At 39.0% G+C, this 72089-nt stretch overlaps 1 protein-coding gene across 7 annotated transcripts; it reads right to left on the minus strand.

The window, feature by feature from the left end:
* Positions 1-15387: 15387 nt before the first annotated feature.
* AKAP11 (A-kinase anchoring protein 11) lies at positions 15388-59816 on the minus strand. 7 transcript variants are annotated; one of them, XM_059839081.1, is made up of 12 exons: positions 59691-59816; positions 50953-51060; positions 45231-45347; positions 41691-41738; positions 40126-40260; positions 39031-39295; positions 33923-38579; positions 31477-31632; positions 27631-27744; positions 26878-26924; positions 24299-24459; positions 15388-19746 (listed from the first exon to the last, which is right to left on the minus strand). In XM_059839081.1, exons 2-12 carry the CDS (start codon positions 51010-51012, stop codon positions 19600-19602), a joined length of 5907 nt encoding a protein of 1968 aa, XP_059695064.1. In that variant the 5' UTR covers positions 51013-51060; positions 59691-59816; the 3' UTR covers positions 15388-19599. The 7 variants fall into 7 exon arrangements, with proteins under 7 accessions (XP_059695064.1, XP_059695067.1, XP_059695066.1 ...); XM_059839084.1 differs by having other exon boundaries at positions 27631-27714; positions 31477-31587; positions 59685-59775; XM_059839083.1 differs by having other exon boundaries at positions 31477-31587; positions 59685-59775.
* Between the last annotated feature and the right edge of the window lie 12273 nt (positions 59817-72089).

Below are 72089 nucleotides of genomic sequence, written 5' to 3' on the forward strand. Positions count from 1 at the left end.
CCTGTCATCATAACAATTTAGTGATACAACACACATTTGCAAATTTTGCCTTGGATTCTCTGAGTGAAAAACCCCACATTTTTGAATTTTCACTTGGATTCTCTGAGTGAAAAAAAAAAAAAAAAGTATATAAAGGCTTTAATCTGATTTTTTCAGCTGCTGCTGTATGTGCCATATACACATGCCAGTGTGAGGCCCAAAGCTGAATGGCAGACCCTAATCAGAGCATTGGTGTTTGGCTACTGTAATTATTTGCAGCATTTAAAGTCTATGGAGTAATTTGTGGACCCCTATGATACACTGAGTAACTTGCTATAAAATGAATCTCAAAAGAAGCTGATTATCATTAAAACCTAGGAAATTAATAGAAAAGTTTTTGGTTTTAATTTGTCTTACCTAACTGAAGTCAATGTATTCATCTCTTCCTGTAAAAGAAAGTCTAAAATACCTCCTATCAATGAAAGTATGGGAATGCATATGCACCAAGTCTTCCATAGCCAGCATCTTCCATCCAAGAAGCTGAGCAACCTCTTCATTATCTCCTTGCTTAGAAAGTTTAAAAATCATACTTCATTTAGCCCTGGAATCAACAGTTGCCTGGTTGCATCAGAGGTTTAATTTGTTGGAGTCAAAATACACTAATAAGTAACAGACATTCTTCATACCTCAAGGTAACAGGGTTTGCTCTTGTTTACAGAGCCCCCTTATAGAGCTGAAACAGCTTGCCAGAGCAGAGAGGAGATGACCTGCTGGCGACTGCCTGTCCCCCTGACAGAGAGCCAAGAGTGACTGTGCAGCGCAGGGCGGGAAACGCAACAGGAGACACGGGGAGGATGTCCTGCGCCGCAGACAGGGCACAGGGCTCTTAGTGGTTAAGATGACAACAAATGTGCACCTCTGTCATCATGCCCTAGTAGCAAGCCATATCCATGGAGAAACTTAGACAAACCAAAAAGGTCCTCAAAAACAAGTGAGGTTTTGTTTCTTGAATAATGATAATGTACTGAGGAAAGCCATTATCCTATTTATGGTTTGTTGTTCAGACTCCCAGCCAACAGCACACCATACTCCATGAATATATACATTCTAATGATATGATGGGGCAGGACACAGATGTTACGGGTTTGTCACACAGTCCTGCCTGGTTTGGCTTAACCAGCATATAATTGCCAAGCATAAGAAGCACTTGCAATTGATAACGACTGCCAGGCCAGTGTATTCTAATTGCTATACCATGATTGCACATGAAAACAAGAAAGAAGGGTGAATAAGAAGGAAGTGAAAACACAAAGATTCAGGGGACCAGTCCAAATAACAGCAAAACTGAATTCAAAGCAATTCAAGTTGAAACCGCGTAGCAATTTTGTTATGTTGAAGCAGAACTGAGACTAATTTAATTGACTAAAGAATGAGAGTCTGGTCTGAAATACTGACAAAGATCACTTGCTGCTCTTCTCTAGGGATGGCCAGGCAATAGTCTGAAAACCTAGCAGATTAGGATTATGTATCACTTCGCCTCTTCCCAACGGAACCACTAAGGTGGAAATGTGTTTCTGGGTCATCATTCTCATCCTTCTTTGCTTGTGTTCTTTTGTAGCCAAACTCTTACAAGATTTTAAAAATCTGGGCATTTTTAATGCACATGCCTTCCCCCTCAGGCTCATCTAACATGCTACTACCCAAGCAAAATTTTAAAGGTAAGAACCATTTGCAATTCCCCTTGACTTTGATTACAGATTCCTTTAAATTCTTGGTCTCTAGTCAATCCTCTAAATAGCTGAGGGACTGAAAATGAGAGGCCATTGTTGTCAGATGAGTTTTTCATGAATAATCTATCCATCATGACAAATTAGACAAATGCACAGAAAAATTTGATTAGAAGAAAAGTGAATTGTTGATACAGAACAAATAGGGGTTTACTTGTATGTGGGGCTGGATTTTCAAAGAGCATTGATTTTTGCAACGTATCTGTGTTAGATTTTTACCTCTTCTGTACAATTTGGTGTCTTAAGAGATAAATGAAAGGTAAATGCCTGAACTGGGATCCAGATGGGCCTTTGTCCTCACTGCACAAATCCAAACTCCTCTTTATAGAAGGCTTACCCTGGAGACACCCTCTGTGGGAAGTCTGAAACCACGATGGAGAGCAAACCAGCTCTTCAGCGCTGTGGATAACTGGGGCTCACTTCCCAGCCCTCTTTTATCTGGCAATGTAGAAATACCCTTAGAACCCTTCCACTGTCTCTGCAACTGGACAAATACATCCAAAAGCCAATTCAAACTTTGGGAGAGCTGCCTTATCTTCTTTTGGATATGCCTCTATCACTCCATTGTGTATCGTGAGAGCCAAGGCAATTCGCTAACTAAATCTTCTTGCAAATCTTGCCACCTAAAAAAGAAAGAAACAAACTGAGGTTCTTGTAGGACTTTTTTTTCTTTCCAAAATACTTGAAGATTGTTGAGGAATCCATTTGGCCCAGGTAGCTCAGTGTGAAGATACAGTGGGAGCTGCAAGTTGAGCTCTGGGTGGTGGGAGCCCGAGGCAAGAGGCCATGGACTGCAGACCCTTTTCATAACAAAGGGCACAGGGCCTGTGGCACCAGCCAGGTGACCAGTCACTCACACACATGGCAGGAGTCAAGGATTCAACTGGAAGAATCCAGATTTTTGTGCACATTGATGCTACGGATGTAAAAACCTGGGATTTCTTTTGTTCAGGATCCCTCCTTGAAGGCACCAGCTCAAGTTATTGCTGCATCATGGTAAAATTTCTTCAAGGAACCAGAGGCTTGAGACTCTGCTCTGGGAAACCTGGGGTCAAACTGGTGAAGAAACCTGGTCTGACTGTGGAGTGGGTGTGTGGGGAGCCAAGGGGGACACGTCAGTCACTGGAACCACCCCATTTTGTTTAACAAAACTACATTGTGAAGAGGCAAAATGAACCTTTTCTCAACAATCCATATGCAGAAGTGCTTTTATGCAAACAGATTCAATAATACTGATGAAAACTGCTAGTGAAAAAGAGGAATTGCTCTCTAATGAGAAAATGGAGAAGGTCCAAATCTCATCACACTTCCTAATACAGGAAGTGTGAATTCTGTATTTTAGGAACGTTATAGCTCAGGCAACTATCTAGGCTGTCAGGTCAGACCATACCACCATGCTGTATGACAGCCACAGATATCTGTGATGCATCTCATAGAGAAGATGTATGTCAAAAGCCCGGAATGGCAACTGGAGAGCTCTGCTCTTTGAAAAAACATGAGAACCCAAGAATTCTTTAGAATTTCAGAGGACATGGGTTAATATTAATGCTAAATTAATCTTTTTTTTTTTCATTCGGATTCTGTCAAGCAACTCACCAAGCATCCTGGATCCTCCCAAACTGAGGCAACTAACTGTTACGTGTTGATGGAAACATGTCAGAAAAAAAAAATTAAACCATCTTCCTGTGGTAAATTTTGATTTTTATGAGAACCACATTTTCCATTTTTAAGATAGAATTTCCAAGCAACTCGTAAGTATGGCTAAAATACATATCCACAACCATCAGGAATCATTGGTTAGCAAATGGAAAGAAAGCTCAGGTTCAAAACAAACAATGTGGGTTTGCAACCTTTTGAGGTTTCACTGTAGGTATCATGATAACCAGCTTTTTTACCCCTAACACCCAACAGCAAGAATTTGTTCAATGTCTCAAATCTCACAAAGAAAATAAAAATGTGAGCTCTGAATGCTCAACCACCAGCAAGAAAATAAAAACAACACAGAACACATTCTTTGCACATCTCTCAGTTTTGACTGTTGGGGTCCTGACTCATGAGTGTTGAAAGTTTGGGGTTGCCGAAGCTGCTTTTGTTTGTCACTAATAATCACTCGTCCCAAGGAACATGTGGTTTACTGTCTCATGCCAGGCCTCCGATGCTAGGGGCTGAGGTTCCTTGGTGAGACACCCTCTCCCAGCTCCAAGACATGTTCTTCCGCATTATCAGAATATTTTATTTTTTTAAGCATCAACTGTAAAACAAATAGGTCTTTCCCTTGATAGACATTGTGATTTTTATTTTTTTAAGATTAACTTTGTTAGCCACAGAATTTTTGCAATGTTTTAAGACCACTGATAACTGACCAGGATGGAAAAGAACACAAGTACATGCAGCCTGCTGTTTGTTTGGTTTTAATTACTTTCTCTGCTATGGCTAGAGACTTCTGGAATTATCCTCTTCGTGGAAATAAAGTTAGGCGGTTGGGCTTTTCTATCAAAATACTTAGCTGAGTCATAAGGCTTGGGGAAAAAGTAACACAGGGTGAGTTTAGAGTTGTATTGAGTTGTCTGGTAAGCAAAGGTACATTTTTCAGAAGTGCCCAGATAAATTGCATTTTCTAATGTGTTTTCATTCTCTACGCTCTCTCTGATAGAACAGTCTCAAGATTAGTAATTTGGTTTTCTGTATTGTCTCTTACAGGCAGATTCAGGTTGTCCACAAATACCACCTGCCCCAGAGAAGGCAGTGCAGAGTTCTTTTATAGCAGCCATTCTAAGAAGAAACTCCCATAAGAAAATATTCCATTCCATTTTCTGCTTGGCAGTATCTCTGCACAAACAAGAAATTCCCCTTCAAGCACTGACTACAACTGACATCCATTCCCTGCTCCCAGTACCTTCCAGGAATATGGTAATCTCATAACTATTCCAAAGTCCTTCAAGCAGATCATATAGACAGAAATTTACTGCAAATATCTTATGGGACTGAGCACTTAATCCAAAGGATCAGATGCCCCGAGTGGGACTCAGCTCTACTAATATCAAATAACTCCTATATAATCATCCCAGTACAAAAAAGAAATATTTTGCAGTGGGTGTCATCATTCATTGGAACAACCTGCACAGGGGCATGGTGGTGTTCCCATCACTGGAGGTTTTCCAGTTATGACCAGACAGGGTGCTAGATAACTTCATTTAGGCTCCCTTTCCCCCAGAATATTGGACTAGATGATCTTACGAGTTCTCTTTCAACCTGGACTATTCCATGATTCTGTGATATATATCAACACATTAACTACTAATCCAGACTCCTTTATGGTTTTAAGCTGGCGAAAGGACTGAAAAACAAGTTTTATGGGGAGTGACTGAGGGAGCTGGGGCTGTTTAACTTGGAGAAAAGGAGGCTCAAGGAAGACCTTATCACTCTCTAAAACCACCTTAAAGGAGGCTATATGAAGGTGGGAGTTAGTCTCTCCTACCAGGTAACAAGTGACAGGACAAGAGTAAATGGCCTGAGGTTGTGCCTGGAAAGGTTTAGATTGGATAATTTTCTCCACTGGAAGGATGGTCAAGCATTGAAGAGGCCACCCAGGGAAGTGGCGGAATCTCCATCCTTGGAAGCATTCAAAAACATGTGGATCTGGCACTTAGGGACATGGTTTAGTGCTGGTCTTGACAGTACTGAGCTAATGTTTGGACTCTGTGATGTTAGAGGTCTTTTTCAACCTTAACAATTCTATGATTCTGTTTCTGTGATTGTTAAAAGAAATAGAGACATTTACTCTGTTTTCATATGACTCCAAGGAATGAGACAAATCATGCTCCTGAAGGAGGTTTTGTTTCCCCTGAGTCCTACAGGGAACTTAGAGCAGCTGATTCCCACATAAGTGCAAGATGAATCACCTTATGTGCATCTATTTCTCATTAATGACATTTCAGCTCTGATAGAGACTTGGCTTGTGGAGTAGGAGTCTTTTATTACATTGTAGGTTTTATGGTTGGGGTTTCAGCTATACCCCAAATCTCTGCTGTAATTCCAGACTGGAGAGGGAAGGGATCCAGAACCTTATTAAATTCCCTGGGGAGGCTAGCACCATTCTGCTTAAGCAATGTCTAAAGGATGATTCACAGGAGATCTGTAGACAACAAGACTCTCTGATCTGTAGACATCTCTTGCTGTTCCCATACTTGCTTCTTGGTAGGAACATTGCTCCCAGAAAGAATGCACTGGCTCCTGTGCCTGTCTCTTCCGAGGGGGGTTTAAACCACCAAGGCCCTTGCACTGCTACAGCAAAATTTGATTTACAGTTCTAACCAAGCCTTGCTACAAAACACCCTGTGAATGTCCAAATGAGCAACAGAAATAAGAGGAGCGTTCTGACTGCAGCACTATAAATTGGATTCTTCCCTGAAGAGAGAGAATGTCTTGGCCTCCCTTCGAGGCCTGCTTGTGTATTTTACACGTCTCATTTAAGCTGCTTTTGAGAAAATGCATAAACTGTTGTGTTAGAGCTGCCAAAAGGGGGTCCCAAGCCCATTCCTGAAATGAAACATTAAATGCTTTGGAAAATGTCTTTCCAGGTCCACCTCAGCATACAGATCTTGGCCTGACTATTCATTGGCTGGAGCCTCAAGCTGTCAGCCATGCTAAAAGGAACGGAGGGCAGATGTTATTAGACAATAAAGATATCCAGCAGCAGATCAGGTATTTCATCCTCTCGGCCATTCAGAAGTTCACGGCAGACGTTTGCACACAGCAGGACTCATGGCAGGTCCTCAGCCTGTCTGTCAGAGGTCTCAAGCTGCCTGCACACCTGATGACAGGCAAACCAAGAGGGGTAGTCAGCAGTGGGCTTTGGGCTGAGAGATGTCTGCGTTCCTCTAATGGACTGATAAGACCATTTTCAGTATGAAGTAGAACATGCTACAATATTGTCAAATACCAGTTTTTGTACACAGGCCAAGGACATTGTCCTGCATGTTTCTGGGAAATTAAAGTTAAGCACTGTAAAATTAGCCCCTAACATAAGAAATAGATTTTGTCTACATAAACACGCTGATTTTAAATTCTGGAAGTAATTTTTTGGTCTCATAAAGTAAATCTAATGACACCACTGTGTGTTTATTTCTGACTCTGAAACCTAAAAGAAGCCAATAACCCAGTAAGGAATCCTAGCTATTTATTTTCCTCTTGATTCATAGCCATTAGTGTATGAAAGTGGCAATTTTCCAAACAGGCACTCATTTTGACAAATGCATTTTACTGACCCCTTTTACAGAGGGCAGGCCTTGGAGGATATGTAGAAGTTTCTGCAGAAAATGACCTCACTGTTAAGTAGTAAGGATGCCAGATATCTCCATCTCAGCCATCCATAAGTCATCTTGATTTCTCAGATGCATTGGCTTTTATAAAAGCTCAAGGTAAGAACATCCATGGGAATAAAAAGCCTTGTCAGCTTCATTTTATGTTTCTAGCAGTAGTCAATAGCAAAGGTGTCATCCTCCCCCATCATTCTTCCAAAAATCTTCCTGTATTTACATAATGCCATCAGTCTTAAAAGGTTTTGCAATAACTATAAATTCCAGTTTAAATAATTGCCTAATCATAAATTAGGACCAGGATTTTCATCATTAAAATCCTTACACTGCAGCCATCTGTGATGCCTACACAAATGCATCTCTCCAAAAGCTTTGTGAAACTGCGAACTTGAAAACACTGTTTATCTTCCTTCTCTCTCCACCTAAAAAATCCTGACAAAAGCCGGGATTGGTGACACTGCCCACATCTTCTAAAGAGCAAAAAACTGTGGACTGACAAAATTCCAGTGGCCGAGTTCACATCCTAGAGCTAGATATGCAGAACTCTGTTTATACCATGTACACATCTTCAGCTGGTCTTAAACCTGGGTGTTTGCACATTCACAGCAGTTCAGATGCTCAGCTAAATGTGAACTTCTGGTATAGCCAATTTGAGGAAGAAGTAAACAGGCATAAGGTAGACAATGCCAAATTTGATGACATAAGTAGTAAGCACACCCAACTTTGAAAATCTGTTACTGCTATTGGGCTTTCACCAGGCCTCTAATTTTACCTCTATCTGAACTTTTATTTCTGGTTTTGCAAAGTGTGAGGTTTTCTTCTTTGGTTGCACACTGCCTGGAGGTGCATGTGCACAAGCTAAGAGATCCATGCCTTTCTCCAAAGATTTGTTACTGAGCACGCAAAGCAAAGTTGTCTGGTTTCATTTTTTGCATTAGAACTCTGACACGTTATGTTGCCTATTTTTGCCTCTACTTAGAATTCCCCAGCTACAACACCTCTTTGTTTTTCCAGTAATCTCTTCCTCTTCACTGACCCATATACCCACAGTTCAACAGCTGAGCCATATTGGGTGTACCACTGGTGCCTGTGGGTAACCTCATTCACCTCTTGGCCAATGGCTCTTCTCACTCTCTTACAACACTTATCAAATGGGAAAATTCCCTTTGCAGAAACCCACCTCTGTCATCTTCACAGCTGGGTAAATCTACATTTTCTTTAATTCTAACATTGAAATCACAAAGCCATAAAAAATTCCTACAGTCTGGAATTGCCACTCCTACTGTGGTGAAGAGAAAGGTGACAGGGTTTCAAAGCAAAGCAAAGATTTTTCAAAGACTCAGTTATGAGCCAGGTTTTACTGCAATTTCCAGAGCAAAGTTATTACAAGAAAATGCAGAAAAATGTAAAGAACTAAGAACGGGCCAATATCCTCTAAATGGTTCTAGGACATTATTTATGGAATATTGCAGATGCTGAGTCTCTCTGACAGTGTTTTTGGTCAAGTGAGGGTGGGAGGCAGGAAGACGTGGAAGATTACTTAAGGCTGCTGAAAATAAAGACACATCTATCTCACAGATACAGGTCACAATAAAGACCTGATAGGAAAGATTTACTTCAGAAAATGTCAATTTTACTTTCTGCAGCCAGGGTTCTATGTTCATCCTTAATGTAAAAGATATGATCAATTAAAACTTCTTACCTACTGAAAGAATACATCTCCTAAGAAAAAAATAGATCTGAGTATAGATAATTTTCTTAGCATGTAAAAGCATTATTTCTGTGTCATTCTTTTCCTTAAAAGGCTGTTGAAATTTTTGGTGATTGGTAGAAAGATTTAAGGTGAGCAGAAGAACTGGTATAAAAGCTATGTGTAAGCTAGAGAGGTACAGAAAAAGGGAGTAAAATAAAACAGCAATAAAAACAGGACCGGATGTACTCACTCATCACTAGACATGTTACATGATTAATCACTTGTCCTCATTGTAACAACGAAGCCAGGAAATCCACAAAACCTCAGCATGTATGTAATAGTGCATTTCTAGCTAACAAATTACAGCTATCAAGCTACAGAGAGAAGCATGCACTACATTTAGTATAATTTAACATACCAGCTTTCGCCTGAAAACCTGGCAAAGTTTGCTACCATGCAAGCCTATAGCATCAAAGCTCTGTATTTCTATGAGGGTGAAAATTCCAGTATTTAGCATTTACATGAGATTCAGCCAGAAGGACAACTACCGGGGCAATCTGCGCAAGGTAGCTCATCGTGAAGGCGCTTGTGATGCTCCAGTCTGGCCAAAACATCCATCACTAACCATAAACACAGCAAACATTCTAAACAGGCTGTGGTGGCATTACCTGGAGCCAAAGCACAAGCCTGGCTGCATTTTATGTCAAACCACTGACCAGCCCTGCTGCTGCTTGGAAAGTATGGCCGACATCCGACTGTGGGCCGCCCCGAGAGGTTCACCAAACCACCGGCAGGAGAGTGGTTATGCTGCTTTCTTCAAAACATTTTTGTGGCTTTCTTGAGAGCATGGTATTTGTCAGGTGAGTAGTGCAGCCAGGATGGTTTTATCTCCTTGTTGCCATTAAATGTGCTTCAGTACCATCCCAGAGGCCTCTCTTCTGCCCAGCTGTAAATAGAGTGCACGAAGAACCATTGTCTGGAGGGGCTGGGAATTTTCAGTCTGAACTCCCATACACCAAGAGGAAATACCTAGTTATTTATGTAACTCTACCTAAAGTATTTTTTTAAATCTTTCAAACATAATAACACAAAGAACATTTTTACCTTTTATGCTGCAATTTTCAATCATGTCAACCCCTAACCAATACATTCTCCATGGGAGAGGACTGCAATTCTGAAATGGTAATTTCAGGTCTTCTCAAGGGGTGGTTAATTAGCTGTTAAATTAGCTCTCTGCACCCAAATTAACACATGACCACCTAACATGCCTGTTAACATCCATCTGCCACACACCATCCTTTGCCAATGACCTCTTTCCCTGGAGCCTCATCAATCAAATTCAGCTTGGCAGGAGACTTCTTGTTCGCGTAGAGGAGAGAGGGAGATAATTCCCACCACCTCCCTGAGCAAAGGGCAGGAGGCATCAGTCAACTTCACAAAATGAGAAAAAAGAAGAGTAAGACAGTAGACTTGCCCAAAAGATCTTCAGAAACCCCATGTGAGAGCTGAGCAGAGAATTCCCTTATTCCAGGCAATCACAGTGTTATAAACATCATACATCTTAATGCAGTCTTTACTGTTGTGGCTTTAATAAAAAAGTCATGCCCTTGGGAAAACAAAACTAAGAGGGATAATATCATGTGAAATGTTAGATCCTTTTATTTCTAGTGTTATCTTTGGGAATTCCTAGACTTTCATGTAGGCAGGGTTTGATACAACCTTGAAGGTGAGTCATCATTTAAAACAGGGCAAGACTTTTTAACCTTTTGAACCCCACAGAAAGGTAAAAAAAACCAGTCAGGTACTTAGAAGGATACGATGGTTTGGGTCAGAAAGGACCTTAAAACTCATCCAGTTTCAAGCCCTCTGCTGTGGGTAGGAATACCTTCCACTAGACCAGGTTTCTCAACCTGGCCTTGAAAAATTCCAGGGATAGGGCATCCACAAATTCTCTGGGCAACCTGTTCCAGCACCTCACCACCCTCAGAGTGAAAAATTTCTTCCAGATATCTGATTAAATCTCTCCTCTTTCAGTTTAAAGCCATTCCCCTTTTTCCTATCACTACATGCCCTAGTAAAAAGCCCCAGCTCTCTGGCAGACCCCTTTAGGTACTGGAAGATGCTGTAAAGGCCTCCCCAGAGCCTTCTCTTCTCCAGGCAGAACAGCCACAGGTCTCTGTCTTCACAGGAGAGGTGCTCCAGCCCATCTGATTGTGTTAGTGGCCTCTTCTGCACCTCCTCCAGCAGGTCCATGTCCTTATGTTGGGGGTCCCAGAGCAGAACTTACAAAGTGATTATCTTCCAAATGATGAGGCTTTATCTACATGCAACCTGTCTGGGACAGTCCCTGAGTGATTTTCAGATTTGCCTGAAAAAGCCCACAGTTTGCAAGCATTATTACAGGAAAGTATCTGAAATTGTAAAGTATTAGTTTGATCATTTTGGGAGAGTAATAAAAATACTAACTATTGTGAGATTTGGTAAATACAAGAAGTCATTGTGAATGTCCAAAACTCTTCAGAAGAGCCCAGGATCATTGTTCCATTTCACAAACTGACTCCTGCCAACAGATTTCACCTTCTTTGAGGGTATCAAACCTTCCTCAGGTCAATGAAGTGTCTGCAGCATAGGACTTGAGATTGGGAGACGTTTTAGGAACAGAGAGTAGTATAAAAACCAAGACAGGGAAGTAAAATGCAGAAATTCCATGGAATAGGTGCCAAGGATGCTATATGGGGTCAATGCAATCCATAACCCCTGCTGAAAGGTACTAGTCAGACTGAGAAGGTGGAGTAGTTAAAAAGCCCCACCCAGTAAGGACACTACAACCAAAAAGAAAGAAAACCTTTGCAGCTTTTACTCTTCTCAACAACCAAAGACTGTAGAAGCTGCACATTTAAAAACAGATATGAAATTTAGGACACAACTGTGTTTGAACTTTTGACTTGCAAACAAACTTGCAAACTGTCTTTTGGCAGTTGGTAGGAAATGAATTTAAGTTCAAATTAAGTGAGGTCCAGGGTCAAGACTGTGTTGCGACCACAGTTCATTCTCTTTCATTTTCTCCTTGTTAATTAGAGACAATTTCATGAGCTTTAGCTTTACTGCACTTCCAATCTAATTACTGGAAAATGTTTACATTTTAAGAAAGAAAATTGAAAATGAACGATGGAAACAACAAACCTTCTCATTGCTGCCATGTATTCAGATTAATGGCTCTTTCCCAAATTAACCTAAATCATTCACCCAGTGTAATTTGGATGGCAGCAGGAAGGATGACTTTTTGTCTACCTAAAATTTTTCTTAACAGTTGTGGTAAGCTAATACATGGAGAAAAATAAATTAAGCCGTATTTTTAACACACAGAGACTACAAGACAAGCATATACCATAAGCAGTGCCATTCCAACACTTGCAGAAGACAAAAAAAAATCTCACAAGATAATTTTAAACAAAAATTACCAAATTCTCTGAAACCATGTCTCTAGCAGCCTCTCACAAGCACTTCAATCATACTGATGAGGACTCCTTGGGGAATTTCCAATACCCACCTCTTTATTTTCTCAGGCAGGCACAAGAAAAGAGGTTTTGTTGAAGATGCCAGCATGTACTAAGCTTGTCAGGATGTTTCAGGCTTAACCCTTCGAAGACTCTGATTGCCCTGAAAATAAAATATTCACATCGTGGTTTACAGCAATAAATTAGGACGCAAGCAAAGTTCTGAACCTCCTAAGCTAAAAAAATGAAAAATGTGTATGATCTGTTGTCACAGAAATATTAGTTAAGCATCTCACAGTCCTGTAACAGTTTGGATGATCTCCTCTTCCCAGGGCCTTTTAACTCCAATGGATTCAGCTGTGAACTCCAACTCTCTGATACAAACTGCATAACATACTGTGAGGAGTTCAACAGGACACTTGAGTATTGCCATTTCTCTCAACATAATTTCTCTTCTTTTACAACTTCGTTTCCACCGAGCCATTTTCTAATTTCCTGCAGAAACATCACGCATCTCCTCTGAACTACAACTTCCAGCAGAAGCAGATGGTTCTTTGCTGTATTTCTGTCCATATTGTTAGCATTTTCACAGCATCATGTCTGATTTTGTGTGGTTATCAATCCAGTTGCAGCATCTGTTCACAGCACAATACTATGGGGCAATAATGTGAAAATACAACCTTCTTAGATCTTGACTGTTTGCTATTAAAGGTTACTGTTTATCTAAATTGAGAACTGATGAAACTGGGTGAGACAACTGGGATTTTGCCAGCTTTCCAAAAGACTGAGTTCTGCCCTGTGTCTGAAGCCAACCAGCAGCACACTGCACAGACAGCAGCACGAATTATGGAGTACGTTTGAGTTACATTATACTTCAGTATCAACATAAAAGTTGCTTTTAGATCAGCATAAAATCCAAGGGTTTTGCAAGCAGTAAATTGGGTTCCAAACCAAAGCAACCACAGATTACTTTCCTACAGGAGTGAAAAACTCAGCCAAAAGCAAGTTTAGCTCTTCTTCACTGCTTGATGATTTCTGGTAGGCAAGCCTTGTTCCATAGCCTCACAGCTAAGACTCCCCTTGCTGGTTTTTAACCACTTCCACCAGAGAAGAATAAGAAGGCCAGAAGTCACATCAGGACAACAGAGAAGGGTCAAAAGAGGAGCTGAAGATGACAGCTGTACTACAAGACTTGACAAGGGACAGAAAAAAGGTAGAAAACAGCAAGAGCCACAAGGAAAGTGTAGGAAGAGCCTCTGATTTAACTTAGAAGTTAAATGAGGTGGAGGCTGTACAAAATAAGAGATTGGAATTGAGTGGGCTACAGGGGCAAATAGCAGAAAGAAGTATCATATTATCACACACTTTATTTTCTCGATATTCATCTGATTCCTGGTTGAAGCACAGGAATTCCAAAAACCTAAGTCACATGAGTTGCACAAGTGCTCTCTTTTGCCCTTTCTTAATTAAAACCAAACAAACCAACCCAAAAGCAAAGCTCCCTCACAGTCCTACAAGCAGCAGCAATTTTCAGAGGGATAAAGGCAATGCAGACTATATGTTCTGACAACATAAAGGTCCTAATTTCAGTTTTTGCTATTTCTTTGGAAAGGTGCTGTGTGGTCATCGACTAGATAGCCAGTACCCTGACCACAGACATGGCCTCATGCTTGTCACTGTTGGTTCCCTTGCCCCTAGCAGTCACACGCTTCATGGTTTGCCTCAACAGCAGGGGAAAGAGACAGCATTTGATTAATATGGTGCTCAATAACCAGTAAAGTCAGTGATCTGGGTACATTTCTGCAGCCTTGGCATGACTCACTTTCCGTAGCCACCTTCCAATCGGAGGCTCGGAGCAAAAGCCAGCATGGAATTCAGTCACACCAGAAGCTCAGGCTAGGGACTGAGAGGAAGGTCTGACCAACAGTAGGAAGAGATGGAGTAGCACACATGTTGAGCGAAGACTATGGACTCGCTGGAGACTTAACTCTCAATTTAATACACCAAGGTTAAACAAAGTGCATGGATACTGTTCTGTGGTTGAATGAAACCAGCCAGAACCAGACTGCTGAATGAAAGAAAAATAAAGTCCAAGGCAGGAAAAAAAAAGCTCAGATTTATCTTCCACATGAATATCTTCTTTCCCTTTATGAAAATCTTTTCCTTGTTTCCAACGCACTACTTGCCTTGTTTTGAACATACAGTATTTGAAGAGTAAGTTATTTACTTGCTTCAGCTAACACGTATTTTCCATGTGATTGACCATGAGGCATTACCCAAACAAAAAATCTTTGAAACAGATATGTTAATGAAACACAAGAATGCTCCTTTTGGAAGCAATCTCAAAATACTAAAGAAACTTCCTTTAAACAACCATTGCAAAAATAATCAAGGAGAGTTACTCACGCTTACTGGTTTTAATGTAACTTCAGCAAAAATTTCCTAATTCTTGAAATGAAACCCAGCTGAGAATAGTAGACTCACAACTTATACATCAAAAGACAGCTACCTGCAACAGCAGTACTTCTGAATCTTAGAAATGGTACTGTGCAAATCATCTCTGCTCAGCATTCCTATTTCAGGGTACTTGACAATATGCTGTTTGGGGGATTGCACAAGATTCTAAAACACTTGAGGATAGTGAAGAAACCTGCAAAATGTCCTATTTCATACATTTTCACTAGCAGAATATTCTTGGATTTATCCAGAAGACTAAAGCTGAGTTCTAAGCTAGTTTCCCAAATACTGGACAAAGCAACAGTCCACATGGAAATACCAAGGCAACCTTACTAACCCAGCTCCCAGGCAAGATGGAGCTGACTGTTCTTACATCCCCCTTGTGCTGTGAGTAGAGTCCATGTGACACTTTACTGCATGTCAGTGGAACTGTGGGCTCACCTTTCTACCCAAAGACAGTAAAGCAGAGTCCTCACCCCTTGCAGGACTCCAATTTAACTCTGTAAGAAGTATGCCATCTACTGATGCAGTGTTTACTACACCCTTCCTCAAGAGCCTTCCTCACACAAGCCACCGACCAAGACTGCTCTTAGCTGTGTTTGCTGAAAAGAAAAATAATATTCCATGAATTTACAAGAAACGACAGCACTCTCAAAGCCAGTGAAATGTGTTTTATTTTAAGCCACTGCTAAAACAAGGACGAATTTAGTGCAACCTGGAGTTCATAATCTGAAAACTGAATATAGTTAAGTAACTAAAATGGTAAAACTTGTCACCATTATACAGTACAAGACCTTCATATTCATTGAGTACAGTTACATAAACATTTAGTTATTCAAACTGCTTTTGGTATACAATTGCATCACTAACTGGGCTGTGAATTACTGTAACACTGCACAAATAAGCTGCAGTTCCAGCAAATTATAATAATTTTTATTATTAAATACTGTTCAGACATTAGAACAAAGGCCCTCTAAACCTACAACACCAGCTATACAACAGGAATGTACAAAGATGATACAAAATAAAGTGACTACAGTGGCTGGGCTCTGTACCTGCCTCTTCAGAGCTCAAGTACAGTAAATGTTTGACAGCAGTGTCTCTTGCTGAAAAGCCAAATTTCTTACAATAAAAATCATTCCTGAATCTTGTATTTTTCTTTGCAAATCGACTGTCTAGAACTACAGGGGTTTGCGCTGGTGTTTACTACTCACTGTGTTCCCATCTCCAACAATTTGTCCCTCTTCATAGAAAAGGTCCCAGACAAAGCTACATTAGAAAATGTAACACTTAAAATCTGATACCATTTTTGAGAGACCTAATTAGTCTCGGAATGTGGGTTTCTGGGTTTTGGGGTTTTGGTTGGCTTTTCTCTAAAAAGCTTACACAATCTTCTAAAACTCAAGAACAAAGATACTACAGAAATTGCATTCACATACATCATCTGAGCTGCCTTTTCCCATTCCCGTTTGGAGACAGCAAATCATCTTTAACTTTAGAATATGGGTTTGAGTTTTGTTCGGTTTTCATTTTAAGGCTTTATGCATACTTTGTATTATTTATGCATCCTGTTCTGAATACTTAAACTAGTTTAAAATATGGCCACTGCTAACTTGCTTTACAAAGGGACTGCTTTTTCTACAGAATATTACAAAACATCAAAACACTTTGATTTTTTAGAACACCAAATGTATTTATGAAGTGTCTGGGTGATTTCTGAAACAATAACATCCTAGGATATATTTTCCTCAACATAAAAATTAAATTACCAGGGTTTCCCATACAGAAAAAATGCAAGATGAAACAAACTCTACCTTATTATGTTTGTTTATAAAGCAGAGTTGTATGCTTTAAAGGGACCAGAATGTGGCCCTTCATGTTTTTAGAGTTTTCACTTACATTTCTGTATTTGTGGTCAGGAGTTTTAAACTCAGTAAAAGTGTAATTTAAGACTTGCATTGGCAAGGAACAGCTTTCTCACTAATATGGCAGACAGCACCAGTTAGATACAGTCACAGTATGGTTTTCAAAGATTATTAAAATTATTCAATTGTAATAATTTTGCCAGGCTAGAGTAATGCTTTTTAACTTCATACAGAAGGAGGAAAGTCAAGTAATTCCGAACAAATTTAAAACAATTTGTGTAGAAAACTGGTTTGTTTGTTTGTTTTTTTTGGCTTGTTTTCAGTAAAAATGAAGTATTTTATACCATTTTTTCCCATGAAAATTTGGAAACTATGCTACTTTCCTCAGAGGATAATAAAACAAGTTTTTCCTTAACGTAACACCAATCAATAGTTACACAACATATTTGATCCAGTCTGAAAACAGGATTCCAGAAAAAAATATTTTTCAGCGCAACTGTTGTCCACTTAACTTTGTGAATAGTTGTAAGCTTTGTGAATGGCGCAATCTTCTGCCTTTCTCCAAGAAAGTAAATGAAATGAAAAATCACCAACTTTACAAAATCCATCATTCTGAATAAATGAGTTTAAAAAATGGCTGTTTCTGCAGTGTTGTTTGTTGGTTGTGTTGTAGGTTTTTTAAATGTATGGTTTTGTATATTTGGAATACCTTCAATATCTTCCTCACTGTACAGAAACATTTTACTATACTGTACTTATTTTACTATACTGTACTGTATCCTCATGTCCTGAAATTACACTTGGTGAGAAAAATTTAGTCATGAGGCACTGCTTTTAGCCTTTTATTTCCTTGACATTTCAATTTTATAGGTAAATTTGTACAATTATATTATTGCTGTGTTAAGGGGAAGGTCTTATATCCAGGGAATTATTTCAAATTTTTGTCGAAAACAATATTGAAAAATCAACCTAAAAAAAAAAGGGGAAAAGGAATTCAGGGGGTTTGGGAGAGGAAGGAAAAAATCCAGATAACCTTTGTACAATTCTTTAAAAATATTTGCTACTAGAACTATCTTCCAAACATAGGAATTAAATAACTTCCTCTGACATGCTTTGGGCTCTGGAGAAAAAGAATTCCTGATGCCTGGATTATATTACCTATAACAATACAAAAGACCTTGAAGTGGCTTTTGGTCTTTTTGCCACATACATTGACTTTTCAATCAGTGAAATTATATATGAAGTGAGGAAATAAACTAAGCATAACAGAATTTTAATTTAGTGGTAGAAGTCTGCACCAAGAGTTCACACCAGTGAGATCTCATACACATACAGATAAACAAACCTGTGTGGATTCACATGTGTGAACGCATGTATGTGCATATACAAAAACATGAAAAATCTTGGCTCTGTGAGAAAGGTGAACTTTGTGAGATCCAGGGCAGAAATCCAGATGACAAAAGAGGACTAAAACCAACCATGTCTCTGCAAAAAGGCTGGTGGAATGCTCTCCTGAAACACAAAGACACTGCAAGGACAGTGCTCTTGAGTTTACCAATGTGACATTTCAAAGCAATTCCTGGGGTAGGGGTAATCAGAATTGTACATATGCCATTAAAAATCAGGAATAGATTTGGAGACCATATCTCTCGTTTGGGATCACAAAACTGTGCACCGTATCAACAGTATATTTTTCTGTGAAAAAGCTATTAAGATTTTTTGTTCATCCAAAATCAGTAACACTCTACGATTATTTGCCAAGTTTTAGGTGGCAACCTGGTAATCACTAGCATGTGCCTTTTTCTCTCAAAGGATATATTAAAAAAAAAAAAAAAATTCCAAAAACATTTTCAAACCACAGGATAAGTGAAGGTTCAGATTTCCCTTCAGACAGAAAGGCAAATCAGCAGCATTGGTGAGAAACCTGACAAGACTGCTAAAAATATTCAATTAAAAGTGCCTTTAAAAAAATTCAGGGAAGGTAGTTAACAAAAATGAAAAATCAATCTTTAAGAAATTTCTCCTTTAAATTTTTATTAGCATTCTTTGCTAAACACTTCCGTGCTCACTGAGTAACAAAACTGTCCTTATTCATAAAAAGAAAATTCACATCTGGCTGCTTTGAAAGGAATTAAAACTATTCAAAAAGATGGCCAAAATCCCCAGAAATTTCTATCTTCTACTTTTAACACATCTGCGTGAGAGACTAATGTACAAATTCTTTGACACAGAACTAGTGTCATAGAAGTATCTGCATACAAAAAGCCTCAGTAAAAAATTTAGCAATTTAAATCTGACTGGCAAGCTTCAGGAAACCTTGTAAAACAATTACATACTAAATCATGCTCAACTTCTCACTCTGCCCTTCTACCAGAAGTTACCAGCTCTACAGGAGTCAACAAATTCATGCCTTTGCACCTCAGCAATTTCAGAGCAGACTCTCCCACCTTCACACAAAGTTAAAATGGATAAAGGTGGCTACGAAGCCAGACTGTATTAAGGGGCTGCTTGGGCAGCTCACAATTTTCTTCCTGGCATGTAACACCTGGCCAAGATGAATATTTTCTCCACTGTCTGCAGCAAGATATTCCAGAACAGATTGTTTCTGAATTCAGTGCTCTTTGTCCTGCTGTGAATATAGCACACATAGGAGTGGGAGAAAGAGCTATCCTGGCACAAGGGGAATCCTGAATATCATGTCTGAGACTGCCTCCTGTGGACTACGATCATAAACAAGGGTTGTTCATAGTTCTCAGTGGTATGAACACAGCAGTAAATACAATTTATGCGTGGGTGGACAACACCGATTATGGACTGAATAAACATACCATGTGCACAGTATCACAAAGCACAGCACAGCTATTTTGACTTTCACCTCAAAGTCTTTTAACGCTGACTATTACTTAAACATTCACTAGTTGAATTTTACTTTACACATCTGTGTTCCTTCTATCTCTTTTCAGAAGAGGAATGAAGTTAAGAGTGTTGCATCTTTGGATTTTTTCAGACATTTTCCAGAAGCCAACTGACCAAAGATTTACTCAGAGCTTGCTCTCCATCAGATGCCGTCTCTATCATTTCACAATACTTCAGCACTGCTTGCAAGAGATCTCCAACTTTCCAATCTCTTTCTCTCAGTCTTCTAGAAAGCTAAAGGGGAAACAGGAGAACACAAAATATTTTGACTAGGACATCCTGATTAAGTTACAGAAGTTATTCTTGAAACATTAGGTCATAAGAGATCAGTTGTAATGAGTTAATCATTATTCCCACATCTATAAAAACAAAAACTTCCGCAAAAATCAAGCACTTTTCTTTAGGGCAGTCTTCACAAAACTTTCTTCTGGAGGGAGCACCATTTTCAAATTATGTGGTGCCACAGGTATGAAGACTGTGGTTCATCAAGACTGCAGAAAACAGGAAATTCTGAACACAAGATTAAGACATTTGCCACCCCTCCCATGCCAATAATGCATGTATGAAAAGACAAAACTCTGTCTTAATAAAAGGATGTGGATTTTCCTTTCACAACATATAGTGTGGTTGGGGTGGCACAGACACTACCCTCAATGAAAACAGTTTCTTCAGAGTTGGGAAATTCTAACATCTTGGGGAGGAGGAAAAGGTGATGATTAAGTTAAACTACCACTCAGGAGCAGAGATCAGCGTAGCTCAAAACATTTCTTTTCCCCTAGGATCCAAAGGAAAAAAAAAAAAATCTTCCATTGCTGATGTGTCAAGCTCAGTTATGTGTGTAAGAAAGCCTACCCTAAGGAAAGAATGAATTTGACAGCTTGCCCAGGAGTAAAAACCTAACATCTTTTAGTTTAAATAAATAAACAAATACCCACACAAAGTATTCTCTGTAGCCTTCTGGACACCTGTCAATGCTGAATTTTGTAAACACAGTTTAGACACCCCACTTATTCTCTGGAGCTGTAAATTTTTACCTCCTTTTATAGTCCCTACCAAGACATTCCATATAGTAAGTATAAAAAAAGTAATACACAGTGTTCAGGGAAATATTTTTCACAGCTACAAAATTAAAAATTCATATAGTTTCTACTGTGAGACCTGTCAGATTGCAATATAAAGTTCTAAAAAAAATAAAAAGGAGGACAATCTTTCCCTGCTTCTTTACCTAGATGATGTTCCAACTGCAACAAAGCAGGTGATAGGACTGACAGAAAGAACATGAGCATGAAAACATGTATCAAACAATTAACTTCTTGAGAAAAACATTAACTTGACCAAGCAAAAAATCCTCTCTAATTCTGAGCATAATTTATTCTGAATACTGGAAACTTTTCTCAGTGGAAATTAAGGACATCTTTTCTATACAAGAAGAGACTGAAATCTGTAGTTATTTATGTGAATTTTAAAGCAGAGCACAGGAAGTAGGAGTTTTATAGTCTACAACATGCAATTTTGTAAATGATGTTTGTTGGTTTATAAAAGAATGGTCATTTTTCTTTCCTCTGCCAGAGGAAAGTGTGGCTAATGTCCAAATACCTACTTCAGCAAATAAAATATAAAACTTCGGTCCAAATAAGTTTTCCACTATGGTAAAACCACAGAACTGGCACCTAACTTTTAATTTTAGGTTTAATCTCACTATTTCTTTAGGTGACCAATCTGTTTCTTACTGCCAGACAAGTGAAATATTAGAGTTTGCTCAAAACAGGAATTTTAGAACAGGTAGGTAAGGTCTCATTAAAAATGGAAAACATACTATTTTTTAATCCAGGCACTTGCATGTCCACATTGTCAGGCATCTCACAGAAGTCAAGAACTATCTATTCTAATTTACTGGTTTCTTGTTATCCTCCTAACAAATGTATTTTGTTCCATACATAGATATTTAACGTCTTTCTGCTTTGCTGAGCATAACAAGCACCCTTAAGTAAAAGTTCCTACCCAGCTGCGGCAAGCAATTCCCTGCCTGATACACGCTAGGAGCTCTTCTGCCTTTTCTGCAGCCACATCACATCGCTGGCTCGCCACCCTGCTGCGATCAGCTCACACACGCCTTTGCTCCCTTCCAGAACTCACCCACGGCTTATAGAGCAAATAGCTGTTCCCGACGAGCTCTAAGGCCCGGCGGGCTCCCCAGGAAGCCGGGCTAGTTCCCGAGGGTGCCCGGGAGATGCCCCAGCCCCGCGGCTGCCGAGGGACCAGCCCCGCGGGCATGGCTTCCTGCTGGGCTGCAGCGCCCTCTGCAGGGGCGCGCTCGGCTCTGCAAGAACCGGGAGTGACCGCTTCCAATTTAATTCGGTCTGGGCCGGAGAACATTCCAACTGGGAAGGGGGATGGAATAAAAAGCAGGTAATCATTCTCTGCCTCCGGGGAGGGAAACAAAATTTCAATTTTTTTTTACCATAACTGCATCTGTACAACTAAAAATCATCTATAAAACTAACTGAAACAATTAACTACTGTAGCATTTTCCGGACTGCATGACTACTGCCCGCCAGAAGGACTTACCTTCAAGTGTCAACTTAGTATTAATTTATAACTGAAGTGTCAAGTAGAAAAATATTATTATTTTTTAAGAGGGCACACATAACTGACACTGCTATTTTCCTGAGTGCTCTTCTTGGTATGTCCTCTTATTAAGGTAGCTGGAGTCATGCTCAGATACACAGCCAGCTAATATCTTTCCTGTGTGTCCTGGAGCATAGGCTCAAATCTCAGCAGCACAGCTCTGTAGTATTTTAACTCAGAGCTGGCCAAACAATGAGAGACTCATGGAAAAATTTAAAAAAGAGGTGCCTGCCATCTCTTTTGTGTCTTTCATATTATATTGTTAGATACACATCTCGGGTACACAGAAAATAAATTATTAACACTTGTGGGTCCTACCACTCTTCTACCTGAGTATGTGCAACTAGCTTGAAACAGATGAACAGATCTTCAAGAGAAGGCAAAAAACTTCATGAGGTCAGAATGGATGTTATTCCTAACCCCAGCTCGTTGACAAAAACCTTCAAAAACCTCCAAAGAATGCTCTGCCAAGCATGTAAGAACAGAAAAAGTGATGTATTTTCTTCTTTGTGTTAAGGCACTTATACATGGTAACAAAGAAGAAACATATAAGGACTAAATCAAACAATTTCAAATAGCACAGAAATGGAGAAAAGTATTCTCAAACTGCCTTCCAGTTTACAGAAGTACAAAGTCCACTCTGTCAGAACTAATGTACAGCCAAATATATTCTTGAAATAATTCTAAATCAAACATACCAAGCTCCAGAAAAGGAGCACAGGGCATATATTTCTATATGCCAAAACAATGTTTCCAGACTTTCTGGGTTATTTCAAATAAGAATGCAAAACTTCCTACTCTCAAAATCAAATACACGTTCTATAAAGTTACATAGGCAGAAAAAAACTTCAAAATTATCATTCTCTTTGTGTGTGAGGAAGGCAGGAGCCTCTCTTAGGAGAATGCAGACCAGGTACGATCCGGACTGGCCTCCAGGCACCTTTCACATTCTTACCACAAGTGTCCAGTAATTAAGCACCATTAGTGCACACATCCATCCAGCTCTGGGAGTCTGTTTTGTCATACTGACCTTTACCTCCCAGTAATTCCACTTTTCTCCTGACATGATGATGTAAGCTTTGGAAAGCCCTAAGCTGAAGAGTCAATATTAAATTTCAGAACTGAGAGCAAGCTTTTTCTTCCTTAGTATACTGGTAAGTACAGTAAGTAATTTTTGTCAAGATCTTAATTGTTAAAATGCTATTAACGGCATCACGTTAGCATTTTTTTACATTATCGGGTCACAAAATACAAATATTTTGTAATTATTATTAACTTCATCATTAGAGACAATTCCTATATATCTATTAAGTTAGCCTTTCCATAACAAGGTAATGTTGAAGTAATTTCTTGGTTGATTAAAAAATATAGATTTAATGTAAGAAAATCCAGATTATCATGTGTATTTTGGTGTGCAGCCATGAAAGAATAGGTTTTATGATTTTATTGAAATAATAAGTTTCCCTCGTGTGTTTCTGATGGAAATACTCAGGACAGCATACATACCAAAATACTGAGCCTTTCCAAAGACACACAAATTGCTAATGCCCAGTTCTTTGAAAGTTTGATTAATAAAACGAAAGCAAAGGCACATAAGAATAAAACAATCTTATTGAGAGCTCTTTTTAGTAGTTTTGGTTTTAGTAGCTTACAGAATGAAGACATAATATTTACTTCAAAACTAAACTTCTTTCTCACAAGAAAATGCATCTTTGCTATCAAAAGAAACCCAACAAAACATAAACAAAAACCCCCACAAACCAAAACAAAACAACCATAAGCAGAACACATTCAGTTAGAAAAAAAATTTGCACTACCAAGTTCTCGTAAAGATTCAATTTATAAACAATTAAATACTAAGTAAAAAATGCTTGAAAAAATATAATTTTCACCAAATAGAAATGATGTAATTGCATACTTTTTGGAGTAAAACACTTTTAAGTGGAGAAGTGAAAAAAACAGCTTCGATGAATACTGGTTTATGTATGGTATATACTCAGGTGAAATATGCTGTTCCACTTTGACCTCTCAGGATTTAAATAATGATTTTCCTCAGCAGTGAACAGCAAATGAAGTAATAGCAGCTGGTATATCACAGCAAATGGAAGCCAAGGAAATCCTTCCCCTTTCCCACCACCCATCAAGCCCGAGTACTTACAAAGACAAATTCCCTTGCAGCAGCGTCGCGGAAGTGAAGGTCAGACACCTCTGTTTCAGAAGCTGCCAGCCACTGGAGTGCTGCTCTGAGCTGTGGGTCCACTAGATTTGGTTCCAGATCAATATTCATTATTGATAAAGTCTTTTGCACTTGCTCCAAACCTAACATTAAATATAAAATAAGCAAATCTATAGTTTCAAATTGTTTCAAAAAAATCTCTGTACTTCACTATTTATAGACTGTATTGTCTAAAAAAACCCCTCAATTTAGTATACACAGATAATGTGAAAGGAAAAAATTAGATTGGTCTCAAGTGTTTCAGAACTTTCCCATTAGGAAGTATTGCTTATCCCATTTACAACTGTGTGCAAACATAGCTATATATTAAAAGATACCTAAACTACAATATATATTCCAAATGACAAGAAATTTAGCATAGACTTTCATTGCTGTTCATTGAACACCAATGGCTCTCACATGGTCCATCAGCTCCTTCCATTTCCAGCTGCTACATTTTGCTATGCCTTCATCTAACTCATTTTAAGAAGTGAGTATTTCTGAATTCTTTCCTGCACTGATTGGACTGCCTCTTGAAATTTCCAAAATATACCACTGCTTTTACTGAGGCATATCCAGTTTTTCAACACTTCTTTTACAGCATAACTTCCACAAATTTGTACAGCATTGGAAGAGTAGTTGCGTTAATAACACTTAGGAACTACAGTATTGTCAACTTCTGTTCCCAAGCTGAGTTTCTGTATCCAGCTACCACAGAGATCCTTTGTAACACTCACAGGAACAATTAGGCATGTATGTAGTGCTCTCCAAGCTAGAGCCACTGCTTCCAGACTACTGAACTTGACTCTAGAAACATGGAATATATCAGCAACAAGAACATTTATTCATGTTGAGTTTAGCTCAACCTCAGTACTCTTCCAACTCAGGTTATGACAATTGAAGTACATAAGGTATTCCAAAGTCAAGCAAGCTGAAACAGATTCCCCCAGAAGTAAAAGCAAGAGAAAATCAACTAGCAAAACTGTCAAACAGTGCTTTCAGTAGATAATAGATTATTTGTCTAGGAGCCGCAAAATTTAACTTCTTTACAGGAGAAAGAACAATTTTTTTAAAAAATTATGACAGTGGGTGGAAAGAATTGTGGTAACATTGCTGGGAAATTTTGGTACTTTTTTTGTATTATAAAATAGATGCACATTTGATAATAAGGCTTTGATTCAAATTCTTTGGTGACCAAGGCACAGTCAGCTTAGAAAAAGCCAGACATTTCCAAGTATGACATGAACAGAACTTCCGAATGTACTAGACCAGGTACAAAGTGCTCTACCTAGCACACTGTTTAAAGAGTCGTACAATTACAAAACAGAAAGAGTCTTTTCAAAATAACAGTGAAAAGGTGAGGAACTTACACTGGAAAAATTTCACTAGAAAATCCTTAATACAGTATAAGGCACTACAGACAGTAGGTGACACCTAAACCATCTAAAGAAAAAATCCCATCACTATCCTAATTGAGCAATTTGAGTATTTGAGATGCCAGAACTTTTAAAGTTGAGACCAAAAGAAAGCAAAAACATATTGATAAAGCAGATGAAACCTACAGAGTAGAAAATATTTTAATTACAATTATTCTGAGGAAAAAATACTTATTAATATAGCTTTATTTTCTTATATTCTTAGAGTCACATCTGATTTAATACAATTAAGAGATGTTGGTCTCTTATATACATTTTTGAGGAACTTAAAAAGAGAGAAAAAATACTCCAAACCAATCAAAAAAACACACATCTTTCTGCTTACACTAAGACTACTTAAAGATGTGCAACAAGGCAGAATATTCTCTGTAAGGAAGTAGCTGAGGTTCCTGGAAACACTCATCTTCAGAACATACTCAACACAAAGAAGAGCTCTGTTACAACTTGTTCTAACATCAGCTCATCTTAAAACCATCTTCACACACTGTGTATTGGCTGTTTTTATTTCAGTTCACAAACTTTGGCGCATCAATCACAATGGAACCAGACCACAGAGATCTTCTAACAAACCACAAAGCTGTAACAAGATTCTGGATAGACCTTATGTTGTACTTCACTAAGAAGAAAGAGAAAATAGCAAACACATCAAATCCAAGATTTTTGTTGTTTTTCATGACTCGCTCCCAAGATTAATGTGCACAGTTTGAGGAATTTCATCAGCATTTTGAATGCAGCCATGCAGATTCATTGCCACGGCTCCTTAACAAATATTTTTTTAAAAGTTAAGCTCTGCACATAAATTCACACTTTCAAAAAGCTGATCAAAGTTCCCTACCTTATGTTACTGAATTCATGTAAGCATCAGTAAGTAACTAGCACTTCCCAAAGGCTGCAAATTTCAGTGTATTAAGAGGATTATGTAGGGCATTAATCGAACATTCTGACGCTTGACTGACATTCATTATGATGAATAGGGATTATAGAGTTGTCACCTTGTATTGCAGACTACAAAGGCAAGGAATTAACAAAAAATTTATGTACAGTGCACAGGACAAGAACAGTAGTATATGTAGGAACTGACATTACCTTCCACAGCATCCTTGGAATCTTCATCTTTATCTTCTGTTCCATCACTGTATTTTAATTAAGAAAACAAAAATATGAATACAATCCAATATATGCAGTAAATACAGTAAATTCTAAGACTGCAATGAAGGTTAAACGACAAGAAAATCATAAAAGAATTAAGGAGTGATCATGAAAAGCAGCTTTGCTTCTCACACCATTTCATGCTGTAAACAGACTTATCATCAACGTCACAAGATTTTCTCTTAGGAAAAGAAGAGAGAAGCGAGAAATGAGAAAGGTGTTAAAGATGCTGCTTATTGATTTTAATAGTTTTGCTTCATATGTGAAAAGGTTCAGCCACCTTATGTCACAGATATAGCTACAGGTAAGCCTAAGTGGTCTATAAAAACCAATTACTATGCAATTCTGAAAGCTTACACAAGCTAAAGGGGAAAAACCCATAAATCCTGTAGGAAGCAAGCTCTAGTCTGCATGAAAAAAAAAGTAAATCTAAAGACTTACAAAACTGCAGGCAAGAACATGCAAAAAAGGACCCTTTTGCAAGCAAAATACATTAATCAGTTTTAGCACAGAAAAATTTAATCATTTAGGATGGATTAATTAATGAAAAAATCATATTGTGATTAAGTGAGAAGAGTGTGAATAATGTATCAACATAAAAAATGTACTGTATTTTTATTTTCAAAAATGATGATTTCATGCATTAATTATGAAGAACCCATCTGGTTTATATTTCTCAACTCAACCAACCTGTCTGATGTTGGAAAGGATAAATTCTCCTCATACATATCCCCTTCTAAACCAAGACTGCTCCAGCTACTGCTGTTACCATTACTGCCAGGAGAAGAAGAGAAGACAGCTGAACTAGAAAAGAACAATAGCTCAAACTAGAACCTTCATTTTCCTTACAACTCTTTAGCCAAGACATTTAACGCAAGAGCACTGATACTTCCTAGGTTTACTGGAACAAACATGACTCTCAGTGCCAGCCAGAGCAGCAATGTGCACAATAATGTAAAACTAGCAGGTTTCAGTACACTGGTGAAAAGTATTAATTTGTACTCATTAATTTTTCAGAGCAGTGCTAGCAGGAATTCTGTCCTCAGGTCTAAACACATCGCTTGATATTTCTAAAAGCTAACAATTCCAAAACGATTACTCTTAAGAAAATAGATTACATCTGTATTATTTGCTTAAGGAGCAGCTAACAGTTAATAAAATTATGCACTGTGAAGACAATTTCACATACAAAATCCTTCCATCTCACTCCAAAAACCCAGTAACGATCTCCAACAACCTGATGAGAAAGAATTCCTAAAGAATTTTTTTTTTCATTTTTAATATTGTTCTGCAAGTTGATCTTTTAAAAAAAGGAGGTTTTTAAATCTATGAAAACAATACTGAAGAGATTACTTCACTCACAGTTCACAAAAATACTGCATTTATTCTATGACTACATTCAACCTAATGCAAACAATTGAAAAAACGGAGCATGTTCTTACACTCATTAATTTCAGTCATTATAAATAGCACAGTTTGTTAAGCCTGTCAATATGTACCACACTGAACAACTCATATGATTAAATCTCATTCCTCAACTTCACACCACCCCCAGAGGATGTCTGGAAGCCTTCCAAGAACAGGACTTCCAAATATCCTGCATTCTTCAAGAAAGCAGACTGCTTACTAGAGATGGCATGAGAAGCTGTGGAGTAACTGCAGAGAAGAACTACTGCAGGAAGATGCTTTTTCCACCTAAGTTTTATGTAACTGTTGAAGGTCATTTCCACTCATGGCCAACAGCAGAATGGGGGAAGAAAACATTTCAAGAAACAGACACTGATCTCTTTCAAGTGTTTGCCAGTAACATTATCACCTATCAGTGTCTCTTGCTCTCCAGCATGCCTGCTTGGATCCCAATTTCCAAACAGTGAACAGCAAGTTAGCAAGTCTACAATACAAACACACTCAAATAACATGAAGTTGCAAGCACCTTATTCAGTACATTATTGTTTATTTAGACTACACGTCCAAAGAGAATTCAAAGAGATCTCTTGTTATGCTAAGAAAAAAAATAGAAAATTAAAGAGCAGAAGCTTCTGAAGAAACCAATTTGCAGAGAATGCAAACCTGGTCTAAAAAACATTTCTCCAGCTACTGTGCGAGACTATCACACTTTATATGAAATATTAAGTTTGGCTTTAAATCATTAAATTACAGGTATAAAAAATTTAATCTAGCCTATTGGTATCAATACTTTACACTTACAGTGCCTCTTTCACTGGAAGTTACAAATGCAAAACAAAAATAGAAGTAAAAGCTGCGCTGGTCCGCAGACTAAAGGATAAAGAATTTGTAATCTAACAGAGTAACCTCTGCACACTACTGTTCTGATTAGGTAAAAGACAATGCACTTTACAGAGGTCAATCTTGGTCTGAAATAATCATACCTATTGAACCATATGATTACAGTGAGCTATGAGAAAGGGATGAGACCTTTTCCTAATTAACAGCCAAATTAGCAGTCTTTAAAATAAATTTCTGTAACCACAAAACAAGCAACAATGAGACAAAGGCATTATAATGCCTCTGTAAAGGTTCATGCAGGTCTTCAAAGAGTCAGCAGAAGAATAACAAGAAAAGCAAGAGGCTTCTGCTCTGAGTTATAACCCAGCCTGGATGCTGGATGAAAAGCCTATGTCTATGCCTATGCTTATGCATACAAATCAACTAGAGAGAAAGCTGAAGAACTTTTTAATTTTAAATTTAAGTCACCAGATTTAGGCATGAAAAGCAGAAGACACAAGCACTTCCCTGCATAACTAATTAGCAAGTTCTCTAAATACTTTTCATCTTAATGGAGCTGCCCACAGGATGCAGTGAATTAATTTCTTGTGTTTCTTTGCTTGTGCATGGCTTTTGCTTTACCTGCTAAACTGTCTTTATCTCAACCAATGAGTGTTCTCACTTACACTCTTCCAATTCTCGCCCCCATCCCACCTTGGCAAGAGTGACTGACTGGCTGGGTGGGGCTTAGTTGTCAGCCGGGGTTAAACCACAACAGGGTATTATTACTGAATCTGTGCTTGTTACAGATCTCCCCCGGCTATCTTTTTTTACACAAGGCAAAAATCCCAGATTCTTGCTTCCCCCTGATAAAGCTCAGCAACACAGACAAACACACGTGCTGTTACCAAGCCACAATTAGTTCTGTAAAACCAGCTGATCAATTTGCACATGCATGTTTCCTCCATCAACACCTTACTATCCAAATTATGCCTCCCCTTCTATGACTAACATGTTAACTCAGGTCATTCCTCCTCTAATGAGCCACAGATTTTCTTCCAAGTTAAAAAATTTACCTTCTTTTCATTTACATCTGTTTTGGCAATGATAAACAAATCACAAATACAACACAGGCAGTACTGGTCCAGAATTTTTTTTATACTTTTTCCTTTTATCAGCTAATTTACATTATATTGTATAACTGCCAACATAGTGAATATTCTCCCTTCTACTCGGATTTTCATCATCATTTTCACTTGTTCAAGAGATGATGTTTTACTAAAATAACACTGAGTTAATGCATTCTTTTACAAAATTATTAAGGTGTATGAGTGATAAATTGTAGTAGTGGTTTGATTAAATTATTTAGTTAAGCAAAACATGAAAAATACTGCAGACATTTAACTGAGTAGTTTCACATTGGTACCAAATAACCTATTTAGATATTACTTAAGCAAGCATGTCTCCCATACCTTCTTTAATCTCAGCAATGCTGGAAGTACTAACTAAAGAAAAAATCTCTCTCCCATTTCTGCTATTCTTCAACAGAAATGCTGAATTTTTTCATATCAATCACAAAAAACTAAGTTTATTCATTCCTCATACATTCCTTATACAGAAGCTGGGGCCACAACTCTCAGTATTATTCTCCCTGGAAACAGGCAGAGACATTGTAAATTTTAGAACTGCCATTCTAATCCTTGTTAGTTAGCAATCAGCCAGGAACAGTACAGTGACAAGCTCTGTAGAAAAAGTCACGAACCTGAACAGGTAAGCTCCAGTATTACACACCTGCAAGTCTATGGTTGGCAGTATATAAATACTCCACCAATGTCTGTTAAAGCAGCTTATAAATTCCAGTCCCAAAAAAGACAAAAATAGCTGTAAAAGCTCATAATGCAAATTAAGCTATTACTTTTTTTCAAAAATAAATGAATTTATAGAAAATATTTTCTCAAGGATTAGGTTTTAATATTTTAGAGCACAACTTATAAACTGTATTCTCAAGCTGTATTTTACACAGGTTGTTTTTAAAATGCTTACATCTTTTGCTAATACTTAAATTTTATATGTTCGGTTTTACTTGATGTGATTCCCTGGCATCATATATCTCCATATATTTCACAGAGTATGAACATTCATGGCCAACAACATTTTGTAAGAAAACAAAATCATGATATTAGAGCCATTTTTAATAAAAAAGTCATTGTGTGCTGAAGACAAAAATAATCTCTTTTCCCCCAAACCCCAGGAGAAGTATCACTTGATGACAAGGTAACTGCTTAACTATACTAACATCTTTATAATTACCTGTCACTTAGGTGAAGAAAACTGCTGCTCTCATCAGGATGTTCATCTTCAAAACTTAGATTGGACCAACTCCCAGTGCTATCATCACCAATACTAAGACTCATCTGCTGGCTAACAACAGATTCAACAGAGTGAAATCCTTCTCTTCCAACAGAGCTAAACAAAAATTTAAGACAAAAACATCACTGCATTTCATGCGATCTGTGTTTAGTTCATTCACAGCAATTTAAGCCCATTCCAAAGACATTAAATTCCATTGGAAAAGAAAAGGTGGGGAATCCCTTAATTTATGCCCTATTCTGAACACAAGAAATAGTGCAACCAAATTAATCTGAAACATCAACAGGCTTAAATCAGGGATTGCTATTAGGAATTCTTTCATTAGAAATCAAAGAGAGTGGTACAAAGAATTCTCTCATTTGGAATATTATTTGCTATGAACCACAGGAGGCACTGTAGCCTTTCAGCCTGTGTATCAAGGTACACCTGACTAGAAGACTTACCATTTCTGAACTTGTTCACCCGAGAACAGTTTGGCTATTTTCCCTGGCCTGCCTTCAGTACAAGCATTTAAGCAGCCTGCTACTGAGGGCAAAGTGCTTAAGTATAAACTGGTGACTAAAATATTAGGATTTCCATTTTTTAGAAAGTTTTCTGCAAAAAAAGTTTTGTTTTTCTCCTTTAAGACAGTGCATCAATGCACGGCTTGTACAGAATTTTTCCCCTCAGGAAGTAAGTTTAATTTTTTTCATCCAAAAACTAATCAAGCAAATACACCCCATAATCTTCAGAAGACACTTAAAAAATTCATTTAGAGAAGCTTGAATTCCTTATTCAAAAAAACCAAATATAACAAAAAAAACCTTACAAAATGAGAACATGCAGTTATGAACTAACTTTCATGTGCACACTGTAATAATCTATATATATGTATATATGAAGCAGTAGGAAGTTCAAGAAAAATGATCAGCCTACTCCCACATAGCAAGCAGCCACAGTAACATTCACTATTTAAAAGACAACCTTAACCACATCATTCCTAACACTTTGCTCCAGTGAGCATTAATTTGCACAAATGTGTTCCTGAACTGGAACCCATCAGGGTAATAAAAAAGGTAATTTTTCTCATTTTTATTTACAGTTATACCAGCACCAGTTGTCTACATCACACAAGGAAGTCTCTCACGGATCATATACATTACATACCATAGGCTAGATGACAATAGAAGAAACATTTATAAATTCTGTCACAGCAAAATTCTAATAACACTTCCTTGCCCCAAATTTAATAATAAACAGTATCTCTTTGAACCCTGCATTTTGTTGTTGGCATATTCTAATTAGAATTTTTTAATAAAAGTGTCATCTTTGAAACCATAGGTATAGAAAAACATCACCACATGACTTTCTTCTTTTGTCACACATCAAGTAAAGACTCACCCTGTTGTGCAAAGACCAACAATATAATCAAGAGCACTTTTATGCTCTTAGTATGCATGTGTTTCACATCAAACCTTGAAAAAATTCAGTTCAGTCCCACTGTGGCCTTTAGCCACTGAACATATAAAAATCAATTTATTGTTCATCATGATGCCCCTCTAAACACCAGAGAAAGAAACCAGTGTGAGGAATTCCCCTCAAAAAAAAAAAAAAAGTAGGAATATAAATATTACTTCAAAATGAAAAAAAAAAAAAAAAAAAAAAGGGTACGGATTTCTCTTGGACCTGAAAAGATTTCACTCTGATCACAGCACAATCAGTTTTGGCAAACAGTTGCTTGCCACAGATTTACTGTGGAAAATATTTCCTATTTATAAGCCTAATAAAGGAGACAGTATGTTACTCTTTGCTAAATACACAAGAATTTCAAAGTCAATTCCTTCGTTATTGTATTGCTATTTTATAAGCTAAAGCGTAGTTTAGTAAGTTGCTTTTTCTTAAAGTAACAGGTTATTTTACTTTTGCTTTTTTTTTCTAGTAGTAAAGACACTATCACAACATAGCCATAATAAAAAAAATGAAGTGTTCATACTACAAAGCAATGGCTCATATGACCAGCATCAGATGTTGAAGAGGAAGTATGAACAGGGAACAAACCTGGATTCTGTCATGGCTCATAGATCAACAAAACCTGTAAGGACTAGTACGTACAACTGGAGGTACTATTTTGAAGTTGAAACAAAAAGTTCCACTTATTAGTCACCTGCTGGAACATATGTGCTGACATACATAGTATCCTTGGCTTCAAGCTCACATCGGTGGAAAAAAGCTTTTTTCCCCTAGTTCTGAGTCATTTAAATATAACCAGAAGAACAAAAAGAAAGCATTCAGAACATAAAGTGTATCTTTCTAAGAAAATATATCTAACATTCCTTCTGAGCACATATTTGTATTAACAATCCTTTTTCTGGTACAAAATGCAACAATAAGAGAAAATTAGTATTACCTTATGGTAACTGCCTGACCAATATTAGTCATAGCGGATGTCATTATTTCAGTAGTAAGGCTTTCAGCAAAACTGACTCCATCTTGTCCAATACCACTGTCAGCTGTCAGACTTGTGTAACTCAGCTCTCTTTCTGCTTTCTCTACAGCTGCAGTAGCCCCCTTGTCAGAAAACACTGTCCTCTGTTCTACATCAACGTGAATTTTGGGAATATCGAGCTGAAACACTCTGGAATTTTGACAGGCACCACCCAATCCAGAATGAAGAAAATGCCTCACTGGAATGCAGGATCCTTGTGCAGGTAGATGATGGGACATACTTTCTGTACAGTACCGATGTTCCTTCATACTGCAGCATCTACAGACAGTTCCATAAAAAGGAGACAGTTTCTCAGTGTACGAGAGCTTATCCCCATTTTTTCTGTTTTCAGCCACATGGAGAAGAGCCGACTCTAAACTCATTTCTAGAGTATCATCTGCTACTTTCCTAGCATATTGTTCTATAGCTTGAATTATACCTTCACTGTAGCCATTTTCATTTATATTACCTGTACTATGATAGAGTTTATGATCAGGGGAGAAAGGAAGAAATGTTCTAGAAAGCCTTGTTTTAATGAGATCCCCTGTGACTTCATCAAATTCAGTCTTTTTATACAGACAGGAATCTGTAAGGGACTTCGGCAAGCATGCTCCTGACATTTTCAGTTTCTTCCTGACATCACAAGTGATACTGTGAGCAAGGGATTCGGAAAAATGTAACAACTCCGTACATTCCTTTCTCTGTGCAGGGACACTCCTCTCGAACATTTGACCTTCACAGTGGTGAATGCTGCTTTTCACCTGCTGTACTGCATCTTTATTCCCTGCTTTGATCAGCTCCAGCTTACCATTTAGCTGTGCATTTTGCCCAGGAAATGTCTTTCTGCTGTATCTGAATTTGGTTTTTCTAGCAGCTTGCTGCAAGCCCGATTTGATAGACCTGTAAGCAAGTCTGCTGGCGTACTGATCCACCAACAGCTCAGCATTACCTCCTTCTCTTTTCAGAATGCGGATAACATGATCTGCATACTCATCAGTCACACTTTCACAGCTTGGGTACTTGGAAGTCAAACCTGCTGTGCCTGAACCTTGTGGTAAAGGAAGCCCAGATGAATCTCTCTCTCCCAGCCACTGGTCCTGTACTGGGCCACACCATTCTTTTGAATTACCATCTTTATCACCTTTACTCACATAAAAGCAATCCACCTGGCAGTTAACCCGCTTCAACCTCAACAGCTTGCAATGCCTTGATTTCACTACTTTCTTGGCCTCATTGATGACTTTTCCTGCCATATCACCTGCATAATTCCACAAGGAATTACATGTCTCTTCTGGGATATTTACAAATGCAGTATATCTACATCTTTTCTTTTGCATCCCTAACTGAGCCTGCCTGCCAGCTTCTCTTTCATTTGTTTTACCACCTAAATGGGAAGCAGCCATTTCAGTTGCTACTGAAATTATGTGGCTAGCTAGGCAGTCTGCATACTGAATTGTTTTGGCTGAATGCTCCCCTTTCTCAACAGGCATTTCAGAATGATCGTCATCTTCACTACTTTCCACTTCTTCAGAAAGTGACCACATGAGTTTCAGCATAAATTCCTCATTTTCCAAAGAGTCGTGTTCAGTTTCAGACGAATCAGTGGTAGATGGATTGTAGGGTGTAGAAGGTGGTGTTGCAGGTGCAAATTCCTTTGCTAATTCTCCCTTGAGTTTCTTGGACAGTTTTCTTAGATTCCTTTCAGAACTACCTTGACATGGTACTAGAGGAGTCGATGGGGGTGTGTCAGGCATTAAACAGGTATTTCCATGTTTCAGGCTTGATTTTTCTTCCATCTGCAAAGCACCTTCACTGCCAAACGTCTCTGAAGGCAAGCTACTTGCATGCAGAAAACAATCAATCTGCCTGTAATTCAAAGCTCCTGCTGATAGTTTCTGGGTATCACTTTTTTTGGAAGGCTTGTTTAAGCATGTTATTGAACAGCTTCCTGTGTCAGTACAGTCCTCTAGAACATGCCTAGCAAAAGTCACAGTGGAACAAGGCGGTGGTGATTTTGAAGAAAAATTGCTTCCTTTTTGTTCTTGCCAACAATCTTTAGATTCTAAAATACACTGAACAGAATGAGTTGGAGTAACAAATTTACATGGATTATTCAAAGGCAACTGTTGTTGTTCCACAATTATAGAAACATTATTTTGTTTCTCAGCCTCTTGCTTCTGTATCACACATTGTTCTTTTCGACTGGTATCTCTGTAAGCCTGTGAGCTCACATTACATGTTAAATTCTCACTGGTGTTGCATAACACAGTTTTACTTTCTTCGGCAGATTGTTTTATGACATACTTGGCCAAATGATCTGCAAACATGCTCTTAGGGGTGTCTTCACCAGTACCTTGCACATAAGGTTTTTTATCTATTACTTTTCTTGTTAAAAAATCTGAATATTCTTCTACTGCTTTTGTTACTCTAGATGAGGTTATGGTTTCATAAGCTTCATTTACGATCATATCTACCATAGTTCCAGAGAAAGTATTAATGCCTTTTGACCCACTTGTTAATTCTGAATTATTGTTCATTCCAGATCTGTTATTTGTTAGTTTGGTATCATTCTGGCTACAGAAGAGGGATGGAGTACTTTCCGTACTTTGACTGTGATCTAAAGTTAGATAAATATTTCTGAAAGAAGCGACTTCCTCCTCTCTTGTTCTGCTTGTGAAAAATGGATGAGTGGAGTCTTTGAATATTTTTGTACTGTCATCAGCATTTGGAACAGTGGATACTTTCACATTGTAAGCATCAGAGGAAGCCTGTTGCTGACAAAGGGCTCTTCCAGCTAAGGGCACAGGTATTGAACTCACAACACCAGAGGTACAAAATAGAGCCTGCTGTACTGTATAATCCTTCTTGGAGTCTTGGATTGGCTTTTGTGCTACGCTATCATTAAAATTAGGAGAAACTGTGGAAGTCTGTGTTGACTCTAACATACTTTCTGCACTTACATATTTGATATTGTCCATGGAAACACTAATGGCTGCTTGTGTTGTAAAGGTCACATCAACCTGAGATAGTTCAATAAATGCCTCCTGAATGACAGATTCAGACAAATCTCGGGCATAGGATCTTACCACTTTGTTTTCATAATCAAATGATGAGGACTGTGCAGTAGGTGTTGATGGATATGAAAACTGGCATACTTCCATGATTCCTTCAAACACAAGCTCTTCAGCGAGGTCTGCTGCAAACCGTGCAACAGTGTTGTTAAATATTTGTTTCTTTACCTGACGCAATTCTTTCAAAGCACCGGTTATGGCTTCGCTCACCAAAAAGTTTGCTATGCCATTAATGGCACGCTCCTTCAGCGAGATTGCTCTACGTCTTCCAATCTCATAAAAAGCCATTTGAAAGACTGAAGAAGTCAACCTAGCAGCCAAATGGCAAAGTGCATTTGTGCATGAAGAAACACCTTTTTGGAGGTCCTTAAATGCACTGCCAAAACTTTTTTCAACCAATTCAGTTGCAAACTTTTGAATGCTATCTCTTATCATTAGTGACTTATGTTTAGATTTTGTTTGCTTCTGTGGTTCCTTACGAGTTTTCATTTTGAGATCTGCAGCTTGCTTCTTCTTCTCATTTAAAGTCACCCTTTTGTGTTTTGAATCATTCTCTGCGCACATTTGTTCCGATGAGGACTCAGAAAAAAGAACAGAACCCAGTATTTCACATGAAACACTGTCAGCATATGCCGAATAATTGTTATAAGCAGCATCAGGGTGACTTTGACCTGTCCCCTCTCCACCAAGATTAATTCGACACAAGCATTCGGAGGAACCACAGCCCCCCAGGGGGCTGAAGGCTGATGTTCTAATGGGGCTGAAGAAGCCTCCATTCTCTTCCCCTGATGTTCTAACCGGGCGAGGGGAATCTGGGACCTCGAAGATGCTGCTGTACGGTGATTCTGGCTTACGAGGAGTTGGTTTCTTTACATTGGCTGGGAGAGTGGGACGATCAAACTTGAATTTCTGAGGGTTCATTGTAATGCTTGCAGAAGATAATTTTTCATGTGCAGTTCTCCTTTTCTGGGCAGTATTCCCTAGGATGGGATCCCTAATAATTTTACAAGAGTTTTCCAAGGCTTGTTCCAGCTCATCAAACTGATCAAAACTATCGAAAAATTCACTCACTTCTGAGTCTGAATCCTCTATACCATCTTTTACTACTGGAATTTTTGGCAGCTGAAGTTTTGCCTTCAAGCTTTTTTGATACCCTTCTTCATCTAAGAAGATGATGGGGCTGGGGCTGGAGCAATCTGACTCAGAGGATTCAGCTGGAGAGGAAGAAAACAATGTTTTACGTAAAAAATTAACACCTTGATCAGACGGATTATATGGCTTATAGAAACTCCTTTGTATCCAGGGATCAGAAATTGAGGTTGTAACTGAATTCTTTACTGAGGGCAGCTCCTTAAGTCCCAAAATATCAATCAAAGTAGAAGATCTGGCAGATGATCTTCGATGTGCAGAACCCACAACAATCTTTGAGTCAACAGCTTCTAAACATTGAGCAGGGACAGTCTGTGAAGCAGCATCTCGATGGTTCTGAGAAGCAAAGCTGCATGTACCTGAACAAAAATGAAAAAAGGTAAAAAGAGATAGCTTCAAAAGCAAGAATTTCCACAGAACTACAGCAAACGGGACAGATTTTAATGGCAACTTCTGGGTTTACTATTGCTGCAAAATGCTAGCTCATCTTTCATGATTAAAGCAATCTTTCATTTTCTTTAAATCCTATTATACAAATCTAATCACTGACAAATTAATGTATTTTTTAGCACACAAAGTAGAACAAGATTTTATTTGATATCCATCTGACACTGAGATTAGAATCTTTTGTTCATGAGTTGGTAAGCTGTTGTGAAAAGAGCAAAAAACTAATTTTTCAATTGCATAATATCCCTTTACAAAGCATGATTAATGTAAAAATAAATTATAATTTATTTACATTTCCTTTTTTATTAAACCCTAACAGCCTAAATTTCAAATACCAACTTCTACAAGTGTGCAAGAACTTACCAGCACTTAGTATCTTTGAAGGTTCGTCTTCATCTAAGTGTTCGACAGCAGTGACAAAATCATCCTCAATTGAAGAAACCGACTGATTGGTGTCATCATCTTCTCCATGGGTGGTCTCTGTTTGATGTTTTTGTGAAGAGTTTATTTCCACTGCATATCTTATGCCTGCAGTATACTTGCTTAGCAAGGTGAATATATAATCAACTTTGATCCTTGGGAAGGAAGGAGACAGTCTCATCACACAAAACACTTCGGGAACCTGATTCTAGAAAAAGAGAGCAACAAGAAAACAAACACAGCAATCTTCAAGGGATTCATTCAATGCATTTTTACGAAGAGTAAATAATTTTATAATATTTTAAATACAAGGAAATGAATTCAACAGTTTATGTAGAGTGATAGCTAGAATGATTTCTTCATTTTTGTAAGGGCTGCATTTTAAATAAATCACTGCAATAATGAAACCCAACCATGATAACACATACCAAAGAATCTATTAAAAACTTGTGGAGGAACACAGTATTTCAGAGCATGTTTATGCCATATAATATTTCAGTTTATAGGATATCTGTTTACTCGAGGTACCTTTAATCTTATATGCAATGTTTGTAATTGGAAAGAATATAATTAGCGTGGTAATAATGGGAACAATATAGAAATAAAAATAGTGAAAATTCTATCATTAATGGCATTTTTAATTTTTTTTAAGAAAAGCTATCACTGAGTTTTATGAGCACCGGACATTCCCTTAATTTTGGGTACCTCTGTTTCAACAAAAAAAGTCTGCTAAAGATGAAAGCTATCTGAGCAGAGCAGAGAAAGGTAGGTTGAAAAATTTCATATTCTTTCCAAATTGCAAGTCAAAGGGACTATAGCCTAGCAGAAGCATGGGATCGGCACTATAATTAAACATTTTTAAGTATTAGCTGTAAAGAATACAACACAGTTAATTTTCATGAAACAACAGAAATGTAATATTAATACTACTGTGGCTAAGATGATCCAAAACAAAAAGCAAGACAGGGTGTAATAAGACTCAACTCTTTAGAAGGCAAAATGTAATGCTTCTGACATGCAAGAGGACAAAAATTTTACCTGATGTTTCATGACATAAGGTTTTGCCAAGGTTTTCTTTATGTCTTTCAGAAACACGGCCTCGTTTTCTTTTAGTTTGCGCAACTGGAGAGATTTCAGAACATCTGGAAGCTCTACAGAAACAGCTGATAACTCCTGAATTTAAATAAATAACATTGAGAATACAAAAATCAAAAAAAAGCATGCAAATGACAATGGGGTTGATTTCATACCTCCCCCAAATCCTAACAGCTGCTAATTCTGGTAAAGTTTTACTTTTCTTCCCTACTTCTTACTCTGTCCCCCACTTACTCTCTCAAACCGTGATGTAAAGCTTGTGTAAACAAGATTTAATTCAGCCCATGCTTGGAAGATGCCTAAAAGTCAAAAAGCAGAATCTTGAAAGTGCTGAAAAGCAGCTGCACATCCTACAAAATACCCAGCTACACTAACCTCAGCTAATGATGGTTCTCAATGGATCTCTACATGATCTTTGTGTGCTTCATTGGAACAGTATTCTAGCTCCCTATCACAAAAACATAAGCAAGGCACTTCTTTAACATGACCTTGGACAACCTTTAGATTTATCTAATACAGAAGAGGCCTATGAAAGAGTTCAATTTTTTTTTCCAACAGTCCAAACACTACTGATCCCTATGGTTCAAAGCAAATCTCCATAAACCTGTCCTGTCCAACTTTCTCTACATTCCATCTAACTCTAAACAATCAAACAGTTCTTACCTATACTTGAAAAAATGTCTAGCATTATATTTTGAAGAATTAGGAACATTGTTCTAACATGGAACACAAATGGATCCAAAGTTTCTTCAGTTTTTAAAAATGTTCTACATTTTAAAACACCAGCAAACTATTACAAGCAATGTCTACTAAGATCCAGACAGAGTAGAAACATGGAATTTTACTGTGAACATGTATGTTATGAATTATACTGATATATAAATTGCACAGGAAGGCTAAATCCTTAACTTATAAAATGGTACATCATAACCCTCATAGTTTGCTACACTCCACCTTTTAAAATAATATTTCCTTTATATATCTAAATCTCCAGAATAACATCTTAAGGCATAATCATAATACTGACTTCTAAACCCTCATCAGCCATTCACAGCTAGATGTCAGATCAGTAAAGTTCAGTTTAGTTTCCCACGTGCAACTGCACCATATCAATAAGCACAACTCAAATAAGGGTAAGATAACAAACCAAAATACTGATACACACAAGTTTTTAACAACAACAAAAAAATCCAAACCAAAAAAAAGCACCCACAAAAACCACAAGCAACCGAGGCCCTTCCCACCCAAACACCCCACCCTGCGCTGTATTTAAGTTGTTCTAGAGCATCCTAATACAAAGACTGACCCAGGTAACATTGTAAATATATAAAAAACACTGATTATCATACTAAAATAATTATTTTCAATCTTCCAATGACATTTGAAACTTAGGCTTTTAAATACTTATGATACATCTATTCCATTTCTTGAACACCTAATTTCCTCCATCTAAAAGTCTAGGTGCCACTGAGAAGAAATTTTCCAATATAGATAGATATATACTGTACCTGCAAGTGAGCAGCTCCCATCCCTTCTGCAAAACCTATAAATGTAATCTGTAAAATAAATACAAGAATACAATCCAGTACAGTAACTTTTTTTTTTGTTTCCTGCAGATATTTAAGAGTTAAAAATTCAGCAGACTTTAAGTTAAAGCTTCATTCTACTGCACAAAACCATACCCCTAGGGCAGTACAGCTTGCTCAAAGAGCAGCACACAGTCATACATAAAGAACGGTAATGCTATGCTATTTGACTTGAGAAAGGTTAGATCAGACTGAAGAGCATACACAACATTTCAAACTCACTACATAGGAATTATTCTAGTGGCTGGTATATACAGAGCAGCACATACAAGCCTCATTACATCTGTTAAAATAAAGACGATTTTGCAAAGATCAGTGCTCATCTGTCCTTGCTTCAGGCTGGGCACATATAAAACAGTTTCAGTCTGAAATCTGTCCATGCTGATAAACTGTTATACATTTGGATATACTGAATAAAGCATAATGTCATTATGCAATTTACCATGTAAATTGATTAGCCTGAGGCCAAAACACAACAGATTACTTAAACCACATGTTTGCATGCCATTGCCAAATAAACAAACCCTAACATAAAAGAATTAAAATATTCAACCTACCAAAAAAAAAAAAAAAAAACGGTTTTTTTAGGCTCAGGAACCTAAAGTATGCCAGAAATAACAGTTTTACCTCAGTTTTTTGCGCTTGTGGACAAATGAGATATTTTATCACATCCTGTCCCTCTTTTCTGTCTACAGGTGTTTTGTACCATTCAAAACAAACAGACTGAAGAGAGTCAGTCATTGCTCAAACTTTGCTCCATAATCAGATAATCATAGTTCTCATTTATTATTTCCCTAAAAACAAATCCAGAGGCCATCTGCATACTCAAAAAAAAAAAAAATACCAAGACATTTATTTTCAAAACAAAGCTGTCAGAAAATAAGCTTTGCTTCCATTTTGTAGATACAGAATAAAGCAGAGACTAAATACTTCTTCCACTGATGTTTGAAATTTAGTTTTATATGCTTTCCATTTTTTCAGAACACTATGCAATAGACTGATTCTTAAATCATAACTCAGAAATTTGCAACACCTACTCCAGTTACTCCAAAGAACATCACTATGTTTACATTGATATATTATTAACTAGTTCAGCTACCTGCTTGTACACAGAATCTCTGTAAGTGAAGAAAAAGAGCTCTGTAAGAGCTACAAAAACCAAATGGCCAGAATTCTATTTTGAACTATTTTTGTGTTTTGAATTTGTCCTTTCAAAGTGTGAGTAAAAAAGAAACACCAAACTTTATTTTCAACTTAAATCATACTATGAAAAATTCTGTCTGGTTTATTTCATGGGGTTTCATGCTGGAAAAAAGATCTTATCCTTCCAGTTAATATCTTCCTGCTTACATCCTGCTTACTTATCCTTATGTCAGGTATGACAAGATCATAAAGGAAATAATGCTTCCCCACAGCATTCCACATTGCTCCAGACAAATTACACATCTGCAGCACCGTATTCACTGTGTTAACTGTGAAACAATCCTGTTTGAGCAACGTTACTCTTCAACTCCTACACCTTTCTTCAACTCCTACACAATTCATCTGCCCAACATCTGCAAGACATTCCTCAACTTCTACATTTTTTATCTGTACAGTATGAACTTTTATCAGCAGAATATGAACTGAATTACTACACAGAAGGGGCAAAATATCAAACAATTTAAGCTACCGGTGAAAAAACTAGTTCTCTAAAGAACATTTTGAGAGGCTCTAGAGTTTGTTGCTGTTTGGGATTTTTTGGCAGTTTTGCTTTGTTTTCTTTATTGGGTGTTTTTTATCTTCTTACATGTCCCTTCCTCTTCCTCAAGATAATGATTCCAACCCTTATCTTCTCCCATGGGATACGTCATTGTGAGAGACAGGGCAGTGAGCAGGAGTCATAGCCTCACACAAATGAAGGGCAATATTACACTGTGAGATCAGCAGACAGCTGTCAAAGAGACCACTACTGAGTCTATTTTTGCCTCGATGAGGAGGCTAATCTGGATCTCTTTATTGTGGTCAAACTCCAGTTTTCACAGAAAAAAAAAAAATCAGCTTTTAATACTTTGAACATGTCAGAAGTTAGTACATCAGTTCAAAAGTTGTTGGGGCGTAGGCCAAGGAAAAAGTCATCAGAAACACAAGTCCTTTCTTTAAATTAAAAATAAATGTATCAGACACTGTATTTGAAGGCTATCTTAAGCCATAGGTACAAAGGAAATGGTACAGGAAAACCTAAATTCTGGTTTTCTCAAGTCTGAGTTCTTCTAACATCACCTTTTATATAAGTATCTTTTTCCTGTGTTTTCATAAGAAAAAAAATACCCGTTCTGTGACAGGACATTGACCCTCTTACATTTCAACCAGAGGACTCTTAATTGCTTGATCTCATAAGGTAACTAAATATAGTCAACTATCTTTCTCCACAGGGACCATCACTACAGGCATATGAAACATGTTCCCAGCTATTTGTCAGGTATTTTCTACAAGACAAAAAAACCTTCATCGATTCTAAAGCATGGTCTGCCTGATAAGATAAAGGTTTTGCTCACACCTCCACTGCATAGCTCTTCCTCCTTACCTTAATCTTTCATAGCTTTCATCCTTCACAAATTCAGTTTCTTGCCTGCTTCCCAAATGTCTCAACCCTTGACTGTATCCATTCAGTTACACAACCTCTGGTGTTATCCAAGCAATCCTAACTCATCAATCTGCCTCTTGCTACTGCTTATGCAATTATCAGTCACCCCTAACCACTTCCTCAGTTGTCTCTGCTTCAACTCTCTCTATCTCAGCTTCTCTGCACAGCCTGTTCAGGTCAGCCTCTCTTTCTCTAATTAGTGGACAGGTCTTGTCAGACCTGTCCACTACTAATTAGAAGTCTTATAAAACCCATAATACAAGTTACATGGTATACACTGCTTTTACTTTTTTCTTTTCCCTTCGGGGAAGTTGTTGTTAGCCTTGTAACTCAAACAGTTCTAGTATTTTCTCCTTATAGCTTCAGATTTACCTAGATAGACCCAAACTCTCTCAGGTCTACTTCATCCAGACCTTGCCCAACTTTCAGACCATTCATATCACATAAAATAAGTCTAGACCTGCAATTCTGAGCTTCAGCTTTAGTTTTCAGACCCCAATCAAAGTGTTCTGCTACTTTGTTAGGATATCATCTATACAACCTTAATCACAGCAGTGCTCACAAATGCAGTACACCCAAGTCATCTATTTACACACCCTGGTTTTTCTAGTTTCACAAATCCTCCGAAGCAGAGAAATGTCACCTTGAAATGTTACAGCCTTTTTAAGACTTCAGTGACTGAATTCAAGAATGACAATAGGGAGCATAGATTTTTAAGGCCAGTAACTTGCAGCATTGTTCCTATTTACTATCCTGCAGCTTTCCATACTGTTTCAAGAGACATTGCTTTCTACCATAGCCACAAAATATATATAAGTGAGAATATTATGGCAAACCTCAATAAAATTATCTTGTTCTTCCTGATTTAAGCATTCCTCTGCTGATACACTGCATAACTCTTTCCTGCTGTGTAGCAGTGACTTCATAGATTGCAGGATACTTTCACCAAAACTCTGAAAAACAATGAAAAAAAATTTAAGAAAAAATGCATGTTCAGTTTCAGATAAATGGTCCATCCATCTATTCTCTACCCCTCAGAAGTTTTGCTATTCTGATTATTATTTCAAATTGTTTTGTATTTAAATCACCAGGTTTGAAGCTTGAATTTACTTCAGGATATGAAGCTGAAGCAGGTACATTTTCTTCAAGCAATACTTTTATACCAGAATGGTTTGACATTCTGCATTTAAAAAAAAAAGGAAAGACGAGAACACACAGAAAAAAAGAACAGATGAATCCAAGAAGAAATTCCAATCCCATCTATTCTTTGCATTGTAGCTTCTACATGGAACTTTTCCATCACCTTTTCCTTAAATAGGATGAAAAGCAATTTTAGTCAAGAGAACTAGTGGAGGTGGCTTCAGAAGTCAGAGGAGAAGAAAACAAACAAAAACGCCCAAGAAAATCCACATATATGCTTTCCCACTCCGTGAAGAATATAAAACAATTGTAATTTAATTCCATGTAAATACTTCTTGTAACATTTCTTGTCATTACACTTATGGTGACATGCAAGCACCCAGGGATGGCTAAAAAAGGCTGAAGAATCCAAGACTTTATTCCAGTGTAACAAAGCATAACAGAACAAAAGAATCAACACTATGAAAGCTAATAAGACAACGGAACAACAAAAACTGGTTCACTTAGCTTGTAAAAAAGACAATATCATCTGAATTGTTTTTAGGAAGTCAGCAATCTCTTTTTAATTTAAAATTTTCATCTTTTCTAGCAAATTGGAAGGTTAAGAAGACTAATAAGAACATCAGATGGTTAAAAATTATTAACCCAATAATTATTCTCTATAAGACTGCCCTGTTAAAAATGACATAAGAAATCAGCGTGTCCAACTTATGACAAAGTATTTCAAATTTTCCTAGCTTCTCAAACAATGGCAGAAGTGCTAGATAGCCAAATGTGGACAGAGAATGCTCCACATTTCTGGTAGTCTCACAAGAAAAACAATCCCTTTATAGTAAAAAGTGATTGTACATATGACAGGTAAACCTCCATAAAGATTTTTTTTTTCTCTGTATAAAAAGCAGTATCAAATGCTACTATGTCGAAAGCCAAATTCAGGGGGCCTGTGTCATTGTGGTTATGCTCATGGCAACACAAAATTAGGAAAGCACTTCTAGAATGAACAGACAAAAGCAAAACAGAAGTTCAGGTCTTTGAAATTGCCAAAATACCTTTCAGAAAACCAGCCAAAAAGGCTCAGACTGCCTCACTGACAGCCAAGGTCAAGTGACGACAAAGAAGTCAAAACAGTAACTTTTCTATAAAAGTAACAGCTGAACTATTTCATAAAGTGTTTTAGGCAGTTATTGGGTCATTTGAAAGAAATTAATGAAGTGCTCACCTAATTTCCACTTTTATCTATTCCCTTGCCCCCACATGTTAGCTACAATTTGCTCCCACTTTGTACTTTCCTAAGAATGCTGTCAGTGCCTTTCTCTGATTCTCTGGATCTTCCAAATTTACAGGAGGCTGCAATACCAATTGTTGTTCAAAGACTGTTCCCTGGTAATTCCTTCATTCATCTTGTACAAAAGCAATTTGTGAAGCCAAACAAGCATGTTGCAATGTCTCATTTTCAGCTTTTATAATAATTTAATCAGTCACAACATTCAAAATAGTAATTAGGGGAAAAAAAGAAATTCATACGACATGACTTGCTAATTTTCTGCAAGCCAACAGTGCTCCAGTTTGAGCACTGAAGGGATCATTGTTATTCTCTAGTTGGCTTTTCTAAAGCTGCAAACTATTACACACATCTCATTTATAAACAAGCACCTTTCCCTAGTTCAGCATCTGAAAGGCAGAATGGGTAGCTAAGAACCAGAGCATGGTATGAGGAACTACTGAGGTGAAGGACAATTCAACATTTTGGAGAATATTAAGCTGAAGTGGGAGAAGAAGAAAGATGAAACAACTGGAAAAATCTCCCTAAGGTCTAGAAGGACCAGCATTCAAGACTATATGCAGTTCTAGTAGCCTATGGTGGCACTATACAACTGAGGAGATAAAATATCCATATCTAAAATGAGGAGGAGTGTAGTGACATTTGTTTTTCAGATCATATTAATAAATATAAAAAAACTTCAGAATGTGAAAATAATAACCATATGGAAATTAACAGGCACACTACATACACAGAAGAAAAAAAACCCATCTATCTGACTTCTGCAGATCACCTAAATATATGAAGCGTTAACAAAATCAGACAAAGACAGAATTAACTAAAAGAGCTGGTTTTGGAAATGAAGACTTTGCCTGGATGGAGATAATAAAAGGAGGGTTTTGAGAACAGTTGATATAGGTCAGTAACCAACTTCTTCAAAATTTATCTTGAGACTGATGTCAAGCATCATCATCACTAATAAACTTAATGAGGAAAAAAAGTATATATGAAATAAAGACTGTTGATAATTTGAAGTAAGCAGGGGTCATCAGCTAAGAAGGAGAACAACAAATCATACAGAAAGAAGGACTCAGCACGACTTGTTTAGAAACAACCGTAAGAAACACAAAGTTCTGTCCTTAAAAAGTAAGCTTTAAAATTGAATTGCAAATTCACAAACTGGGAAATGAAATACCTTAATTGATTTCTTGATCATGGCATAGCAATGAATGAGTGGTCAATATGATACTGCACTGAAAATTGCAAACATGCATCCTTTAGTGAAAGAACTGACATCAGAGTCACCGAGAAGGACATTCTGTGTAATTGCACATACAGTATTATCCACATGTAAAAAGAAGATTAACTCATAACAAGCAGAGAAACTAGGACTATGTAGGATAATCACTGGAATGCAGAGGCTTTCATACAGAAGCAGACTAAAACCTTCGTTTACACAGTTTCCAAAAACCAAGGCTAACAGAGGACAGATCGCCAATTGTAAAAAAATAAGAAAGGTGAACATCAGCAAAGGAATAGAAATTATTCAAGCAGAAGAATAAGGATATCCATAAACAAACAGGTATGAATTTGCTGTGAATATCTTCAGCCTGAAATTTTTAAGTCTTAGTTATTACTGCAGTGTGGTTCAAAAAGACAAAAGCAGCGGTAGGTTTGGAGGGAGGTGTTTTAAAGCCCTCATTAGGTGAGAGGCTATATTTTAGTAAGCTTTTGGTATTCTTATTGTTATCAAAATTGTGCTTGCCCAGACAGCAGAGGACTGGACCCTGAATTTCAGAGAAATCCTTCTATCTAACAGACAATGACGCAAGTTCTCTCACAATGCCAAACTAGGAGACACAACCACATCAAAAACTGAAAACTAGCAAGCTCCCAAGACTATCAGCTCAGTTTAGGTAAGGACAAGAGGTCATCTACAATGAAAGGACGTAATTTTTTTTATAACTACTAAACTTCCAATGTACATAAACATATGGGCAAAGAACATCCAAGCAATCAGTAAAGCTCTACTTGGTAGGCCTCTAGGACTTAGCATTCTTTCCTCACATAGATTCTTGCCAGAAATCCTATATTATTCACAAGCACGAATTTCAAATTTACTAAGTTTTGCCAGGGAAAAACCAAAAATACTGTTAAGGTGCTCAGACAGGAACAGTGAAAATTCTTGTCACACCTCTAGCTCAGCTGAGCAATTCAAAGATTTGCATTGTTCCAGCAAATAGAGAAGTGATTATCAACAAATCCATCACAGTACACCGAAGGAGATATCTGGTCTCATGAAATGTTTTATTAAACAACTGCTTTCTGATATTTCAAACAACCTTTAAGATGCCACTCTCTCCAGAGCAATGAAGTGCAATGCTGGACAGTCACACTTCCTCTGCTCTTAAATAACAAAGCAGCTCTTCCTGATTTCATCTGCTCTAAGATTTAAAGGAACTGAATACTCTGAGGTAATTTTGTAAAAATAGAAACTAAGGCTTTAAATATGCACACCATAACTGTGCACTGACTTTCAAGAGCTACTACTGCAACAATTCCTGTTAGCTGTGACAAAGTATTACGAAGAGGACAGGAATCAGACTGCTATCTTCTGTAAATCAACAGAAGGCAAAACACAGTGCAGGTCTGACCACCCAACTGCCTGGCTCAAAGAGAATGAAAGTTCCACACAGTAATCTAAACAGACACCTCACAGGTAAACATCAAGAGGATGCAGCCACAGATCAAAACAATGGAGTCTGGCTGCAGGAAGATGCAGAATTCTGCAGGAAGGACTGAATTAATGTTTCTAGAACCACACAGTCCAGAATGCTTAACAGAAATTAATGGAGCACTTCACAGCAGTAATATTTTACGCAACTATTAGAATCAGTGAGGAATCACTGGTCACTGTCATTATTAGAGAGATGCTTCTGTAACCCACAGGTCTAAGACCCTGGAGGGGCAGTGATGGGGGTATTTGTTTTGTTTAGTAAATTGAAACAGAAAAACAAATAAATGGCAGATTTTAAAAGTAATTTTATGTTCAGGTTAAAGATGCAAAATTACTTGACTGTAGTTGAAGATCTCTATTTGAGCTGAAGAGTCCCCATAAACCAATAAAATACAAGGTTTTATACCATGTGTCTTAAAGTGAAAGATTATCACCCATAATTACAAACTGCTTAATATATGGCAGTTAACATTCCATGTCAGGACCTGGAACAACTGACTACCAGCCTGGCTGTCTCACAACACCTTCCCTCTGCCTTCAAACAGGACATATACCACAGACACTGTTTCTTCAAAACAACAAAATCTGAAAAAATCCTGAAATAAAATAATGTAATTTTCACATGATAGGATCCCTCCTTGCTCAGTTTCTCCTCTTACTGTTGCAGCAACTTGCAAATAAGGAAGTTATTAATGGCCAAAGAAGACCTAGAAAATTACTCATCTGCGTTCAACTGCCTAGAGAAATAGGGTTAAGATAAATAAATTTGTTCCTTCATGATAAACTGCAACTTTCACTTTATTAAGCGCTTATAGAAGTTGCAAGAAAATTTTAGGAATTTATGTTCTCCAAGTTGAAGTGACAAAATTTAAAAAAATAAATAAAACTTAAGTTAATATTAGAAATCCCCTCTAATATCCTTTGTAAGTGCTAGATATATTTTCTTTTTCACAAGGCATTTCCTAAATGTTCATGCAAAAACAAGGATAAACCAGACATGACACCAAGATCTAAGGATATTACAAGTGAGCCCTAATACAGGCCTCATAGAATTCAGTAAGACTATGTAGGTGTATTTTAATTTATTACATATAAACTCAAAAAGTCTGCTCTAAAATAAAAGCTATATTCTAATAAACAAGGTGAATTCTAGGAAATTAATACACTACAATTTTATCACATCATCTTGAAAGACAAAAGCATTTCCTTAAATGATGCTATCTCTCAGTTCAATTACACTAAATATAGCAGAATGCAAAGCAAAACCAATTTCTTTATCTCCTTGAAACATCAAACAACCAAAATTAAAACATATTAAAAAATCCCCTTACACAAAAAACCAAAATAAACAAGTTCACTGTCTTTATTATTAGATCGAAAAACTCAGAAATACTTTTTTTATTTAAATACAGATAATTACCTTTTCAACAGATATTCTTGATTTCATGCGATTGCCCTGAGCCCTGGCGTACGTGTCCATGATCTTACCAATCTCAGTATTCAATGAAAGACGTCAGCTCAAAAATGCCTGCAAAAAACATTTATATTTGACTGCTTTATATTTATCCATTTAGTTCCCATCCACTCTAAAAATGCAAATAGACAAAACAAGAACCAACAAAAACAATTAAAAAGCATTTAAAGATTAAACAGCACACCATCCATACTGACATCTGCCTTTAAAAAAGTACTGCCTTAATGACCTTCAAAATCAGGCATGAAGTGCAGAATACAGACACTTAGCAGTAAGTTTCACTGTTTTCCTTCAACTAGAATTTCAAGGCTGCATTGGGGGTGGAGAGGAACATTACATGAAATTTTGATTCACTGTCGCTCATATGCTCAGAAGGGCTTTTCAGTGGGCTCCTATACAATACAATGCACTGCAACCACCCTTTAACAATCTTGGAAGGTAAATGCACAACTCACCCACCATGGTGGCCAGCGGGCCCAGCCATGTCTGTCCCCCTGAGGTACCACAGGCTAATGGGGATCAGCACTCTCATTCCCTGGTTCTGCTCTGGGCAGCCCAGGCTCTGCTGGCAAAACACAGCAGACTACATGCACTTACCAGCACTCTCAGCTGAGTAGGTCACAAGAGTTTCTGCTCTAATCAGCTGCCCTTATTTATCCTAAGTCTCATTCTAACAACAAGAAGATAAAAAACCAGCTATGAAGGTATTTTTTCAAGTTTCCCTCTTTAACCAGCAGCAATGGATCCAGTTTGTTTCATTCATCTTTACATCTATCAAAATAGGCATAAATATAGAGTGTTGAAGACAGAAAGCATGTGGTGAGCTTTTAGGTTCTATGGAAGTTTTAATACCTCATCTTTTCCCATGGTCACACACTTTAATCAGGAAAAAGAACTCCTACACTATATAAAATAAATGAGGCAAGGAGCAAGTGCATGTAAAAATGACTGCAAAGATAAGGAAAATAAACACCACAACCTCAGAGTATGGGTCTTCACACAACTGACCAGACCGGTCTTGTTGATCTCATCTCAAGCACCTATTTAAACTTTATATGGGAAATAAAGTTTTATATGGGTTTGGTCTTGAGCATAAGTCATTTAAATATGAAGATCAATAGTATCATCAAGTAACTACCTTTCTTCACACCAGCAGCTCTAAAAAAAAAAATTCTTCAAGAATACAATAGCAAGAGATTATTATTAGGTACATCTGTACCTAAGAGATTATTATTAGGTACAATGTGAATACATTGCACTTTGATTTCTGCTTTCCTTCACAAAGATGAACTTGCCAGAATCTTAGAAAAGAAGTTACTTAGGCAAATAAACTGCAACATTTTCATCTCTAGGCACAGCTTCTCTCAACTGGATGTTTAAAGTTTGGAAAATTCAGACAATTACATGAAGCAGCCGGGCGCATAATCCACAGATTACAGATGTAATATATAAGTATAATAAACACAAAGAAAAATTTCATTTCACAGTAAACTATGGATAGAAGACTAAACACAACAATGATTCTGCTAAAACTCACGTGTCTAAAATAAAAAAATCCACACAACAGTATCGGGCAATAAAAAGATATCCACTTCACCTGTCCCTACTGCTAGTATGGTTAGTATAGTAAAAATCCAAAGCCTATTGTGGAAATACTCTTAAGACATTCCTTGTCCTAAAAAAAAGCCATCTACAGAAAAAGTTGGGATTTCACACAGATACTTCAGGTCTATATTTTTAGATGGATCCCTCCTTGCAAATTTTAACAAAGCCCAAGATAGTGTGCCATGGAGATGACCTTTTAACCTTGCCGGGTCCTGACGTGTTTACTCAGGTACAGCAGTTCACAGTTACATTGTAAACTGACTTCAGGGTAAGTATTCTCCTGTGTCATCTGCTACTAAACCCTGGAGACCTGAACATCAACCTGTAAGGTCCCCTACCTATGAAACAAACAGACTTGCAAATCACAGTATGAAGACTGAAAAATCCTGGACAGAAACATAAAACCATACAGGTTTATCACCATAATACCACAACACTTTGTCTTCTCTGCATCCTGTCCTTCAGTACTTGAATAATACAGGTCCTAATATATACACCGATATCACACCACCTACAGCATCTATGCCATCATGCACTTCAGAGAAATCTGAAGGGTCCCACTTGCCCAACAATGCAGCAAACCCTGAAGGTTTTCTTTTTAATACGTAAACTTATTATCCATTTTCAATACAACAATGGCTCAATCATTAACACTAACTGAAAAGGAAGTGAAAGCACTGACAATAAAATAGCCTGGAAGTAGCTCATTTGTATAAATAAAACCTACCGTTTAAAATTGCTTTTACTTCTGGATGTTGAATTTGACTATTAAATTTAATTTCCTCCTATTGTTAACTCAAAAAAAAGGGAATCAGTGGCAGAAGCATCATACACAAGAGGAACAGGACTTTCCTGTTACTGAATAACTATTGTCAGACACCCAAAAAAAGGGAAAAAAACTGATCACACAACTAGTTATTGAACACCTACACCATCTTTACCTTTTTAGCAAGTTGCATCACCTTAAATTCACACAGCATGGGCAATACACAAGCAGAGTCGGAAGCCTCTGTGATGCTAGGAAGCTGCAATTTAGTTGACATTACTGAAACTTGGAGGGAAAAATCCCACAGCTGGAGTGTGGCTGTTGATGGCTACAGGCTGTTAAGAAAGAAGAGACAGGCTAGGAATGGCTAGTGGCTGAATGTTGCTCTCCACAACAAGAAATGCATAGAGAGTGAAGAGCTGTCTCTGAAGAACAGTCACGAGCAGGCTGAAAGCAGATCGCCAAAAGAAACAAAACAAGGTATCAAGTCAACCTGGTGGCTGATCCAGGGAAGCCTATTGAGGAAGCCTTCCTGCCCCAGCTACAGGAGTCATCATGCTCGCAGGCTCTTCTCCTACTGGAAGCCTTCAACCACCCCAAAATCTACTGAAAAAGTAGCACAGAAAGCTACTTTAGGAAGACACCTCGAATGTATGGAGGACAGCTTCTTAAGACACATAATAAGACAATCCTGACCAGAAGGGATGCAACGCTGGACCTGTTAGTCACCAACCTAAGTGATCTAATCAGTGGCGAAAAGACTGGTGAAAGGCTGGGCCATAGGAGTCACACACTGGTGGTGTCTGCAGCACTGAGGGACATGGAACAGGCAAAGAGTACATTCAAGATCCTAAATTTTGGAACAGCACACTTCTGGCTGTTCAAGGAGCTAAATCCATAGGTTCCCCTGGGAACTGTCCTCAGAGATGTGGGAGCTGGCAGATCTTTAAGGACACTTTCCATAAAGCCCAAGAGATACCCATCCATGTGTAAGAAACCAGGAAAGGAAGGCATGGGACTGGCATTGCTGAGCTGAGACCAAATTAAGAGCAGCTGAGCTCAAACTACAGGGCAAGTAGGAGATGAACAGGCAGCGGAAGCAGGGACAGGTATTCTGGGAAGAGTACAAGGACACTGCCTAGTTTTGCAGGGATGAGGTCAGAAGGCCAAAGTGAGGCTGAAGCTGAACTTGGCAAGGGATGCAAAGAACAAGAAGGGCTTCTACAGGTATGTCAGAGAGAAATGGAAGGTCAAAGAAAATGCACTCCCACCGATGAACACAACCAGCAAACTAGTAACAACAGGTGACATGGCTGAGGTACTCAACAACTTTTTTTGCCTCAGTCTTCACTGGCAACCTTTCTTCCCACACCTCTCCAGAGAATGGACTGGAAGAGCAAAGAGAAGATCAGGTTTGCAACCACCTGAGGAACCTGAATGTACATAAGTCTGTATGACCTGTGGAAACACATCCCAGAGTTCTGAGAGAATTGGATGATGTAGTTACCAAGTCACTCCATTATATCTGAAAAGTCATGGCAATCAAGTGGCGGGAAAATGGGAAACATTGTCCCCACCTTAACAAAAGGTAGAAAGGCAGATCCTGGGAACAACTGATCTGTTGGTCTCACCTCAGTTCTACTCTGTGCCTGAGAAGATCATGGAACAGATGCCCCTAGAAGCTGTGCTAAGACACATGGAGACAGGGAGGTGATTCAGGACAGCCAGGACAGTGTCACCAAGGGCAACTCCTGCCTGACCAGCCTGGTGGCCTTCTATTATGGGGTGATTGCATTAGGAGACAAGAAAAGAGCTACAGATGTCCTCTATCTGGACATCCATAAGGCTTTTGACATAATCCTCCATCCTTCTCTCCAAACTGGAGAGAGATAGATTTGATGGGAGGAATGTTCAGGGGATGAGAAGCTGGTTAGATGGACCCATCCAGAAGAGAGCAGCCAACAATTCAGTGTCCAGATGGACACTGGTGACAAGTGGTGTACCAAAGCAGCTCACAGCAGGATCAGTGTTATTTAGTATCTTCATTAATTACACAGACCAAGTGAATAAAGGGCACCCTCCGCAAACTTGCAGACTACACCCAGCTGACTGGTGTGATTGACATGCCTGAGGGATGGGATATTATCCAGAAGGACATGGATAAGCTCAAGCACTAGATCCACATGAAATTCATCAGGTTCAACAAGACCACACTCAAGGTCCTGCACTTGGGTTGGGAAAATTTCCAGTGTCAATACAAGCTATAAAATTAACTGATTAAGAACAGCCCTGAGAAGAATGACTTGGGGGTGGTGGTGGACAAGAAGATGGACATGACCCAGCAATGTGCAAGTGCAGCCCAAAAAGCCAACTACATCCTGGGCTGCAGGAGTAGCCAGCAGGGTGATGCTCTGGTCTGGTGACACCCCACCTGCAGTGCTGCATCCAGCTCTGGGGTCCTCAGCACAGGAAACACATGGAGCTGCTGGAGCAGGTCCAAAGCAGGGTCACAAAAACGATCAGAGGGATGGAGCACCTCTGCTATGAAGACAGGATGGGAGAGTGTGAATTGTTCAGCCTAGAGAAGGCTCTGGGAAGACCTTACAGAAGCCTTTTAATGTTTAAAAGGGGCTTATAAGAATGAAAGGGATGAACTTTTTAGCAGCACCTGTTGTAATAGAACAAGGAGGAATGGCTTTAAAGTAGAAGACGGTAGGTTTAGATTAGATACAAGAAATCTTCTACAATGAAGGTGGTAAGTAACTGACACAGGCTGTCTGGAGGTTGTCAGTGCCCCATCCCTGGGAACGTTCCAGGTCAGGCTGGGCAGAGCTCTGAACAACCTGATCTAGCTGTAGATGTCCCTGCTCTCTGCAGGGTAATTGGACAAGATGGGCTTTAAAGGTCCCTTCAAGTCAAAACTCTATAAATTTTTAAACCCAGTTTTCCAGTGATTTGCTAAAGACCACTCTTCTCATCAGAGCATGTAATAAGCATTTAGCTAGCTCTTCCATATGCATGTATCCTTGTTTGAATATATGTAAGGAGCAAAATTAAATAATCAGCTTAAGGAAATCCAACAGGAAATTTGCCATGGATTTAATCTCTTTGTGTAAGTCTATCCCATGCCTAAATTTACTGTAAGTCAGTGTGTATTGACAAACCATAGCTGGCAGAAAAAAAGAAACTTTATCTTTTTTCTGTAAATGTGCTGAGTAAATCTCTTCAAATGCTACAGAGGCATATGTGGACATGTGCACACCTATGTTAAAGACATATAGGTTATAACAAATTTGAACAATAAATTTAAAATATATGTAATAGGCCTTATTAAAATTAAATTTCAAATAAAAGGTTCTAGCCAATGACAACAGTAAATCTATACTATGTTTTTAAAAGGTGGTTTTTTTAGTACTAGAGCAAAAACAGACATCTTTCTTTTAAAGAAAAAGTACATTTTCTTGTCTTCAGCACACAGACCTGAATCAGCCTAGAGAACTCTGATGATGATTTGCAAAAGCCAGGCTTAATGAAACACTGAGCTTTGAATGACTCACTCCAAATATGAAATTTAAAAATCCTTAAGAACAACACTCTTTTAAAATCACAAAATGATCAAGGTTGGAAGAGGCCTGCATGATTATCTAGCCCAACTATCCATTCCCTCTGATCCTCTCACTGCAGGCATGGCAGAAGAGACTGGCCCCCACCTCACTACACCCTTGTTTCAGGTGGTTATAGAGAGCGATGAGATCTCCTCCATGCCTCCCCTTTTCCAGGCTAAGCACCCTGAGACACTCCTCATAAGATGTGTTCTACATCTTACACAAGCCTTGCTGCCCTTCTCTAGATGTGCTCCAGTGCCTCAATGTCCTTTTGGAACTGAGGGGCCCAAAGCCAAACACAGGATGCAAGGTGTGGCCTTACCAGTGTCAAGTACAGGGGGGCAATCCCTGCCCTGGTCCTGCTGGCCAAATTACTGCTGTTACAGGCCGGGATGCCACTGGCGTTCTTGGCCACCTGGGCACACCCTGGCTCATGCTCAGCTACTGTCAACCAGAACACTCAAGCCCCTTTCTACCAAACTGCTTTACAGCCAGTCTTCCCCCAGCCTGCAGCAGCATGGAGTTGCCGTGACCCAAGTGCAAGACCTGGCACTCAGCCTTGTTGAACCTCATACCACTGACCTCAGCCCATGGATCCAAGCCTGTCCAGGTCTCCATGTAGAGCCCTCCTACTCTCAATCAGACCAACACTCCCATCCAACTTGGTGCTGTCGACAAATATACTGAGGGTGCCCCCAATCCCCGTGTCCAGATCATGAGTAAAGATGTTAAAGAGGACTTGCCCCAGAACAGACCCCTGGGGACACCACGAGTGACTGCCTCCAGCAGGTTTAGCTCCATTCACCACCACTCTCTGGGCCCAGACATCCAGCCAGTGTTTTATCCACAGAAGAGTACTCCCATCCAAGCTGAGAGCAGCCAGGTTTTCTAGCAGGATACTGTGGGAGATAGTGCTAAACACTTTACCGAAGTCAAGACAGACACCATCCACAGCCTTTCCCTCATCTAAGAAGGTCACTTTGTCATAGAAGGAGATCAGATTGGTCAAACAGAACCTTCCTTCTGTAAATCCATATTGGTTGGGCCTGATTCCCTGGTTTTCCTGCATGTCTATTTATAACTTTACCAAACAATTGCTATTAAAAATCAAATTAAGCAAGACTACACTGACAAGCAAGCAGAATAGTCAAAAGGATCTTTCTCTATTTCTCATTTCTAATGACTTATTAGTTTCACTGATCAGGTCGACAGTCTTGAAAAAGTCCAGGTATGAAACACAAGTTGTCTTAACCACAGCCACCCACACAAGCAAAACACATCAAAAGCGAGCAAAATGCATCATTTATGGTAAGCAATAATGACAAGCTGGGTCCTTTTTTTCTTGCTTGATTTTAATTCTTTTACACTGCATTTCTGTCACACAGAAGCAGCAATTTAAAAATAATCAATCATTTTCTTCTCCTAGATCATTACTAGCTAGTCACCCACAGCTTCCCCCCAGTCCTGGGTCTCGACTCTCAAACACCTCCGGGGAAAAAATGTTACTTGATGTACTAGGGATATCCACTGGTCTGGATTTTGTGGCTTATGCACTCAACTTTAAGTTTCTGTACCTCAGTCTGTTGTGTATTTTGTACATAACAGAACCACACCAGCGGGGCTATTATTTTCCAAGCTGCAGCACTTTCTCAAGAAAACTTATTCCTACCTAGAGAAAATTTCACCAGAGAATACCTTGTTTAGTTCTCAAGGATTAATTAAATATAGGTGGTACCTATCACTAAAGTCTAACTGTATGATTCTGAAATAATCTCACAAACATGAAACCATGTAAGACTCTTCCAAGTGTAACCTGAATAAATTTCGAGCATTGCTACCATTTCTTTCAGTATCACTGATCTTTACCAAATACAACGTAAGTGGCATTTTTTTCCTCCCTATCTCACTTTGGCAATACATCAGAGAGGAGAAAGCTGTACCTTTAAATACAGTTCGGATCAACAGTTCATCCTTTTTCTTTCTCTTCTGCATATTGGCTTTCTTTTGGAAACACGAGAAAAGTACTTCGGTTGTAATAAGAGAGCCAAAGACAGCCCCTCAAAAGAGCCAAGAAAGCAAAGGAGGAACGCTCCCTGTTCCTCCTCCCTTGAGGGAGAAGAGGAACTGGGAGGAGGACATGCGGCGGGAGGGAGGGCGAGGAGACACTTCTACAGCGAAATGTTGAGAACAGGCTGAACTTACTTAACCCGTGCGCACCGACCACAACCCAAACAACGCAGGAGAGAACGTAAACTCACGGAGCCTCCCTGTTCCCACTACGACTGCACCAGCACGAGTCAGTCAGTCCCCACCGGAGACTGCGGACGGACAGACCTGGCCCACGGGGACACCGGGGGGACGTGCGATCGCGAACCCCGCGCTCTCGGTCCTGGAGCCGAAGCGCTGCGTTCCCCCCTCCTCACCCCGCGTCACCCCGCGATGCGGTCCAGGGGGCCCCGGCCTCGCCCCTGGCCCGCTCCAGGTGACCGGCGGGGCCCGCGGGCGCTGCGCTGCCCCAGGGGATTCTTCCCTGGGAAGGGCGGCGGAGGATGCGCTTCCCCGGGAGCCCCCGGGCGACCTGTGGCAGCGAACCCCAAGTGACAGGCCGGCGGCGGCGCCCCGCCCTGCGCCCGCGCTCCCCAGCAGGGCGGCCCGCAGGGGAGCGGCCGCAGGGGGTGGGAAGAAGAGCGGGCGCTCCGTACCTGTGGCTGTGGCTGTGACCGCCGCCTCCTCAGCGCCCGCCGCCCGCGGCCATGGCCCTGCAGCGCAGCTGCCCCGGAGCGCCCGACCAAACCCGCCGCCCCCGCCCCAGCCGCCGCCGCCGCGGGCCCCGCCCCCTCCGGCCCCGCCCCGCTCCGCCCCGCCCCCGCTCTCGCGACGCTTCCCGCCCAGCCCCGCCCCCGCAGCCGTCGCCGCCACCGCCGCGGGCTCCCATTGGCGAGAAAACGGCGGCCGCCCCGGAAACAGCCGAGACGGCGGCGGAGCGCGCGCAGGGCCCGTGCCGGCCACGCCCCCGGGGGCCCCTGTGTCCGTGTCCCGGCTCCTGCCGTGTCCCTGTCTGTGTCCGTGTCCCGGCTCCTGCCCTGCCCCAGCCCCTCCCCGCGGGAGTGCCCGGGCGCGGGCACGGCCTTTGCAAAGCCCCCGGGAGCCGTGTGCCTGTCAGGGGCTGGGGGCTGCCGCCCGCTTGCTCGGGGTCGCCTCTCATGGCCTGCCGGCGCCCTCAGCACGGGGCGTGGGTTGGAGGCAGCAGCCTGGGTTTAGTCGGACGAGGCGCAGACAAAACTCTCAGACTCTGTCTGAAAATCCCGTGCCCTCCTTCTTTTCACACTGCCTTCCTGAATTCCTGCCGGATTCCTCAGGGCATCAGGTGTGCATTTAGCCAGCAGATAGGCCATTGATTTTCACCTCCTCAGGAGCTGTTCTGCTGTGTGTGTAGGTGCAGGTGCTGTTGGGGCCTGGGATTTCTTTTCATTTGGGTGGAAGCGGCAATCTCGTGTAGCTTCCCCGGATAAAACGCCGTTCCAGTAGCAGCAGCAGCAGCTGGTCCAGGCACTAACCTGGCAGCAGGGACACAGCGAGGAGGTGTGTGGAACAGTGCACAGTGGATCGTCTGAGCAGTGTGGGCTGACAGCTCTGTCACCCCACGAAGGAGAGACTGGCAATCGGGACAGGCCTTCCTGAGACCCGGCATGTGAGGGTGAAGCTCGGGGAGGAACGACACAACCGGGGTTCCGCAGGTGGAGACGGGGCAGCGTGTGCCTGCAGCAGCTTCTGCAACGCAGAAAAGAAAGAGTCCCCAAAGCTACCTTCAAAAAATAAAATAATAAAAAAAATTTCCTAAACTTCGTATACTAGGGAAGGGGTTAGGGAAGAAAAAACCCCAAAGAATGCTACCCTTGTAGCTTTTTCAGTGCTGGGTGGTTTCAAACTCTAACCTGCCCCATATTACAGAGGCAATGACAAACAAAGAGAATCTACGCAAATCCCCGATACACTTTTCTTGTGGATACCACCTAAGACCTATAAAAAAGATATGACAATTTTTTTGCTACTGGCTCTCCCTTACTCTTCTAGATAATTCCTGCTTCTGCCTACCTGCTGTTTTTACTTAAGCTGTGGCTTTTATTTCTCTTTAATCTTTCATGAGTTCTACAATCATTTTAGACACTTCAGAAGTCAGGGGGTCCATTTTTGCCAACAGGTAGGTGAAATACATTTTCATTCACCCTAAAAGCTACTAAGCTGTGCAACAAAGCCATGCAAAAACTACACAGATAAAAGAAACAAAAGATTGTTCTAAACAGTGTCACACTATGCCACAAGTGGGATATAATGTTCCTCATACTCCCAGGGCCTGCAGGTCCCTGTGCGATGGAGAAAAAGTAAATGAATAATAGCCTCAAATTTTACTCAAAATAGTTGTTATTTCAGTGCCCATTGAGACCAGCCTGATTTGGAAATACACCATCTTTTGAATAAAGACATTTTAACAGTTTCCTCATCTTGAGCCTAACAAAAGAATATCTCCTTTTGACCAACTCCATCATTAAAATTACTTCTTAGTTTTCAAGAAAGATAAAAATTCTGTAAGAGGGATTTGTTGTTTTTAATATTTCATTGCTTTTTTTACGTACCAACATTAAGTAAAAAATTACAAAACAAAATAGCTATGGAAGCAATGTAAACATGAAAAAGCATGCTTTAAAATAAATTCAGGCCTTTTATTCCCTTTGTTTTGGAATTCCCCTTAGACTGTTTAGAATAACGAGTTCCTATGGCTCCCTGCCAAAACCTTGAGAAAAATCAAAGTTTACCCTCATCAGGAAACTATGAAACATAACCCATGGCATGCCATTTTTGGTCACAAAAAAAAAAAAAAAAAAAGTTCTTTTTTTAGACAATAATAAAAATGGGGATAGCTTAGAAATAAAGTTTTGTTTGTTTGGTTGGTTTTTTTTACAATTGATTTAAATACTGCCCATGGTAAAGCACAGGAAGCTCATCTGGTCACCCAACACTTCTTTAAAATTTATATTAATTATGAAGAAATACAGTGTTGGTTTCTGGGCTCTGGTACTTTGTGTCCTGTGAATTTTGTATTTTTCGAGGAAGAGTCTGACCAGTCAGAGCCCATCCCACTGAGCTCAGTCTGGGAGGAGGGCAAGTTCAGGACAGCCCCAGCCCTGGGGCATCAAACACCTGTGGGGACAGGGATGGGTCTAGTCCAGGCTGGGCCACCAGTCCACATGAGGGGGTCAGGATCAGGCCCCATGAAGGGAATCAGCATCAGGCAAAGCTGACCATGCATCTCTGATGTTTTCTGCCTGCTCATTTGGTATGAGAAATAGGCATCTTTAGAATCTTTTTGTCAAAACTACCGTCATGTCCCTGCTACTATCCTGACTCACTGGCTGCACCTGTCTATTAAGTTTGGTATTTCAGGATCACTGGCTTGGAACAACCTGTTCAGAGGCTGTCTCAGAGTGAGTTATATGTCATGTCTCTCAGGTATTGAATGCCAGTTCTATAAAATGTGTTGAAGATCTATGGAAGGTGTTGAAGAAACAGTCTGTGGCTTTATGTGACTTTTCTTTTGTCCATTTTTTTACTAGTCACTTACTTATATTTCCCCCCTCAGTACATGGGAACTACACAGTTGCATGATTGTGTCAGTGTTGTTTTGTTGGGGTTTTTTGATGATACTACCTCTGGAAAATGTCCCTCTATAACTAAAGCTTTATTAAGTTCATACCAGACCTGAAATTATATCTATAAGCTACACTTATTATAATAAAGATTGCCTTCACAAGGGCAGATGAGTAATTTATAGTATTATTCCTGCCTTTAACAGTAGGAGCGTATTCTTCCAGTCTTAAAACCTGTGTAAGCCTTTTCCATTGATCCCCTTGCAGCAAGCTGGGAAGGATCTGCCGTGCTTGAAAATATTCCACCCTCCTTCTTCCCTCCCCACCGCCTCAAAATAAAAATCTAAAGCTCATAGCTAACAATGTAATAATTTCATGAATGACTTCTAGTGGCTTATCTCTTTGTAACATACCCTTCAGCTCTGCAGCCCAGCTCCCTGCTCCTGCGTCTGCGCTGTTCTGGCCTGTGTCAGCGTGAACATTTGTGAAATCAAGCGATAAATGAGATTGAACTGAGAGGACCAGAGAACAACCTGCTTTCCTTCCGTTTTGCTGATCCAGTTCACCAACAAAATAAATGTGTCAGCGTGGCACTGAGGACGGCACAGACACAGCTGAGAACAGACACAGCTTAAATGGTCTTGCTCTGCTGCAAGTGCGCACCCAGGCATTGACTTGCTTTGTCATTTAGTGCCTGTTCAGTGTCTCCTTGAAAACACCCCTGACACCCCGGACACCTCCAAAACTGGAACTCTGCGTCTCAGTGCGTAATTCTATGAGTCATCTTGTTATAAACCTTGGCTGGACCATGGTGTTTGTCTCCAGAAAGGGTTGGGTTTATGGCATTATGGCATAATGTAATGGCATTTTTTGGTTTCTCTTGACCAAATCCTTCTCAAGTCCATTGTTTGCAGTGACATGTTTGAGGAGTCATTTTTATTTGCATGTTTGTGGGTATTTTACTCATTATTTTTTCAACAGTGAAAACCCAATAAACTTCATATATGTAACTATGTTGCAGTTATTAATGATTCCTCTTTCCCTGGAGTTTGATCTGTAACCTTTGTAAGTTTCCAAAACAATATGCATAGAGGATGTCATCCACAGTTCTATACTGAACTGGCCAGTCATGTCCTGCTGACAGATGAGTTCTGAGAGCCAGCCTAGGAGGCCTTTTATTGCAGAATGGAAAGCATCACACGCTAACCTTATCAAAAGATGTATTGTACTCCATAGGGATGGTTGCAGATGCTATGAGATTATTATCCAAAGCCTTGGATTCACATCCTTTCTGTGCATTGTGTTTATTAGAGGATGTGATAAACGCCGTCACTGTGTTACACAAGACCATACAATAATAATTGGAGCTGGCTGGGAAGTGAATTTTTTATTCTACAGGAAATTCCAGCTTGTCAATATTTTGTTTCATTGAGTGCTGGAACAAAACATGTTGGCTCTGCAGTCTTTCTGGCAAAAATGGAACAATCTATTTCTTTGCCAGCTGACAAGCCTGGGAAGCCAAGAAACCAACTGAGCAGTCGGCCTGATGCCAGGGTGCTGTATAGCCAGTCAGCTGAACTACGGTAAGAAGCCAGCCTGGCCAGCAGCCACAGCCAGCTCATGGCTAGAGCTTCTATAGAAAGTTTTGATGGAACCAGGGCAATCCAGAATTTCCAGTGCCAATCTGTTCAATTAGAAGATGGCCAAACACCCTCTCAATAATTGACTCCTGTCAGGAGAGGATGTAGCTCTGCTGTAGTTTCTGTTGCTTATGTGTTTCTTTCTTCAGCTTTTGCCTTGTGACTTAGGCACATATCTATTGCTTGCATCAGCAGATTAAATCCAAGAATTTTCCTTAAGGATTAATGATGATACCCAAGCCCATGAAGAAGTTTTCAGAGTGTCCTTCATTGCTAGTTTTGTGATTGTCATTCAAATAACCTTGCATGCCAGCAATACCTCATGGCATCTGCCTGTGTATGTATGCCCTGCTAACGAGAGTTATTCAGTTACTGCAGGAGTGCAGTGTGAGATTGGAATAAACACTTGTCTGCTATCAGCTAACACACTGTCTCCTTGTCTTCAGCCCATATTTGCAGATGAATTTAAGATAAACTTGCCAAAATGCAATAATGAGGCAAAAACATCTTCTGAACTAGGAAAGTGATACTGATCTTTTTTGGGAAGTTGGTGATGTGGAGGTCAACACCGACATGGAGAGCACCCTTCTCTGTCAGAACTAGCTATGCTCAAGTACTGAGCTGTTTGCTCTATGTAATCCTAAACCTAAACATTATTGCAGGAGTCTTGTAATGCTCCAGTTATTTTTCCCTTTTAGTGTATTTCTGAAAGGTATCAGAACAGTTTGTAAAAAGATAAGCTACATCTTTGCCTTCCTGTAGTTCACGGTTATGGCATCATCATAAAAGGTATTTTTCAAATGCTTTTTTCAAATGTTTAGGTAATTTCTATTATAGGATAAATGTTAAGTGTTTTAATTCCTTATATCTGCAGACATTGTACTTGCTATACATATCCCTTGTTTGTTTACAGTTGCTGCCTATAATTTCTCTTTAAAGCGCAGAGATATCATATACCATCCTTACCACAACTGTGGTAACTGCAGGGAACAATGAATTTCCTTCTAAATGTTCAGTGGTAATTAAATTTCCTGCAACTTCATCTATGTAAGTAGTCTCTAATATTCCTGCTGTGAAATTAGAGGAAAAACAGATGCTTTACTGAGACACATTTCAAATCTTGTGCCTTCCCCATGTAAACAAATGTGACTCATTTTCTCTCTCAAATTCAGCTACTGTGGAGATGCTACAGCATCTGGATTCCAAATAATTTCAATATCAGTTTTCAGTGACCTTTATATTTTCTAAGCATGGCCCAGTTTATTACTGGTTTTACAGAGTTTATTCTTGAACTGGAAATCATTTTCATAGTGAGATTTTCCCACAATGAAAATAGTTCAGTGTCATGTTTATGATGTGCTTTCTTCTTTATTTCTGCTGGAGTTCTTACCCAGTTTGGTGCAACATATCCTGAAACATGCTCTTCATTTCAGATGAAATAACTTGAGCATATGTTTAAGGTTTAAGTCAGTCTCAATATGACCATTTGGCTTGTCTTGTTTATATTCCACACATGAATAACTGCTGCTGTGTCTCATTTAAGTCCTTCTGATTCTCAGTTTCCTCAATGTTGCCACATACTCAGAGATTATTTAATTTCCTTTCTGATTCCATCTATAATAGAAATGCTCTTTAAACATGAGCACACTTTAATTTTAGTGTTATTGTCTTTTTCCATCAAAATATTGACTGGAAACGACCAAGTCCTAACATGTCTTGGATGGACCTTTCAGCAAAATAGGAATATTGATGGCTCCTCCCAAACTTTGTTTTTTGCTCTCTCCTCCTCAAAAAAAAAAAAAAAAAAAAAAAAAAAAGGAAAAAACTAGAAGTGCTTCTTCCATCCACATGGTTGTATAAAATATTGCTGTAATACAAAAGATCCTGAAAACTTCATATCAGAGAGAGGGAATTTTTATCATGTGGGGTTGCCATTGTGAAAAAGTCACTGAACAATCCTTTCCAAGGACTTCTTCGTAAATTACTGTTTGAAGGCACAAAGGCTTGGCCAAAATTAAACACTGAACAGAAATCCCTGAAAGAAATGCTGTGAGGTCTTCCCTACCACTTTAAGATGTTTGAGTAGCTGTTTCTGAGCTACCTTCACTGAAGGCAATTTCATTTTCCCAATTAAATTTTTCTAGATACATTTCTCAGCTCAGAAATGTTCCATTTACACGGCCTACTGAGAACCAGATAAATTTAATTTTTAAACTGCCTTTAAATTGAAGCTCACTTGATTGTGACAGTAAATTGAGTTTTTCAAGATTCAAAGTGTAGCTTAAAATTATACATCCTGGTAACATTGTATTTTACTGGGTATTTTGGACCTACTACCGTTGAACCATAGTCCATGGTCCAACATTTTGGACCACGTACCATTGAAGTATTAGTTATTCTTCTAACTAAGGATGTTAATTTTTAACTTTGTTGAAAGGAAAATATCTTCTTTGTGGTCACTTATGCTTTAAAGCTGTGGATGTATATATATAAAAACATAATATAAATATATATTTTATTATATAAAGTCAAAATCTTTCTCATCAGTCAAAAGGGGACTAATCCATTGCCTCTGCTCAGTTGCAAGAAACTGAATTAGGAATATTTGAAAACATAATAAAAGTGTTTTGAAATCAAATTTTTTGAACTTCAACAACGTGTCATCATTTACAGCTGATAAGACATTGTTCTGCCTATAAATTAAGGGAAAACAAGAATTTATATTTGCTTTCAGATAACTGCGTGGGTCATACATTACATAATAAAACAGATGTGCTAAAGATAAATCAGAATTTGATCCTGAAATCTGGGTTGTAAAAGTATTAATTTTTTTTCCTTGTCTGCCAAAAAGTTTCCAGAATTACTACTAGCTTGAAATTTTATCAGCTTTGAATACATGGAAGCGTTGAGGCTTGCCCCTGCAAGTTGGTTATCTTGAGAGATTGCAGTCAAAAGGTTTATTGAAAATTTTCCTGCTACTGAAAGTTACATAAGGATTGATCAACTATGATTTTCAGTTCCCTAGGGGCAATGAGGATGGGATACAGGAAAGAAATTAGTGGGTGAAGCATTGATAATATTTATATCTCTTTACTTTATGCTAAAAGGTCTGTGATAGTCATAAGTGTTGAACCACCCAATTCTTTATGAGTATAATTAAGCCACTGAAGGGTAAGTTACAATAACATATTGTTGATGGGCTCTTAATAATATACCTTTAAAACACATTATACCAAAGGAGAAAAATGGAAGTGGCTTTCCATTCCCCTACAAGCCCAGCTTTACTATTTTTGTACCAGAAGGTGAAGTTACATTGATCTGATTTGCTTATTCATTGGCAAAATGTATTCATTTTTCAGGCCATCAAAAGGATTTTTTTGTGGTTGGCAGCTGATGGATATGAATGATTTGCGTGGGGAAGAACTCCAGGGTTTCAGAAGAATCATGGAGGACTTTGTATGTGGCTCCTGCTAGGAAGCAATCCAGTGTTTTGTTTACCCATCTTGGTTCCCTCAGGCTCTGGCAAGACAGGTTTGCTCGAAGGCACCCTTTCTCCGCCTGTCTCCTTCATTATCCAGGGAGGAGGAGCCTTTTGCAGCTTTGCAGCTTTAGGGCTCATTTTTCCCTATCACAAAAAGTGAAGTTTGGGGTTTTTTATGAGGGACGGTTTTAGAGCACACAAGGCCACTCCTGATAGCTGGTATGTGAAATGAGAAATGTGCCAGGATCCAGAGGACAAATTATAGCTTCCTGTCTTTTGGCTTGTTTTTAATTCAAGGCTAGTTTTTTTGGTCCCCTTCTGTCTCAGGTGTGCCAGGGGAGGATAATTCTTTTAATGTAAATTCATTTGGTGAGATTGCAGAAACCTGATAGATATTGATGATTGATTATGAGGCTGGTTTTCCAAGTAAGCTTAATTACAGCTTTACAGGTGGTGAGTTTTAAGATATTTGAAAATTTTATATTATATTTATAATTAATATGAATAATAAATTGCAACAGCATAGCTATATGGTGTATTTGAGGGTATTATATATGTGTATGTGAGTGAAAAATACACTTAGTGCTAGAGAAAATACATTATATTCATTAAAATAAAGTGTTCTGCTGAGGCTTTTTAGTGTGGGTGTTCCCCAGTTCTTTTCAGGAAAGATAATGATGCACACTGCAGGTGAAGACTTGTCAGGATGATACAGAGCTAATGTGAAATGATCCTAAGTCAAAAGTAAAGTTCTGCCAACAGGACAAAGCACTGAGGAGCAAGATTGCAGCTTTTTGCTTTGTTTTGTTTTGAAAGCTTATTTAGAACTTTTCTTCTATTAAATTTTCTACCACTATAGAAATGTCATGGTTTCCATCCCAGATCCAACAGTTCAGCCCATGTTCTTGGCTGTAGTTAACAAAAGATGTATGAAGGTGCCCATTAGCAGACCAAATATAGAAAACATTTATTTATACGTTCTGTTGTTTACGAATTTTCTCGGGTTTTACAGTCTAAGACATAGCTTTTCCAGAAATGTTCTTGTTAATGATAAAGATCGCTCCTCTAGCTAGTGTTACATTTCCTTTTTATTTCATTTTTTATAAAAATTAAGAGCTCTACATGTCTTTAAAACAGATGAAAATGAAAAATTTTCAGATTTTTTTTAGAATGAAATATTACTGATTTTTAATTTTAACTAAAAGGCTAAACCCCTACAATAAAAGAGGAATATTGTCAAATATATTGGCAGCCATGCAGGACTGAATTTAGCTGTCCTGTGCAATATCCAGGACTGCATAGCTCAGTATTTACACTTCTTACACACGCACAAAACACCTCAAACTCACCTATCTCAGAGAGATTTATCCAATTTATCCAAAGCAAAATTCAGACAGGATTTACCTTCACCAGAATTTAGACATTCTATAAAAAGTGCCACAGGACCATTAGTAACAGCAGGTGCCTGGGTCTTCTCCTTGTCTCACTGGGAGGAGGAAAAGAAGCTCCAGCAAAATACTGGGATAAAGTATCTTCCTGGGACACTGGTTACATGTCTAGTCATACAGCTACAGAATTAGTAACATAATTCCAGGCTGTGCCTTCCTGCTTTCTTTGGAGATGTCACATTCCAATATGACTACTACTGGCTCATCATTTTTAATAGTCCATGTGAAGGACCAGGGCATATTTTTTTCCTCTTACAGTGCCCTGGTGTCAGCCTGGAGGATGAGAAGCTGTCAGTGTTTCTACCTTAATTCGGTTTTTCTCTGGTGAACCTGAGGATGTGATTTCTGCCAGCTTGCTGGTGGTGGTGAAAGGGGAATATTGTCCTCTCTTTCTCTTTTGTCTTTCCTCTGTTGTCCCAGTTCTGCCTCCGCACTGGGTCACTGCTGGTGCTAGATCCTTCTACCCTTGGCTTAGTTCATTAATCCAGATGATCCCAACCACATTGTCACGTTCCTTGATGCTTCTTGGCCATATTAGGGCATTAATGCTGGTTGACAGAGGGGTCTGAAAAAACCCAGTGCTTGAGCAAAGCAAGTAGCAGAGAGCCAGACAGGAAACAGGCCTGTGAAATCAACAGCCTAATGTTTCTGTTATTTTAAGTTGCATGGTGGCACGGTGTGTTTTGAAAAGTAGGTGAGCAGCTCCATGGTTTGAAGGGAGTGCAAATGAGGGAGGGAGCAAAGCAAAGTGCTGGCAGCGGGCTTCCCTCTGTGCTGAACTTCTGCAAGCACTAGGTGGCCTGCTTTTAAAGGAAATGGGCAATCCCATCCCTTTCTGTGTGAAAGATGAAAAGTACAATTTGCACAAGTTGTGCATCTATGTTATAAATCATGCTAATCATGCTAAAACTTCATCACCTCTGTAAAACACTAATCCTGTGTTGGAAGGAAGAGGCATCATCAGTGCTGGCGTTGGGTACCCTCAAAGACACCAAGGCCAGAGGAGAATGGAAGGTAAGAGAAGAGATGCAGCTGACCTGCAAAGTGTGGGACTCAGACATAGAAACTGCATTTTAGCTGTGGTATTTAATGTCTTCTGGGAAAGTCCTCCTAACAGTTGTAATTTGTGTATCTCTCAAAGAATGACTTCTACTCTGGTCCAGTAAAAAGAGTCAGTGCAAAAGGAAAACTTTGATTTTACCACAGGCCTTGAACCACTAAATAAACAAAAGAAAAAAAATCAGTTAATATTGAAAGCAAACAAAACTTAGGTGAAATAGTAAGTGATTTAACAAATTTCAACAGCATCATTACACATATCTTATGCTCACTGATACCTTATACATCAGAGTCACTCAATGCCAAAAACTAAGGTGTAACAGAATTTTAACATGGCATGCACCCTAAAAGCCTCATTTTTCTCTGTTTAATTTGGGAGGTGGGAAACTGATGGCAGCAACAAGTGAGCCTGGAAGCTTGAATGGGAACATTAATGGATGGGTAAAATGTCTTGTAACATCATTTCATCACTGTGATTCCTCCAGGCAAACCCCCTCTACCAACCCAAAGGCAACCTGATGGTCAGATTCCCACAAATAACAAAGCAAGTAGGTCTACAGAGAATAGTAGTCCTCTCTCAATTAAGAAAAAGTATTATTTCTTTTCACTCCCCCAGGGATTAGCCTGGATAGCAGAAGCATTTAAACTGGGTATTAGCTAAACAGATGTAAAAGAACCACAAGGGTTTATGATTCAAGTTTTTCTCCATTTAATCCAGCAAGGGTAAAAGTCTTTAATAAAAGCCCAGATTGCCCAGCCAGCTAAGAAAACCAAGGACATTGAATCTTGTTTTCAAAATATATACGTTTTGGGAGAGGATTTATATTGAAAAAACAAGCCATGATATATTTTTGATCCTGCTAGTAAATGCTACAATAATTTCACTTCTATTTAAAAACTAGTGCTTCCATCAAACCTTAATTGAGCTTAATCAGCCATTAACAGTAGTTTTTACTGACTGAGAAATAAATGGTGATTGATTGGCCTGACATAATTAATTGTTATTGTAGTTTTCAACAATTTAGGCTCATTTGCCCAGGCTACTCTTTCCACAATGTTTGAAAGATTTAATTAATACCACTGTCAATAATTTAAATAGGCTTATGATTCTGGGAATTACAGAGTAATCATTTTTATGGCCGAGTGGTCACAGAGAGATATATTGAAGTTTTAATTTTGAGAACATTTGATTTGTAAAGCAGTATATACCTTCCTAAGACAACTCTGTGAAGGTTTTACACTGCAACTGTCAAATTTATGCTGTTTATTGTGTTTTGATGGAGCAGAGCTGGCACAGGTATTGTCCCCTCTCCATCTCTCTCTGTGTAGCTGCCTAGTTCCTTTAAAAATTCTTTAAGGAACATATTTGATTTTTATTCATATATAAACTCATTTAATTATTTTCTTTTGATGAAGTAAGATAATAAATGGAAGACGTGAATTCAGCTGGCATCTGGAAAAATATTTTACAAGGCAGTCAATGCTGTTTGATGCTCTCCCTCCTCTTGATCCAGAGCATCGCCCCTGTCCCTACATTTCCTTGGGTTTACAGTCTGTGGAGTACAGAAGATGCTCAAAACACAGTGGTATGGAAGGTGAAGGCCCAAAAAAGAGGAAGTGAGAGATGGAATGCCAGAGCAGAATTATGTAAGGCTCATCTTTGTAGAAAGTCAGTGCTTGAAAAAGAAAACTCATTTTATAACTTCCTGTTCTCTTCAAGTGCGTGTGTTGTAATTTCAGGAAGGGGATGCCCACGCACTCCAGGTAAGGCACTCTCCTCTAGACTGTTGCTCTGCCTTGGATGAGGAGTTGGCCCCAGAGCCCACCTGCTCCT

This window comes from Haemorhous mexicanus, chromosome 2, assembly GCF_027477595.1.
Source record: "Haemorhous mexicanus isolate bHaeMex1 chromosome 2, bHaeMex1.pri, whole genome shotgun sequence".
NCBI classification, from domain to species: domain Eukaryota; kingdom Metazoa; phylum Chordata; class Aves; order Passeriformes; family Fringillidae; genus Haemorhous; species Haemorhous mexicanus.

Coding starts and splice junctions, on each gene's coding strand:
- AKAP11 (XM_059839081.1), bottom strand. CDS start 51,012: ATGGACACGTACGCCAGGGCTCAGGGCAATCGCATGAAATCAAGAATA. Junction 27,745..31,476: donor TTTCTTCACCTAAGTGACAG/GTAATTATAAAG, acceptor GTTCTTTTCTAG/TTCAGCTGTCTTCTCTTCTT. Junction 26,925..27,630: donor TCCTTTCCAACATCAGACAG/GTTGGTTGAGTT, acceptor ATTAAAATACAG/TGATGGAACAGAAGATAAAG.